At 39.4% G+C, this 72,089-nt stretch overlaps 3 protein-coding genes across 3 annotated transcripts; 1 reads left to right on the top strand and 2 right to left on the bottom strand.

Annotated features, from left to right (window-relative positions):
- Positions 1 to 5,127: 5,127 nt before the first annotated feature.
- On the bottom strand, positions 5,128 to 5,740 carry LOC143566140 (root allergen protein-like). The gene is made up of 2 exons (XM_077052913.1): positions 5,560 to 5,740; positions 5,128 to 5,451 (listed from the first exon to the last, which is right to left on the bottom strand). The coding sequence occupies exons 1-2, from the start codon at positions 5,738 to 5,740 to the stop codon at positions 5,165 to 5,167; spliced, it is 468 nt and encodes a 155-aa protein (XP_076909028.1). The 3' UTR covers positions 5,128 to 5,164.
- Positions 5,741 to 30,680: 24,940 nt separating this feature from the next.
- LOC143566144 (uncharacterized) lies at positions 30,681 to 47,169 on the top strand. The gene is made up of 2 exons (XM_077052916.1): positions 30,681 to 31,476; positions 46,334 to 47,169. The coding sequence occupies exons 1-2, from the start codon at positions 30,681 to 30,683 to the stop codon at positions 47,167 to 47,169; spliced, it is 1,632 nt and encodes a 543-aa protein (XP_076909031.1).
- Positions 47,170 to 65,403: 18,234 nt separating this feature from the next.
- Positions 65,404 to 65,955, bottom strand: LOC143566145 (uncharacterized). Its single transcript, XM_077052917.1, has one exon. It carries the CDS (start codon positions 65,953 to 65,955, stop codon positions 65,404 to 65,406), a length of 552 nt encoding a protein of 183 aa, XP_076909032.1.
- Between the last annotated feature and the right edge of the window lie 6,134 nt (positions 65,956 to 72,089).

Consider the following 72,089-nt stretch of genomic DNA (forward strand, 5'->3'; position numbering starts at 1 on the left):
CAGTATTGTCAGAGATCTTCGTTTTTCTGGTTAACAGGGCTGTTCGGGGCTGTTTTTCAGGGCTGTTTGGGACGGTTTTCCGGGTGATTTTGCAATTAGGATTCCTGTTTTGGACTTCTTGGAGTTGCAGGTTTCACTCGGGCGTTGCAGGTGAAGCACCGGGTCGGGTGTTTCGGGTTTTAGGGTTTTTCTTTGGAGGTTGCTCGGCTTCAGGGAACCGGGTTTTGTGAAGACCATTTAGGTTCGGGTTCAGATTTGTTTGCAAGAGATTAGTCTGAGGTAACTTTATATAGTTTATTTACAGTTAGTTGATTTATCGGTTATTGCAAGAGCAAATCGGTTTATTTGGCAGTGTTCTGTTGAACAATCGTCAAGTTTAGGCCCGTGCCCTTGTTGTGTCTGTTCACTGTTTTCGATTTGTTCTCGTTTGTTATTGTTATAACTGAAGACGAGGTGGTTATGATCGGAATGTTTGACGGTTTGGATTTTGGTTGATTGGTTTGTCATGTGAACTTGGATATAGTACTGGTGATGGATAAACTTGGAGAAAATGGAACCAGCGGGTGTGCTGGTGACGGCATAAGTGAAAAAAAAAAAAATGAGGTTAGTGGCAAGTCATGTTAACTATTGCTCGTTTGGATGATCTTTCGGTTAGGGTTTGAGTTAACTGATCGTGTGTACGGTCATAGAACCCTTGGTACCGCTTGATTTCATGAAAGTTCTACTGTTGTTATAGCTGTTTGCCTGTTAGCTGGTTCGAAACTGTGATTATTACTTCTTGTTCGTTTGGAATTGTGAAGTTATATCTTGTTTGGTGGTGATCAGTGGTACACCATTTGAGAGGTTCATAATCTCGTGTTGGGTAAAGTTATTTGCCGGGATAGTACGAGTGGGATTCATCTCATGGAGTGTTGGTGTGGCATGGGTTGGGATAACAGGAACAGTGGGAGCTGGGCATAGTCGACTTGGTAGGTTGCGTAGAGGTGAGACATTTTAAGAGTCGATGTCGAAAGGTTTGGAATTCTGCTTTTGAGAATGTATCTGGGGTTGATGCATTGAGACTCAGTGAAGGCGGTGAAGACTCTTGGGTTCAAGATTCTAGTTTGCTTTATTTCTTGTTACTCACTTCAATGAAGCATTTGTTGAATCTTTTAGTTAAAGACTTTTGGAAGATACGGTCTCTGTATCGTCGGAAGAAGTGAACCAACTTCCGAGTTATAAGGTCTTGGCTCGCTGAATCGGGTAGAGCTAAGGGGTTTCAGTTTGCAGACATGAAGCCTGGAGCCACAGTGATGTTAGCTTGAGCATATTCGGAGGTCTGAACATGTTCGGGGTTTTGGTAACAGTGGGAGCACGCGGTGTGTTCTAGGTTTGTTTCCAAAGGGACGTTGAGTTCGGAAGACTGGGAAATCCGAATGTGAAAATCTCTCCTGGTATAGTCTGCTGATTTTTGGAGAGTGATTATCCTCTGGAAGTCTTTGGAGCCGGTAGTGTGAGTAAGTGAGGGCCGGTTAAGATTGAGGATGAGCCATTGGCGGGTTTTGTCATGGCTGGGTCTGTGATGACCGGATTGGAGCTCTCGGGAGCTTCAATGGGCCTTTCAGGTAACTGATGGGAAGGGGCGCTGCAACTGGTGTGGATTGGTAGAAATCTTAGTTTGTTCCTAGAGAACTGGAGGCTTGGAGAACTTCTTTTGTTGAAGTTTTAGCTTGTTCTTGGAACTGGAGGCTTGGTTGATTTCTATTACTGAAGATTACTAGAGTTACTGGATGAATGAGATTGTTATATTTACTTGGATGGCAGGCTGGAATTTATCGCAAGGCCTTCAAGTGGGAGATTGTTGGGTTATGAAGGCCTTTGGGCCGGTTTTATTAGGAGGCCCAGTTTTGGTTCCTAATTATGTTTAACCCTAATCTTGTTTATTATATATATCCCATCATGTAATTGTAATCTTGGTTCTGAGCTAATAAGAAAACCTAGTTGCAGCCCGTGGACGTAGGTCCCCTCGCGGGGACCGAACCACGTTAAATTCTTGTGTCGTTTATATTTTCGTTTATGTGTGTTTATCGTTGTGCATGTGTGTGCTGTTTCGCTTCCGCGCGCCGCTTTGTTCCTAACATTAACAGTTTTGGTCAGCGTTGACTAAAAACTCAGAACTGGTTCGAGTTGGATGCTGGCTCAGTGCTGGTCCGAGTCGAGTCAAAATGAGTTCTAACCGAAATGATTTTGGGTCAAAACGTGCCAAATTAAAAAAAGCATTAATGTGCTTTGTTTTATAATGGGTTATGGCCAAAATGTGTTCACCTCAACACAGATTTTTGTAACAAGGAAAAAAGTTACAAAATGTTCATCAAATGAACCCATTTTTTTACGGTTGCATATTTTGAGAGACCCAAATAGCCTCTCGTATCATTTCGGCTGACTAAATGAACCCATTATATTGAATGGGTTGTATTGCGGGGTGCAGGCTAAACTAATGGGCCTAACCGGCTAACCCTAATAATATTCTATTACAAAGAGCCAAGAATCATAACTCTGATTAGCTGTACTAATGGTCTTACTACTAACATATCCTAAGACACAGAGCCATAAACTCTTAACTTAATGGCTTAAGTAATGCCCGACTCTAATATATTCTAGACAGTATTTAATATATCTTTATTTATATTTTGATTGTAAAGAAATGAAGGCATTTAGGCAATCAATGATGCTGCTTCATATGTCTCCCTGCCCCGTCAAAAGAACAAATAAAGTAAGTCACCAAAATGTAAGTCTTTTTTCTATGTTGCAAACATGTTTAAAATTGATTTGATATCTTTTAAATTGTTATACCGAGCTTCTATAGACGACTAAAAAAGGTTGCAGAACAAGAAGGTGCTTTCTCATAAGAACAAGAAATATGTTTGTTAATCAGGTCAACATGAATGGGAAAGATACTGAACCTTTGTACAAATTCTTAAAATCAAGCAAAGGGGGTTTCTTGGGAACAATATTAAATGGACATTCACATTGTTTTTCGTCAAGTGCGTCGGGGAGGTCGTTGGCCGATGGTTACCCGTTATTAGGCACTTGAATATGCTTTTCCAGCTTGCGATTGTTGTGTATGGGTTCGTATGTATGGATTCAAGATTTAATATCAATTTTCAAAAGTTTAATTTGTGAATGGATGCTTTACTTCACAAAATGTAGTATTTAACTTTGTTGGATGTTTTATCGTAATTCAACCTTCAAGGCTTACTTTTGGAATTTGACAATTGTGATGCAAAGTTTTTAGGACATGGGAAGTTAGTGTGATTATGAGATCAATGAACATTTTTAGATTTCTTCTCATGTTTGAATCAAAAAGATTAAATTACTATAATGTTTATAATTGACATTTTCTTATTAATGTGTTAAGTTTTATATTTTTAAATATTAGGTTTAAAAAATAATATTCTTTTGTTCGTGTGTTCGTTATTATTTAATTGATATGTATGGTTCATGACATGGACACGCCACACCGATGTTACGAATAAGAAAACAAGTACGATACAATATATAACAAGAGTATTGATACGGTAACAGAATGCAAGTATCGCGTCGAAAATTGCTTTTGCCGCCGCATCGCGCGGGCACCTACTAGTATATATATATATATATATAAAATAAATAAGCTATATTGGGTACATCGGGTATATAATCGGGTAAATGGGTCTATTTTATCGGGTAATTTGGTCGGGTAATCGGGCATATTAGAAATCCTAAACCTGCGAAATATTTCAAAACTAATCCTAAACCATAATGGGTCAGTATTATAGGCTCCATTTATATCAGATTTTGGGTTTTCTCATCAGATTCAGATTTTATTATCATTTCTATACAAGTTGTCTAAATTTATCATGAATGCTCCACTGAGATATAATTTTCTAATGAACATTCTATTTGAAATAATAGCCACATTTTAACCACATAAGGTGATTGAAAAAACTATTGGTGTTTAAATTTCAGTTAATGCGGGATTGTTGGAGAAACATAATGAAAGTGCTTGGGAGCAAGTTTGAATCTTACTAATAAGGTTTTAAATCCAACCCTTAAGTTTTAGTAATGACACTTTCTATACTTTTTATATGGCATACATTTATAAGGTAATTAATTCTGTTTTTTTTAGAATGGGTAACTAACGTAACTCACACATCCATTAATTATATGATAATATTTTGTTTACCCTTTTTATTCAATAGATTGATTGATACTGCTATGGTAGAAGACTGTTGATAGTAATTTAACTCAAGAGATATATTCTGTCAAATAATTCTTCAACACAAATATCACAAACACAATTTGGCGCAACCGTAATGGATTACAAGAGAATTACGAAATTAAACATGCTTAAATATAAGTTTTTAGGTTGGCGTATCATTTCAGAGGCCAAAACAACTAACAAAAGTAAGCATTAGGTGCTTTTTCATTAAAATATTTCAATTTAGACATAATAAGCTATGAGACATAAACCGTATAAGCAAAATTTTCAATACTAAGTTTCTTTTATTATCAAAAGAATGTATTAAATTTTTGGTTTGACTTTAGAAAAACTGAACTAAAAAATCCAAATGGACTAGAAATACATTCAAACAAGTAACTTGCCCAGCTCCTTGAAATTGTCATTGTTAATAAAGAATAGCAAAAGTTACTTTCGTAAGAAAACGACTTTATAGAATATAAATGATATTCAGAGTATGTTAGGGATTGAGTTTGAAAACTGCTTATTAACTTATTAGCTTTTTTAAAAAGCTATTTTAAAAAGCCAGAATTTGAGTCTTTTAAAAACTGCTTTTTAACCCTTTCAAAAAACTAAAATAAAAAGGATTTTAGTGATTACGAAACACATTTTAACTTATTGGATTTTTGAAAACACTAATAATCCAAGAAGGTGATTTCAAACTCCATCCCAAACATGCTCTCTATCACATTGGACACATCTACCAACAATAAGTAAAAACAAATAAAAACATATGTTAAGCAGGAAAATAACAAAAACTCAGTAGAATCACTCAAATCATCATTTATTATCACATAAAACTGAAACATGATACAGCTATTATTCAACTTAAACCTTGTATGCATTATTTCAACTCATATGAAAAAACTGAAAAGAAAACTACGCATTTTGAGATCTTAAATAAGTTTATGCATGAGCAGCGGCATAAGCCTCGATCGCCTTGTAGGTCTCCTCATGTGTTTCTTTCTCTTTCTTAAGAATCTCCTCGGATAGTTTCTCGTCACCTTTGTAATTATAAGTAACAGTTTGTTGAAACACACTTCCTCCGTGTGAAGAAGGCACAACCTTAACAGTATAGCTAATTGAGTTTAATATGCCCATCAAGATGTCACCTTCAAGGAATGAATAGCCAAAGCTATGATTGCTTGGATCAAATGAATCAACCTTATATTTTCCGGTTGTGAACGGTACAACTATAGTGGATAAAAAGTAGAAAAACTATTAGCTTCTAAATATATTAACTTTCAAGTATTACTAATGAGAAAAATAATTATTGACTTTGTAAGAGTGTGATTTCTTACCATCACCAAATGTGAAGATTTTTATTGTTCCGACGCCTCCATTTCCTTCTACCGTCTCAATGGATTTGAAAACTTCAGGCTTAACCTTAGGTGCGATGTTATCAAAATCACGGAATGTCTTAAAAACTCTGTCAGCGGGGTATTTGGAAGGGATCTCAACCTGGAGAGTAGCGGACGACATGATTGATAATTAATTTCAAATAATATTTGTGAGGGGAAAGGATATGATTGTTGCAATGAAATGAGCATAAATTTTGTGGTATTTATAGACTGATACCATGGGAACCAAGCCCATCAGTTTTGACCTAATTACCATCCTATCCGAAACAAATAAAAGGGATATTGACATTCCTCTTTGTTTCTATTGCGTAAAATGTGCTCAAATTGGCGACATTTAACAATTACTTTTCGGTATATGATATAAGTCTATATTATAGGTAAAACAATTGTTTCTCGTACTATTAAATTCTTTTTTTTTTTTTGAAGTATTCGTTGTTAAAGCCATCAACTTTGACCAAATACCTTTTTTCTCGAACTGTTGACCAAATACTAGATTGAAATATATTTCTTACACATATAAAATACAAATTACCATCATCTCATGTTTAAACAGTGATCTTAAAATAGAATTAGACAGGTAAGACTGAACTTGTTAAAATTAAGAATGTGATGATTGATGAATGAAAACTAATATGTTAAAATGAAGTGAGACTTGATTGGCTTTTGTTAAAGTATTATGTCTTTAATTTAATAAAGCGAGACTCAAATAGAGTTTTAATTTTTTTTATTTTTATTTTTTTATTTTTTTATTGACACATGATTAGTTTTATTAAGTTTAAGAGGTAATGTTGTAAGTTTTATTAAGTTTAAGAGGTAATTTTGTAGAATAGTAACTAAGTTTTAAAACTATTGTAATTAGATCACTCAAGTTTAAGAAATGTTCTGATTAGTTTTATTAAGTTTAAGAGGTAACTTTGTAGACCAGTAACCAGATTTCAAACCATTCTAATTAGGTCACTTAAGTTTAAAAAATATATTAATTAAGTCGCTCCACCTTAAATTATAGGTTTTAACATGTTTTTTTTTATCATGCTTTGTTTTTTGTTTTAATGAGGAAATCATTTTATCTATTTTTTTGTTGTTGATATGGAGTGGTAATGTGGATTTTTTTTTATTTTCAATGTAATTAAAGTTTTAGATTTTTTTTTTAAATATAACTACATATATATTACAAATCCTGACCCCTGCATATTTTCATTCATTTCTTTCTAGACACATAAAAACTCCGATGGCTCAATTTAAAGATTTAGTAACCTGATTTAGAGAAAAATTACATGAATGACCTAATTGGATCATTTTTGAAAGTTGGTTACTATTCTGTAACATATTCTCTTTTAATTAAAGTACTACGTCTCTAATTATGTGAGACTCTCCATTCACCTTCAACTCTTGTATACACAGTAGGCCATGTGTCTCATTCGTAAAAATACTAGAAGAACTAAGTTTCATTAGTAAAAGATTTTTTGAGACACAAGGACACCATAAAAGAATCTAGAGAAGAGTTTTCTCTGCTCATTTTCCATCAGCATCTTCTTCTTCTTCTTTTATATTCCTTTCCATCAACATCTTCTTCTTCTTATTTTATATTCCTTTCAAAAACACAGATATACCCGGTGTAGTCTCGAGTGCGAGTTGTCATCTCTGACAGTATACATGCTGATTCGATTGTTGTGCCCTGGGAGACAGACATATTCATCTGACAAGAGTCGTTAAATCTGTTTTAAGGTTAGCGTATTGAATATGTCCCTCAACCGATGCTTAAGTTTTAGTTCATCCATTGTTCCAGTTAACGAAGTTGTGTTCAAGAACACGAACCTTTAGTCTCCACAAGGAAAGCTAAGAGGAAAGTGAAGATACTCAATACGTGGATCACTCGAGGCAATGTCCACTTTTTGATTAAAACAGTAATAAAGATACTCTCTTTATTCATATGGGAAAATATATAGTACTATACCATGTATATAAACGAATAAATATACGAAATATAAGTTAATTGAACGTAAGATGATTCAACCTATTGTCTTCTCCGAACGAAATCTTCTGGTTTATTCTTGACTGCAACACTTGAATAAACTAAATCCATTGGCATTGGCTGATGATTTGTGTTCAACATGGGTCATTAAAAACAAATTCCACGCCTCTTCTTAGGCGAATTCGTCTATCTCTCAGGGTACAACAACCGAAATAATAAGTGTACTGCCGAAGATACCTCTTACACCCGAGTGTTAGTGAATTTTGCGTTTTGGCATTCACTGTAATATAGGTCTACATGTTAATTTGCTTAATTTTGTAATTGTGTATGTAATAGTTTAAACTTGATAGAGCTCAAACGTATGAGCTGCCATACATATCAAGTGTGATACGTATGAGCTATGGTAGTATATAAAGTGAGCTCATAACTTTGACTTTTTGGTATTGCTTGTTTTGGGTAAAAATAGCTAGTGTAATTTGGTAACCAAATTAGTGAGTGAGGTGTGGTGCTTGAATGAAAATGAACATAAAAATGAAATAACACAATGATTTGTTGTGAGGAAAAAACCCGTTATCCTGAGGATAACAAGAAAAAAACCCCGAGCGGTGGAAACTATCACCACCAGTTTATTAATAATCGAAAAAAGGTTACAAGTGTTGGAGCTTTTCTCTTTGGACCGTGTTACAGAAGATTGCTATTGCTAGTGTGTAAGTTGTGTGTTTTGATCCAAAGATAGCTGCTCAATTTATACAAAAATAAACTAACTAACATGTCTAAAAATCAGGAAATGAAAGACTAAATCAAAAAATAACCGTTGTCTTCCATTTAGCACGTTGTTGAAGTAGTTGCTGAGTGGCCCAAGTCTTCAGGAGATCATGCGGATGTTACAAGACTTGGTAAACATTAAAGAAAGATGATTGAACCGTTACTCAAACAACATATTAAGGATACCTGTTACTTGGGAGGATACTGTATACTGAAGTTATCCCGAATACATCGCCTGTTTAGGATACCGAAAATCTGATGTCTAAAAATTGTCCCCAAAATTGACGGCTGTAAAAGGTGGGTTACAGCTGTTAATTTTTTGAATTTTGAATCTTTGAAAATTGAGTGGATTAGCCGCACGTGTCACACATCCGTGAAACCTGTCAAACCCTTGGTTATCCTTATATTTACTCGGATAAATAACTCAATCCTTCATCCGATCATTATACAGGTAATCTACTTTCTCTCTTTGATCTTCTTCTTCAAACATGAATAAGAAGCTTAAGTTTTCCGGCAATGAGGAGTTCGTTCTACAAAAGCTCCTTAAAGATCCCGCTAGCGAGGGGTGTATCTTTAATGATACAGATATTGAAAATCTAAGGGCCAAAGGCTGTTTTCCACCAGGAACCGTCTTTAGGCCTTTTGATCATTTAATCAGATCCGATATGATCTCGAAATCCTAGATCTGCTTCCCTTTTTTGCTTTCTAAAATTGGTTTCACTTATCCCTTTCCAGCTTTCACCACTGACTTTTTTAGGAAAACCGGGCTTAGCTATATCCAAACAATGCCTATGGTTTGGAGAACCTTGTTCGTGCTTGAAAGGTTGATTACCGACCATGCTTTAGACTTTTCCCTTTCAGAGATGGCCTTTGTGTATGACCTTCGTAGCCATGGCTCTTCTCGATATCTTCTTAAGACCAAGTCAGACAGAACCCCTCTTGTTTTTGAGGAACACTCAAAACAATGACCAGTGGAAGAACCAGTTTTTCTTCATCAAAAGGGATTCCCTTTCAGATCCCGGAAGCCTTCCTTATTTTTGGGTTACAAAAAGTAGGATATGTTATCCTAAGACGGTATGCTGAATTGTTTTGTATTAATATGCTTCTTTTCTTGTCTTTTTTTGCAGCTCTGAAGTTTTTCGAGATCGCTCCCCGAAGCAGACAAACCAGGAGTAAGGTGAACTCTTTTTATCTCATAGACGAGGAAGAAAGGACCTTTCACTTTCAATCAAACTTTCAAGATCCATCCCGCTCGGAGGAGTCCGATATGTTTGGTAATAAACAACAATACGTTAGTTATAAGGGTTAAGAGTTTAGAGATACTGACCTCTAGTTCAACAGGTAAGTCTGCTGCCGCTTTTGGTCTTGAAGATATTGAGAATATGGTGTCAACCCGCAGCTCAGTCAGAAAGGAAGTCACCCCGAGTCCTCTGCCCAGGCCAGAAAGCAGCCGCGTTAAGGGTTCGAAGATGAGGAAAAACCAAGAGGCCTTCGATTCCACCCCTCTACACGATATTAAGTTCCACGAAGCCATGAACAAGACACAACAGGTACACTTCTCTCTTTAACGTATCCCTATATCCTAAGGATAACATATGCTGAGCATTTCTTATCTTGGCAGGGTCTTGATTTTCTCTCCTCCAGGTTTGCTACCATGAGCTTAGAACTCCATGAAGCCCATACTCGCATTGCTGAATTGATGAAGATCGGGACCTCTAAGACCAGCCTTCTTGAGAAGTAAACCAAAGAGCTCGAAGATATGAAACAGGAGCTCGCGCTAGCTAGAAAGGAACTGGTTCATCAGGAGGCGGATTTCTTAGTGAGGATCCAAGAGGTCACGGAGGGGGCTAAGAGGTCGGCGACTATCTCCATCTTCCAATCCCGGATCAGAATGGCTAACGAGGACAAGGATGCTGGTCTGGATATTCCTTTTTGGGATGTATCAGGTTGGGAGAAGATTATGGCGGAACTGAATGGAGAAAATGTGGAGGATCCGGGGCCGAGCTTGATGGACAAGGCAGCGGACGAGGCGGTGTCTAGCGAGGCGGCGAAGGTGGCGGGTGAAGGTGATCAGTTGGGCGATGATGGCGATAAAGACAAGGCCTGAGCCCGGTTTTTTATGAATGTTTGTTTGTGGTTTAATGATGGTTGTAGTATGTTGAACAATTTGAATTTCTGTTTTGAACAATTATGCTTAGGATAATAGGGAAACATGGGTGGAGGGATCTTGGTTTCAAGACGAAGCCCATGTTATCCTGAATTTTAGCAATTTGACGATGCCTTGGTGCAAGGGTCTTCCATCTGTTGAGAACGAAGCCTGTGTATTGTTTTTAATTTCCTGCACCTTCCGTTAGTAATGACATAATCTTTTGGCTTTACATTGTGTTTTATTTGTATGATATTTTAGATAAATCATCTTGATACGTTTTAATCATAACATGTCTGAGAAGTATTTTTAAGACTTAAGTTTTTGAAACAGAACATCTTAAGGATAATGTACCCAGAAAACATATATCTTAAACTTATCATATTTCAGAATAAAATATTTTAAGGATTATATCTCCAGAAAAAAATATATCTTTAAGACCTATTTTGTAATAAAATAAAATATCTTAAGGATAATATGTCCTTATAACTTATATAAATGTGAGTTGTCACAATTACGCCGAAAGATCATATCTTTAAAATAAAATATATAATAAGACTAAGTTTAAAGGAGTACCTTTGTAGTGAACACTTATAAACTTAACAAGCTTACATATGATGTCCCTGACTATTGAGTCTTTATGGATCATGCTTTTCTAATTTGCTAAGTTAAAATTAACTCAGTGACATCTTTATGCTTCGCGACTTGGCCAATCTCTGATCTATAAAAACCAAGTTAGAAAATTCTGATGATAAAGCTTTTACTTGCGATAAAGCCTTTATTGGGGTAAACCCGTTATGCTAGCGACAAGGCCTTTACTTGAGAGACATGAAAATGTCTAAGCCTTAGATAAAACTGGGGAAAATTCCAAACGTGAGCGACATGAAAATGCCGAAACCTTAGATAACATGAAAATGTTATAAACCTTAGTAACGTATGTGTGACACATCTTCCAATTATCGTAAGGATCCGATTTATAGCCAACACAACCAGATTATCAGCTGGTCTGGTCCGACGTCCTCGCACTATAGTCAAACATCGTGCGCTCCAGGCGGGGAGTTACCCAATTCGTTAGAAAGGTGAAGACCTTTAAACCTTAGAAGATATCAAGGATATCTTATTTGTGTGGGAGGTGATCAGTGATGTGTTGTAAAACACTCGTATTTTCCGCACCTTTTATCTACGTTTTTGTATTACATTTTATGTGTTTTAACTCGTTTTAGATAGCTTTTACATATTTTTATTTATCTTGTAGGCAAAAGGGTGGAAAGGAAGAAAACCAGACTTTTGGAGCAGTTTACGAGCCTTTTACGCATTTGTTTTCAAGTAAAACTCAAAGCCCGGCCCATCTACGATATGAAAAAGCCCAAGCCTCATATTATATCATAAAATAAAAAAGAAAAAAAACCCTAGAGTTGGGCAGCTTGGCCGATCGCAGAAGGAGAAGAAGGGAGGAAGGAAGAAAAAGTTTTTTTGGCTTAGGGTTTGATCGTGTGACGGCTAGGAAAGGAAGAAGACACAAGAACCAAGCCTCGGGGACGTTTCTCATCAGTTGTAGCAGCCAAGAACAACCCGGAATTCATCCATATCCTTTCTTTTCATAACATTGTTCATCATCTTTTTATACTTGTTCAATTGATTACTAGTTTTGCGATTGATTGAAAGATTGAAGTGTTTATGAGTAGAATTGATTGTTGAATGATTTTTGAGATGATTGGTATGAGTTTTATGGTGTTTTTATTGAGTATATGCTGCTGTCCAAATAATATGTTAGGCTAATCTTGTTAGTTCTACCTAGGGATGATGATTATTGTTAGTGTTTGATAGGTTTTATGGATTGTTTGATTAATAGACCTTAATTGTTATTGTAAAGTTTGATTTAGACATGAAATAGGTTGTGTTTAGTGGCTAGAAATTTTGGTGATTCATTGCATAAACCCCGTGTGTCAGTTGATTAGTTTTGTATTGATTGATCGATGCATTGTTTGATTCTATACTTTGTGTTTAGGGTTTGTTTGCGGTAGGTACCACCGTAGGGTTTTGTTACGTGATTATTTGGATTAAGTACAGCGGTTAAACACCTTCTTTGAGACCGAGAGGTGATAGGAAGTTAGGGTTGTCTCATTGCCTTTGCATGCTAGAATAAGGATTGCGCGAGAGCGAGTTCGTTTCTTGTCAGGTTTAGGTGTTTTGAGCGACTAGTTGATCTATTTTGGTTTAAGTTAAATTGTTCCTCTATCCTTGGTTGTGTAGTATTCATTGCCATTAGGGTCGAGTGTTGGTGAGACCGAGAGGTGATCCTTCATTAGAACACGTTAGCAATTGTTTCCCGGTTTGGTCGTTTTAGCCGATTTTGAGTAGTTTAGGCTTGTTGTGTGAGACCGAGAGGTAATCTAGTGAGCCCGAGCGATCCTTAGTCGTGTCATCTTTAGGGACTGGTGTCTTGATATCATTCAATCCTTTAGCTTGTTAGGCCTACAATTTGATTCAGACCTAGGTAGACGTTTTTCTCCATCCTAAGTTAACACAGTTAGTTTTCCGTTAAGTTTTTTATTTTTGGTAAGTTTTGTCAGTCAGTCTAGTTAGTTCAGTTAAGTAATTAAAAATCAAAAATCAATTAAATATTATTCTAAGGTAGGTCTTGTCTAGGGTTAGTAATCGTTAGCGTCTTATGTGTCCACGTGTTCAATACTCGGACTTCCTAGGTCTATACTACTTGCGATCGGTACACTTGCCGGTTGTGTGTGGTTTTAGGATTTTCGTTTTAGTATTAAAGCTTAGTTGTGAGGGTCATTTTTATAGGGTTATTAGACACACATCAATCAGCCTCTAACTGTTGTCAAGATAACGTATCCTTAGGATACCTGCAAAACACTGAACTCTTGATGAGGGGTGGGTGTTAGCTTGGCTAACACCCCTCCGATGCTTAAGTCAGCAAACTTGATAAAGAGATAATAAAGTTTAAATATATAAGAATTTAAAGATAGGTTAGGGAACATACCTTTATCCTAAAATGTTGAGGATACGAGCATACCGATTGAGGATACTAGCAAAAATATGCTTTAAGATGGATAGCATTCCAAGCTCTCGGTAAAGGAACACCTTCCATAGTGATCAATCTGCAGGCCCCTTTGCCTGCTTCTGAATCAATCAAATAAGGGCCCTCCCACTTTGGAGCTAGCTTCCCATCTGCTGGACGAGTGGTATTCTGAAATGCCTTTCTCAAAACCATATCTCCTATTTGAAATCTTCAAATTCTGGTGTTCTTGTTGTAGGACTTGGCTATTCTTTGCTGGTATGCTGCCATCCTGATTTTGGCAAGATTTCTAAGTTCGTCAATAGTGTCTAGATCTTCAGTAAGGCTTTGGTTGTTGAATTCGGTATCTTGGATGCTGGTTCTCGCTATGGGGATCACCATCTCTGTAGTGATAACAGCTTCGTCTCCAAACACCAAAGAGAAAGGTGTTTGACCCGTTGCATTTTTTGAAGTGGTCCTATCAGCCCAAAGAACGAATGGCAACTATTCAGCCCATTTTCCTTTCTTGGACCCCAATTTTTTCTTCAAATTGTTGATGATGATCTTATTGCTTGATTATGCTTGACCATTGGCTTGAGGATGTACTGGAGTTGAAGTTATCATCTTGATTCCCCAACTTTCACAAAAGTTAGTTGTCCTGCTACCAATGAACTGTGAACCATTATTACAAATGATTTCTGCTGAGATACCGAATCTTGTCAGGATATTGCGCTTGATAAAGGAGATCACTTCTTTCTCCCTAACTTGGATAAATGCTTTGGCTTCGATCCACTTGGAGAAATAATCCATCATGGCTAGCATAAAGACTCTTCCACCAGAAGCCTTGGGCAGCTTTCCCACAATATCCATTCCCCATTTCATAAATGGCCACGGGGATATGACAGGATGTAGTGGTTCTGCTGGTTGATGTAGGATGTTGCAGTGTCTTTGACAAGCATCACATTTCCTGGAGAAATTCATTGCATCTATCTTCATTGTTGGCTAGAAATAACCCGTTCTTAGTATCTTAGATACTAAGGCTCTGCCCCCAATGTGTCTTCCGCAATCACCTTCGTGTATTTCATATCCTTTAGGACTTCTTGAATTTCATGATGTTCCAAGCACCTCAAGTATGGACCTGCAAGTGATTTTCTGTACAAAATATCATTTAGGATAATATACCGAGTTACCTTCATTCGAAAAGCCCTGGGATTTTCTCCTTCTGGGATCTTGTTATCCTGGAGATACCGTATTATGGGACGGGTCCAAGATACTGGACTATCTTCAAAGTTTAAAGTCTCCATAACTTCATGGTTCTCCTTTGTCGCTGGTGTCAAGATATGAATGATGGGTATCTTGATGTCACCTGGTATCTTGAGAGCTGATGCCAAGTTTGCTAAAGTATCTACTTCAGCGTTCTCTTCTCTAGGTACCTGTACTATATCAAACGTCTCGAAACAGGGAATGGTTACCTAATAATAAGGAATCAACATAAACTTGAAGATACCTGACCTTCATATCTTTAGCTAATTGTAATCTAGCTATTAAGACTTCATATTTAGCCTCATTATTAGTAGCCTGAAATTCACAAGATATAGATAGAGGCACAATGTCCCCCTGTGGCGATTTTAGCAGGATACCTAGACCTGTTCCTCTTATGTTTGAGGTTCCATCTGTAGGCAAAGTCCAACTCTCCTTGACGTCCAATTGTTGAACTTCTTCAAGGATATCCTGGCTAAAATCAGTCACAAAGTCGGCAAGTTCCTGAGATTTGATGGCTGCCTTGGTTCATACAAAATATATGCACTAAGTTTCATATCCCACTTTGCCATCCTACCTGACATTTTTGGTTTTCTCAATACAGCCTTAATAGGATAGTTAGTTTTTACATGAATGACGTGAGTTTCAAAGTAATGTCTTAATTTAGTAGAGACCATTATAAGTGCCAAAATTAATTTTTCAAGATAATAATACCTAGATTCAGCATCTAGTAGGCTTTTACTTACATAATATATTGGATATTGTTGACCTTCGTGATCTTTGACTAGGACAGCACTTATTGCACTTCCCGAAACGGCTAAGTATGAAGATAGTGGTTCACCATCAACTAGCTTCATCAGTAGTGGTGCTGAGGATAAGTATTCCTTCAAGGATACCAACACCCTTTCTTGCTTATCTCCCCATTCGAACTTCTGATTCTTCCTCAGGATATTGTAGAAGTCTTTACACTTCTATGAAGATCTTGAGATAAACCTGTTGAGAACTGCTATTCTTCCAGTTAGTCTTTGGACGTCTTTGACGCTTCTTGGTGATTTGATATCCAGGATAGCTTTGATCTGCTCGGGGCTTGCTTCTATTCCCCTTTTGGTGACCATGTATCCTAGGAATTTTCCTGCTTTTACTCCAAAGTGGCACTTGGCAGGATTTAACTTCATGTTATACTTATCCAGGATATCAAATGCTGTTGCCAAGTCTTTGAGATGATCCTCAGCTCTTCTTGATTTCACCACCATGTCGTCTATGTAGACTTCCATCGTGTCCCCATTTCGTCTTTGAACATCATGTTGACTAGCCTTTGGTATGTTGCACCTGCATTTTTTAGTCCAAAAGGCATTGCAATATAACAATATATACCTGTGGGAGTTATGAAAGCTGTATCTTCTTGATCTGAAGGCTCCATTTGGATTTGTTGGAATCCCGAGGATGCATCCATGAAGGTAAGTATCTCGTGACTAGCAATCGCATCTACCATAGAATCAATGTGTGGGAGTGGAAAGGGGTCTTTTGGACAGGCCTTATTCAGGTCTGTGAAGTCCATACACACTCTCCATTTTCCATTCTTCTTCTGAACCACAACTAGGTTGGCTAACCATCTAGGATAATGGACCTCTCTTATCATCTTGATTTTGAGTAGCTTCTCCACTTCTTCTTGTATGATGATGTTTCTTTCAGGAGCAAACTTTCTTCGCTTTTGATGCACCGGCCTGAAAGAGTTATCTATACCAAGTTTATGAGTAATAATAGATTTAAAGATACCTGTCATATCCTCATGTTTCTAGGCGAAGGTGGAAGCTCTTTTCTTTAAGAAGGATATCAATCCTTACTCGATATCCTTAGGCATACCTGATCTTAACAAAACTTTGATCTCGGTATCCTGAGGATCCAAGGATACTTCCTTCACATCTTGATCCTTAGCTTGCAGGACCTCCCCTGGTTGTTTCTGTAATTGCTAGAATGAGTAGGCTTCGCAGCCGACTTCATTGATGATGCATAACAATCTTTGGCGTCCTCTTTGTTTTGATCAAAAATCGATCTAATGATCAAGTAACTAAATTCGTATGTGAGGATTGGTGTTTGTATGAACAAATACAATTAAAGTAAATATTATGAAAAATGAACACCAAGATTTATACGAGGAAAAGCCATTGATAACTAGTATCCCGACGGCATAAAAACCTCGGGTAGTGAAAACTATCACTACCGATTATATTGAACTCGAAAAGATTAAAAAAGGTGAGACTAAAGCTGATCGTGAGTACAAAGTGTTTGCTAGTCAGATTCTCAGTATGCTATGTGTTGTGTGTTGTGATCAGCTATAACTCAGTATAAATAAATAAGATTACAACGGCTATTAACTAATTTAGCTACAATCTCGTCCACGTTTTGTTTACTACTTCTCCATGACCGTTCGAGAGCGTGGACGAGCGGGGAAAACCTGGTAAAATATCCCATCCGTAAAAATAGGCCTTCTGGTAAACACGTCATAATACCTGCAAAAATAGATCGTAACATATATGAATTCAACTGTTGAGGATCCTTAAACCATTGAGGATCCTTAGTCCTGGAAACAGCTACCATAGATAACTGATTTACAAGGATCAAGAATCCTGGTCCCAACAATTGCCCCCAAACATGATAGGTGTGAATGGATAACAGCTGTCATGTTATCCCGAGAAAATGCATCACAACCGTCGGTTAGGATTAGAAGTGACCATCGCCTGCCATCATATAATTACGCCTACTTAATAGAGTCAAAACCCTTATATCTCACTCCTTCATCAGATTATAAGTTTTATTCTGGCGCCATAATCAGGCATCCTTCTCTTTCTTTTTCCCTATTATTTCCTTTTCTTCTTTCTTCTGTCGCAATGCCTAAGAGAAACCAAAACGCCCCCTTTAGCTCAAGCCCTAGGGAAATTATCCCTGAACCTCAGATCCAAAACCTTCTGAAAGATCCTGCTTCTGAGATTTGCGAGCTTACTGACGAAGAAATCCGCAACATCTCCGATTGCTTTCTTGAGGGTACTGTGTTTAGACCCTATGACCCCCAAGTAAAAAGTGACTACATATCAAGCGAGTGGGTCTGTTTTCCGGCACTCCCGTTTCTTCTTGGCTTTTCATACCCTTTTCCTGACCTTACCGAAACATTCTTCTCGTTCATTGGCATTAGCTATATTCAAGCTATGCCTATGATGTGGAGGACTCTTCATACTATTGAAAGGTTAATTGTAGAACAAAATCTTAACTTTACCCTTCCAGCCCTCTCTTAGCTGTACAGCCTTGTAACCCATGGCTTTAGCAGATTTGTCTTCAAGAGCAAGCCCTTTCAGCCCCTTCCAATCAACAAAACTAACCACAACGATCAAAGTTGGAAGAACCAATTCTTCTTCGTGTTAAGAGACAGTATCCCAAATGGGAATTCATTACCAACTCTCTGGATCCTGAAGGGTAGGATAGCAGATCCAGAGGACAGATGATCCTTATTTTATTGATTGACTGACTACAAATTTGTTGTTCTTTATACAGTGTCCAACTTCTCGGATCTTGCTGCTGACTCGGACGGTATCAAGAAGGCGAAAATGTTTCTGTCTCTGGATCCTTTTGATCAGACTTTTAGTGTTGTTGGTAAAAAATCGATTGAATCAGACTAGTAGACTGCAAGTTCTTCAGAAACCATGTCCAGTAAGTTAGAGTTTGTTCTTTAATCATAAATTTAGTAAAAATAAAGAAAAGCAATAGATTATAAGGAACTTATCTTTTTTTGGGCAGGTGCTTAGAAATCATCATCCAAGCCGTCCAAGAATCTGCTGGGTCAATTCTAGCTAGAGGATGTTGACAGCCTCATTTCCTCTCGCTCCTCTGAGAAGAAGCCCATGAAGAGTTCCAGCCTCGCACCACCGAAGACCATGATGACGCGCTTTAAAGCCAGTGTGAAGAGGAAAAGGGATCCTGATCTGGAAGTCCATAGTGCCCAGCATGTGTTTGATCAGCTTTTCGAGGTAAGGATCCATTATCCTTAAGTACAAAGGGTTTGACCACTCTATTAATTTATTCCCTTTTTGTATGCTGTAGCCAGCTTCAAAGCCTTGTACGATGAGAACGTGGCCAATACGGAGAAGGAACTTGCTAAGTACCGTGCTGGAATATCTTTGAAGGATAAGCTGAATGCTGCACTTCAGGCAAAGAAGGAGGCTTTGGAGGACAAGCTGGCCCTTGCGAATATCCAGGCTCATGAGTTGGTGGTGGAGGTTACAGATCAGGCCAAGGTGTGGGCTAGCAAGGCGGTACTCACAGCCAGGATCAAGATGGCTGCAGAAGCTGAGGATCCCAGCTTTGATAGGTTCGCTTGTAAGGTGGCTATGTGGGAGAAAGCACTGGCTGGCTTTGGTGAGGAGAGCGAGGATGCTGGAGGCGATAAGGGATGCTGGGACGAGTGGGACTAAGGAGGATGCTCTGGAGGTCATGGGCACTGGTGATGGTGATGGGGGTGAAGCAAAGGAGTAGGTGATGACAATGGGCGATGAAGGATATTATAGACAAGGCCGGAGCCCATTTTTATGACGTTTTAACGGTTTTTGTTGGTGGTTTATGTAAACAATAGTAGTTGTAACCCTCAGGATCGGTGATCCTTAAGACAATTACGAAAGGTGGTTAGGTTGGAGGGATCCTCTGTTTTGGGTATGAAGCCTTAACCGCCTTTCTTTTCTTTAGTTTTTGCATGAACATGTGATAACTTTGACGTAGCTTGATTCGGGTGGATGGTCCACGTTTTGCTGGTGAAGCCCGGATCACCTTTTTATTTTGCTTATATTAATATAACTCTTTTGGCTTTTTCTTTATCATCTGTGTCACTAGGATAGGGGATCCTTTACCCTTGGAATTTTCTTCCTGAATTATTTACCTGTTAGAACAAATAACCAAAAGAAAACGTAATAGTTAGAAAAGTTGGATTCAAATCCAACTACCTTGGGGACCAGCCCAACCATGGGGAGAGGCCCAATAAAACGTAGGGACAAGGCCAATAAAACGTGGGCATAAGCCCAATAAATACGTGGGGACAAGCCCAATAAAGCGTGGGGACAAGCCCAATAAAACGTCGAGACAATCCCAATAAATACGGGAGACGAGCCGATCCTTGGCGTTGGCCCAAGTTAACGCGGTGTCGAGCCTAACCCGGCGTTGACCTTAACTTGTGTATATGGTACGTCTACCATTTAATTCATAGGGTCCAAGATATGATTTTTAGCCATGAAATTGTCAGCCACGTATAGTGTACTGGTCCTACAGCCTCCAATCATACCCGGATAATCGTGCGCTCCAGGTGAGGGTGTCAAAACCCTAATTCGTGAGATAAGGTGAAAACCTTATAAACCTGGCAACAAAGCCGATTAAACTTAGGAGAGAGTTGGCCAACCCGTTTTTTCCACTTGAGGGCCATATTGCTCGGCATTTCTGCAACTTGAAATACTTGACAAAACAAAAATCTAACATAATGCATATAAATATAGACATAAAGTAAAATTTTACCAAGTAATGGACTGAAGAAGTTTATTAGGATCCAAGATCTTGATCAACAGAAATATTTTTTTTAGATAAATTGCATTCCAAGCTCTTAGGAGCAAGTCACCTTCCATATTCATCAAACGATATGCCCCCTTTCCAGCATCTGATTCAATCAAGTAAAATCTTCCCATTTGGGTGCTAACTTTCCATCAGCATGATTAGTTGTATTTTGAAAAGCCTTTCGAAGAACTAAATCCCAAACTTGAAATCTTTCGATTCTGATATTTTTCTTATATGCACCGGCTATTTTCTGTTGGTAGGCGGTCATCCTAAATCTTACTTGATCTCTAAGTTCTTCCACAGTATCTAGGTCTTGGAAAAGATTCTCGTTGTTTGTCTGAGGATCACGGATGCTTGTTCTGGCTGTTGGATACACCATTTCCGTAGGGATCATTGCTTCAGCTCCAAAGACTAATGAGAACGGTGTTTGTCTTGTGGCTTTCTTTGGAGTTGTCCTATCTGCCCAAAGCACGTAGGGTAGTTCCTCAGCCCATTTGCCTTTCTTCATTCCAAGCTTCTTTTCAAGTCGTTGATGATGATTTTTTTGCTTGATTCTTCTTGGCCATTTACTTGTGGATGGACTGGTGTTGAAGTGATCATCTTAATTCCCCATTTGTCACAAAAGTTAGTGGTTCTTTTCCCAATAAATTGGGAACCATTATCGCATATAATTTCAGAAGGGATACCAAGTCTAGTAATAATGTTACGTTTAATAAAGGATATAACTTCCTTCTCCCTGATTTAAGGAAATGCCTCAGCTTCGATCCATTTAGAGAAATAGTCTGTCATTGCCAACATGAAGACTTTTCCCCCTGGAGCTGCAGGAAACTTTCCCACTATGTCCAGTACCCATTTCATGAGCGGCCATGAGGAGACGATGGGATATAAGAGTTCTACCGGTTGATGTAGAATGTTGCCATGCCTCTGACAAGCATCGCACTTCCTGGAGTATTCCATAGCATCCTTCTTCATAGTAGGCTAGAAGTATCCAGTTCCTAGGATTTTGGAGAATAATGCTCTGCCCCATGTATGGTTGCCACAATCTCCTTCATGGAAATCCTTTAACACTTCTTGGATCTCGGATTCCACGATGCATCTTAAGTATGGGTCTGCAAGGGATTTCTTATGTAGAATATTATGTACAAAAGTATATTGAGATACACTGGCTTTAAAAGCTTTGGGGTTCTCTTCTTTCGGGATCTCTCCATTTTGGATATACTTCATTATCGGAAGGATCCAGGTTGAATGATCAAGAGGATGATCCTCAGGATCTATGTATAGATTCTCATCTACTTCCATTGATTGGCATTCCTCAATTGCAGGGGATAAAACGTGGATGATAGGAATTCTTATGTTCTCTGGGAGCTTCAAGACTGAAGCTTAGTTTGCTAAGGCATCGGCCTCAACATTTTCTTTTCTTGTTACCTACGTAATATTAAAATAATTAAAGGATCCTGCAAGATCCTTTACTATATCTAAATATTTAATTAACTTTTCACCTTTAACTGTAATGAGTGCCTCATATTTTGCCTCATTGTTAGTGGCCTGGAATTCACAAGCTATCGAATAGGGTAGTATGTCCCCCTATGGCGATTTTAGTAGTATTCCCAATCCTGTTCCTTTAATGTTTGATGCTCTATCAGTGAAGAGTGTCCAAGGATCCTCGGTCTCTTCAAGTTGTTGAACTTCAAGATTGGCTTGTTCTTCTATGTCACTGCTGAAATCAACCACAAAGTCTGCTAGTGCCCGTGACTTGATCTCATTCCTAGGCTCATATTGAATATCATAAGCACTCAGTGTCACAGCCCACTTAGCCATTCTACCCGACATTTCCAGTTTTCTAAGGACATTCTTTATGGGATAATAAGTTTTTACAATAATAGTAGGAGTTTCAAAATAATGTCTTAAGTTAGTTGAAGCCATAATCAGAGCAAGAATAAGTTTTTCTAGGTGAGAGTACATGGACTCGGCATCAAGGAGACTTTTACGTACATAGTAAATAGGATGTTGGTTACCTTCGTGATCCTTTACCAGGACTGCACTTAAAGTAGTGAGGGAAATGGCTAGATAAAGAATCAACGGTTCTCCATCCACAGGCTTCATCAGAGCGGGGGTTGAGGATAAGTAGTCATTAGAGCGGTGAGGGCATCCTCGTGTTTCGCCGTCCACTCGAATTTCTTTTTTTTACTCAGGATGTCATAGAAATCTTTACATTTCTCTGAGGACTTTGATATGAACCTGTTTAGTGCTGCCACCCTTCCTGTTAATCTTTGCACCTCTTTGATGTTCGTTGGGGACTTGAGACTCAAGATAGCCTAAGTCTGCTCCGGACTTGCTTCTATCCCTCTTTTGGTTACTAGATACCCATGGAATTTTCCGGCTTTGACACCAAATACACACTGTTTTGGTTAAAAATCGAGCTAAGGATCAATGAACCAAATTCGTATGTGAGGATTGGTGGTAGTATGAATTAATTTAATCAAAGTAGCAATTATAGACAATGAACACGAAGATTTATACGAGGAAAAGCCCTTGGTAACTAGTATCCCGCCGACATAAAAAACTCAGGTAGTGAAAACTATCACTACCAATTATATTAAACTCGAAAAGATTACAAATGGTGGAACAACAGCTGATCGTGAATACAAGTGTTTGTGCTAAGAGTTCTAAGTGCTTGAGAGTTGTGTAACAAGTGTCATGATCAGCTATAGCTTGATGCATATATATACAAGTAAAAAATAACAGCTAGTAACTAACTAAGCTACAAACTCGGCCACGTTTGTTTTACTTCTTCAACTTGACCGTTTTGGAGCGTGGACGAAAAGGAAAGACCAGGTAAATTATCTCGTCCGCAAGAATAGGGATTCCAGTTAGCACGCGTTATACCTGTAAAAAATAGATTAAAATACAGCCGAAATCGGCTATTGAGGATCCTTAACCCATTAAGGATCCTTAGTCCTGGAAACAGCTGCCAATAATAATTGATCTTCAAGGATCAAAGATCTTGGTCCCAACAATTGCCCCTAAACATGATAGGTGTGAATGGGGAACAACTGTCATGTTTATCCTGAGAAAAATGCACCGTAACCGTCGATTAAAAGCAGATGTGACCGTTGCCTGCCACCATATAATTGCGCCTACTTATTAGACTCAAACCCTTATATCTTCCTTCTTAATCGGATTATAAGTGTATTTCCGGCATAACCATCAGGTATCCTTCTCTCTTTTTCTATTATTTCCTTTACCTTTCTCATCCTTCCATCACAATGCCTAGAAGAAACCAGAAAGCTTCCTTTAGTTCTAACCCTAAGGACATTGTTCCTGAACTTCAAAGCCAACATCTTCTTAAAGATCCAGTTTCCGAAATTTGCAAATTCACCAATGAAGAAATCCAAAGCATCTCCAACTGTTTCCCCGAAGGAACAGTGTTTAGAGCATATGACACCCGATTAAAGAGCGATTGCATTTCTTCCAATTGGGTTTGTTTTCCGGCACTCCCTTTCCTTCTTGGCTTTTCGTATTCGTTTCCCGACCTTACAACCATTTTCTTCTCCTTCACCGGTATCAGCTATATCCAAGCCATGCCGATGATGTGGAGGACTTTGCATACCTTTGAGAGACTGATTGCAGAGCAAGATCTTGATTTCAATCTTCCAGCCCTTTCTTACATGTATAGCCTCGTAACCCATGGCTCTAGTAGATATCTCTTCAAAAGTAAACCCTTTCAGCCTCTAGCGATCAACAAGACTACTCACAACGACCAAAGTTAGAAGAACCAGTTCTTTTTCGTTTTAAGAGACAGTATCCCAAATGGGAATTTATTACCATCTCGCTAGATCCTGAAGGGTAGGGTAGTGGATCCAGTGGATAGGTGATCCTTGTCTTATTGATTATTGACTATACATTTGTTGCTCCTTATGTAGTGTCTAACTTCTCCGATCTTGCTTTTGACTCTGAAGGTGTCGAGAAGGCGAAAGTGTTCTTGTCCCTGGATCCTTTCGATCAGACCTTCAAGATTGTTGGTGAAGAATTATCGAGTGACTCAAGCGAGCATACAACAAGTTCTTCAGAAACAATGTAAAGTAAGTCAAAACTAAATTTAAGAATCCAATAAGAATGATAAAAGGTTAAATTCAGGAAAACTTATCTTTTTTATGATACTCTTTATGCAGGTACTCAAAAGTCAGCATCCAAGTCTTCCAAGAATCTGCTGGGTCCGTTCCAGCTAGAGGATGTCGACAGTCTCATCTCCTCCCGTTCCACGGAGAAGAAACCCATGAAAAGCTCTAGCCTCGTACTGCCAAAGACCATGACTACCCGTTCCAAGGCCAGCATGAAAAGAAAAAGAGATCCTGACATGGAGATCCACAGTGCCCAGCATGTCTTTGATCCGCTCTAAGAGGTAAGTATCCTTTATCCTTAGTCATAAACTTTTTGGTCGTATCTTTAACTTGTAAATTTCTTGTAGGCTGTAGCTAGTTTCAAGGCTCTGTACGACGAAAACATGGCCAATACAGAAAAGGAGCTCGCCAAGTATCGCGCCGAGATATCCTTAAAGGACAAGCTGATTATGGATCTTCAGATTAAAAAGAGGACCTTGGAGGATAAGCTAGCTCTTGCTGACATCTGAGCTCAGGAGCAAGTGGTCGAGGTCACCAAAGAGGCCAAGGTGTGGGCTAGCAAAGCGGTGTTAATGGCCAGGATCAAAATCGCTGAAGAGGCCGAGGACACTGATTTTGACAGGTCCAACTAGAATGTAGCTTTGTGGAAGAAGACACTGGCCGGGTTTGGTGAGGAAGGCGAGAATGATGGAGGCGATAAGGGAAATGAGGATGCTGGGACGAGTGGGACAAAAGAGGATGCTCTGGAGGTCAAGGGTGCTGGTGATGGCGACGGAGGTGAAGCGAAGGAGTAGGTGATGACAATGGGCGATGAAGGATATGAAGACAAGGCCGGAGCCCATTTTTTATGAAGTTTTTAGGGTTTTTGTTGACGTTTTTATGTGAACAATAGTAGTTGTAATCCTCAGGATCGATGATCCTTAAGACAATTATGAAAGGTGGTTAGGGTGGAGGAATCCTTTGTTTTGGGGATGAAACCTTAATCGCCTTTCTCTTTTAAATTTCTGCATGAACTTTGATGTAGCTTGATCCGGGTGGATGGTCCACGTTTTGCTGGTGAAGCCCGGATCACCTTTTTATCTTTCTTATAATAATATAACTTCTTTTGGGTTCTGCCTTATAATTTGTGTTACTAGGATAGAGGATTCTCAATCCTTAGAACTTTTCCATTCAAGACACATACCTGTTTAAAATAAATCATCAAAAGAAAATATAATAATTAGAGAAGTTGGATTTAAATCCAACTATCTTGGGGACAAGCCCAATAATACGTGGGGACAAGCCCAATAAAACATCGGGACAGGCCCAATGGAACGTGGGGACAAGCCTAATAAATATGAGCGACGAGCCAATCCTTAGCGTAGACCCAAATATACACGGTAACGAGCCTAACCCGGCGTTGACCTTAACTTGTGTATATGGTACGCCTACTGATGGTTGGGTAAAAGTTAGTAGTTTTATATATTAATTAGTTAATTTTAGTTTAATAAATGAATGAACATTGGTACTTCAAGCGTTGTTTACGTGTTTTCAGGACGTTGGAAGTTATGGAGCTTAACGAGGATATTTACGGGCTTGGATCCAAGATCGAGAAGTGAGAGATTGGACGTGCACGCATCACGAGGCATTCAAGAAAAGAGAAAATGAAAATATGAAGTTTTACATCTTCGCGATAAGCAAAGATGTAAAAGAGGGCAGCTTCGCGATACGCGAAGTTGCAGAATCTGAAACCGACTATTTTTTCCTTCGCGATACGCGAAGAAGCATGCCAGGACACCTTCGCGATACGCGAAGATGCTTAAGTCGGCCAAAAATTTTGGTTTTGCCTTATATAAACTCTTAACCTCCCCATTCGGTTAGCGACGACTTCAAGAGGCAAAAGAGGCTGCTTAAGACGAATTCCTACCATTCCAAGGGTTCCGGGTCATCTCGGGTTTGTATGTCATCAAAGATAAGTCGTTTAATTGATATGTCGATGCTCGGCTAAAGCCGTTGTTCATTATAGGCTAGGGTTTTGTGTATTTTGACTTATGACCAGATTCAATATGCTTAATCGGTTAAGAGTTTGATTGAGTTTATGATTTGATCTTGCTTGTTTATTGCTTTGATTTTTTAAACAATTTATGATATTGATTATTACTTGTTGCATCACTTGTTTGGTTGTGTTCATCAACACCTAGGGTTAGGCTCTTGTGTCATTGAACTAGTAATCATCGGTCATTGCAATTTAATTAGTTTTCATAACATAAATTGGTAATTGGGTAGGCTAAGTTTAATTATGTCAACAATTCGGTTAGGGTATCGTTTGTCATCACAATCCAACTATTAGGTCTAGCAATTACTGCGCAATCAAGTCAGTTAAATCTGTGATTAAGTTGAGTAGCACATTACCTGAACCTAGAATGAATGCTTTTTAATTAATATTGTTTACAAATCTTTTTAACTAATAATTAGCTTTAATTAAATCTTTTTTTAAAAACGCTTGACATCATATGTCCGCGTAGATTAAATAATTAGTTGTAAATTAAATAAACTTGCACTTTCCTTGAGTCCCTGAGAAGACGACCTTACTTACTAGTACTAGTTATAGGTATTTAAGTCTTAATTAATTGTTTTTTAGTAGACCACGACAACCTACGTCAAAATGGCGTCATTGCCGGGGACTCAACGCGCTTAGTGCTAGTTTAGTCTAGTGTAGTTTAGTTTAAATTAGCATAATTTAGAATAATTTAGTTTAATTTTAGTATTATTTTCTTTTCTTCATTGATTTTACGCGGGGTGTGCTTTTTTTGGTGTGTGCAGTTGATATTTTAGGTTGATGCATACGAGATTTGCCCGAGACAAGGAGGTGTTGCAGTTTCATCCTGAGATTGAGAAAGTCGAGAGAAGAAACCGAGCAAAACATAGATAAGGCAAAACCTCGAGGCCGAAAGAAGAAGTCATGAATCATCAGGAACACAACCCGTATCCGATACCACCGGTGTTTCAACCCGAGAACATTAATCCACCACCGCACAATCAAGAACAACCCATTCCACACAACATTCCACAAAACCCACCAATCAATGACTTACCATCACTTCACCAACACATTCACCAAAACCAAAACCGCAGAGCCTAGAGACAGTACAACATGAGAGATGATCGTTCTATATGGTCTGAACCACCAAACAATCTAGTCGATTTTGAATTTGAAAGGGTAGCGAATCAGGGGAGATTTGACGAGTTTGACGAGTTTGAGGATGAGGAAGAGATGGAGGATGCTCAAGGGGGTCGGTACTATAGAAGACAACATCAGCGACCCCCTTGAAACCGAACCCCCGAACCTGTTCAACAGCTGAGAAACCGTCGAGCCCAAAGAAGACGAGATTCTCGAGCCACCGTTTCCCGAGTATGAATTTGACGATGGAGTTCCGAGGGCGTTTGTTCCACTGCCCGTTCGGGGGGTTCAAAACCACTTCATTTCACAAGTGGCCACGAACCCGCTTCCCATTGTGATCCCGGTTAGAGAAGGAAGAACATTTTCAGTAAGACAAAGCAACTTGACCGGGATGCCTACTTTTCACAGGAAAGCATCTGAAGAGCCGTACTTGCACTTGAGCGAGTTTAATGCGATTTGTGCCACCGTCTTGAGTCAAGGGTTCACTGCTGATGAAGTCAAGCTAGTCGTGTTTCAGTTTAGTCTTAAAGATCTAGCGAAGCAGTGGTTTTTATCGTTACCGTCAGCAAGTATTTACATGTGGCAAGATCTGGCTCAGCAATTCTTGGACGAGTATTATACACCGCAAAGAACATCCGAGGCCTGAACCTCCATCATAAATTTTCAGCAAGGATCTGGTGAGAATTTTCATGAATCATTTACGAGGTTCAAGATGTTGTTGAGGACGTGTCCACATCATGGGATCGCGTTGTGGGAATTGATCAAAGCGTTTCATGACGGGTTGACGAATGACGATTTGCGTGATCTTCAGTCAACCACAAATGGGTCGTTTTTGACTAATGATGAGAATGAAGATTGGCAACATTTGGAAACACATGCAATGAACTCGAAAAGACAAGCTCAGTCGAATCGCATGGTAAAAAGGGCGATTGTGAAAGCTGTGGATAGTATTGAGTCGGATGATCGTATGGCTAGGTTGGAGAGAAAGTTGGATCAGTTGATGGGTGTGGGAGTGAAAGAGAAAGGCAAGTCAGGAAAGGCGTATCCAGTTTGTGAGGGCTGTGGTGGAGTAGGCCATGTAGTGGCGATATGTGGAGTTGTGATGGAAGACGAAGAAGAGGAAGAAGAGGAGGTGAACTTTTTACAGGGTGAGAAGAGGTACAACAACAATAATAATATGAATTCAAACACCTATCACCCGGGCCTCCGAACCACCTCAGCTATGGAAACCCGAACACGCAGCAAAACCCGAACTTTCAAGGAATTTCCCAAAAAGCAAATTATCAGTCAAATCAGCGTCAATATGGGAACGAGAGAGGTAGCGGTCAAAGCGGGTATAATCAAAGAGAATTGGGGGGGTTATAATAAAGTCTATCAGAAGAGTTATCAACGAGGTCAGCAAGGTTAAGGGGCATCACAAGGTCAAGGAAGTTCTTTGGGTAACAAGGAGGGGTCGATTAAGGATGTGATGAAGTTTCTAAAGCAGATGAAGAAGGACCAAGAGGCTCAGAATAAAAGCGTGAATCAGAGATTAGAGCTCCAAGAGAAAGACAATGCTGCAAGGGATAAACAAGTGAGCCAGCTTGCTGAGGAAGTGGCAAGTTTGAAGAGAAATCCGTCCAAGTTGCCGAGTGATACCTTGAAAAACCTGAGCTATCAGAGTGGTAGCTCTTCGAGTGGTAGAATGCCCATGTCAGCCAAGTAAGTACCCTTAGAAGTGGTAAGATATATAATAATGGGGTGACTCCACCACCCTTTGTTGAAGGTGTGGTGGAGGACTTGGGGGAAGATGGGAAGAGTGATGATGAGGTTGAAATTGAACCAGAAACTAAATCAAATCAAATAAATAAAAATAAAATTGAAACTAAAACTAAGACGGGAACACCAACCGCCAAGGAGACGGGTTCAACGAGTAAAACTGTTCCGTTTCCTCGGGCATGGTGAATCCCGAGACCTCATCGACACTTAGAAAGAGGGGCTCACAGCAGGAGGAAATGTGGGAAACATTTAAACAAGTAAAAATTAATTTACACCTCATAGATGCAATTAAACAAGTCCCTGCATATGCTAAATACTTAAAGGAATTGTGCACTCAAAAACGAACTCACAAGTTGCATAAACAAGTTGACTTAACTGCAAATGTGAGTTCAGTTTTGACGGGTATCCTCCCACCCAAGCTACAAGATCCGGGAATGCCGATTATACCCATTCAAGTGGGCGATTTTAAAATGACCAGGGTGTTGTTAGATCTTGGGGCTGGGGTGAGTATTTTCTCGGGAAGCTTGTATGACCAGTACGACTTTGGTCCACTTAGAAAAGCTGACACCACCGTGGTGTTGGCCGATTTGACACTCAAGCTTCCTAGGGGAATCGTGACCAATGTGATTGTGATGATAGAATATTTTTATTACCCGGTTGACTTCCTGGTTCTATACTACGTGATAGTTGACCCGAAACGGCAGCCGAATGTGATTCTCGGTCGACCCTTTTTGGCCACCGAGAATGCCTTGATTAATTATAGAACCGGGGTAGTGGACATGGCTTTTGGTAATAAGAATCTTCGACTTAATGTGTTTTCAAACGTGTCTAACCCTCTGGTGAGTGACGAATGCTTCGTGGCCGAAGTCATTGACGGGTTGAACCCTCACGAAAGTGGGGATGAGGCCACAGAGGAGTGTGCTATTTGTTGCAGGAAAATAGTTGAGCATGTCTTACAATTACCAGAAGAAGAGAAGGCAGTGGAAGTATATGCTGCGAGTATTGGAAAACCGCCATGGTCTCAACAAGTGGAGCGGTTACCCGATACCATTGATTCAAAGTTGAGACCATCATTGGAGAGTCCGCTGGCGGTTGAATTGAAGGAGCTCCTAAAACACCTAAAATAAGTGTTTCTGGGGGAAGGAGAGACTTTACCGGCCATCATCGCGGTAAATTTGGAATACGAGCAAGAGAAGGCATTGGTGGAAGTCTTGAGAGAGCATAAGGCGGCGATTGGTTGGACGATAGCAGATTTGAGAGGGATCAGCCCATCCATTGTCATGCTCAAAATCATCACCAATCCCAAGGCAAAACCCGCTCATGATGCACAAAGAAGTTTGAATCCAAATATGTGGGAGGTAGTGAAGAAGGATGGAGAATTACCAGACGTGATTACTGGTATGTTTCCTATTAATAATGTTTATGCTAGGGTTGTATTTGACTCAGGAGCCAATCAAAGTTTCATAGATTATAAGTTTTGTAGTCTATTGAAAGAACCTCTAGCTAAACTAAATAATCAATATGAAGTAGAAACGGCTAATGGGTCATTAATCAAAATATCCGAGGTATTAAATAGTTATATTACCTTAGCCGGATATGAAATGCCAGTGCAATTGTTACCTATGGAGTTAGCTGGATTTGATGTTATTTTAGGGATGGATTGGTTAGCCGCCAACCAAGCCCGAATAATATGTAACGAAAAGGCTATTGAAATTCTAACTCCAAATAAGAAAATGATTTGTATAGCTGGTGATAAAGAATCTGGTAAGATAGGAATCATTTCAAAAATAAAAGCTAATCATTGTTTGGGAAAAGGTTGTTTAGCATTCATGGCTTATGTAACCAAGGAGCCCGAGCCTAAGAAAATAGAAGAGGTTCCAATTGTTTCTGAATTCAAGGATGTATTTCCTGATGAATTGCCTGGAATTCCAACCGATCGAGAAGTTGAGTTTAGAATTGATTTAGTTCCTGGAACAACTCCAATTGCTAAATCTCCTTATAGATTAGCACCAACTGAGATAAAGGAACTGAAAAAGCAGTTGGATGAGTTATTGAAGAAAGGATTCATACGACCAAGTTCTTCACCTTGGGGAGCTCCAATATTGTTTGTTAAGAAGAAAGGCGGATCAATGAGGATGTGTATTGATTACCGAAAGTTGAATAAAGTCACGATCAAGAATCGATATCCGTTGCCAAGGATTGATGATCTTTTCGATCAATTACAAGGTGCAAGTTGTTTTTCCAAGATTGATCTTAGATTCGGGTATCATCAACTGAAGGTTCAGGAAGAAGATATATCCAAGACTGCATTCAGAACCCGATACGGACATTATGAGTTCACTGTTATGCCTTTTGGACTCACTAATGCTCCGGCAGCTTTTATGGATATGATGAACCGAATCTGCAAACCTTACTTGGATAAGTTTGTTATTGTCTTTATTGATGACATTCTTATCTATTCCAAAACAAAAGAAGAACACCAAGCTCATTTGAAAACCGTACTCGAAACATTAAGGAAAGAAAAGCTTTATGCCAAATTCTCGAAATGCGAATTCTGGTTATCCGAAGTACAATTTCTTGGGCATATTGTTAATGAGAAAGGTATTCAAGTAGATTCGGCAAAGATTGAAGCTATTACCAAATGGGAGAAACCCAAGACTCCGACTCAAGCAAGAATTTTTCTGGGGTTAGCAGGTTATTATAGAAGGTTTATCCAGAATTTTTCAAGGATAGCGGTTCCATTGACATCATTAACCCGCAAATCTGTTAAATTTGAATGGGGACCGAAGCAAGAAGAGGCATTTGAAACTCTTAAACAGAAACTGACAAACGCACCTGTCTTAACCTTGCCTGAAGGACAAGATAATTTCATTGTATATTGTGATGCTTCACATACAGGAATGGGATGTGTTTTGATGCAAGGGAAGAGGGTAATTGCTTATGCTTCACGACAATTAAAGGTTCACGAGAAAAATTACACCACTCATGATCTGGAGTTGGGAGCTATAATTTTTGCATTAAGGTTATGGCGACACTATTTATATGGTGTGAAGTTTACAATTTATACTGATCATAAAAGTCTGAAGCACATATTTGATCAGAAAGAATTGAACATGAGACAGAGGCGATGGATGGAAACGTTGAACGATTATGATTGTGAGATAGTTTACCATGAAGGTAAAGCTAATGTGGTAGCTGATGCTTTAAGTAGAAAAGAGCACGAAAAGCCAAAAAGAGTATGAGCCTTCAGGTTAGAACTCAAAATTGATTTATTAACTGAAATCAAGGAAGCTCAGAAGTTGGCATTAGAAGAAAATAACATAAAGGCTGAAAAAGAAAATGGAACAATAGTGTTGGTGCATAATGTCATTAGTTCATAGTCTAGTGTCTGTAATCGAGTCTGTAATGTTAATTATGTTTCATATGTCTTAAGCGAAGTTGTTAACAAGTTCGCCTAGGCGAACTTGTTAGTCAAGCGAAGTTATGGACAACTTCGACTGAACATGCCAGACGAAGTGTCGTGTATAAATAGTCCTAGGTTACGGCTGTTTGTGGTTAATTTTTTAGGAATCGGTAGTTCGTGTTAGTTTGTTCGAGTTGTTACGAGAGCTGTAACGTGTGTCTGTAATAGTGATATCGTATCACGTGTTTGAGTTATTATATAACGTGTGTTCGTTTCGTGTGTTTGTGTGATTCGTGTTCTATACTCGTAACGATCTACGCAGGGATTCCGCACCTGAGTAGATCGAGATATCTCGTGCGATCCATCTAGGGAGCCTACAATTGGTATCAGAGCTTTTGCTCGATTGTGTGGTTCGGGATATTCACGCGGGTGTAGAAATCGTCCCGTTTCGACTATTCGCGGGACGTGTTTTCTGTGTTTTTGAGTCAATCTTACCTCCTACCATCGTATTCAAGCCTTTGCACCGTCAAAAACCACGTAAAATCCAAATTCAGATCTGCAAAAACGTCCGTGTTCATCAGGCGAAGTTGCCGTCAGGATACGTAGGGTTTCGGCGAAGATATAAGGTTAAGCGAAGTTATCCACAACTTCGCCTACCTTCTCAAGTTCGCCTAACTCAGCGAAGTTCTCTACAACTCCGCCTACCTCCTAAGTTCGCTTACCTTAAGCGAAGTTAATCATCTGCGAAGTTCTTCAGCGAAGTTAATCAGCGGCGAAGTTAAGGCTTAAGCGAAGTTATCCGTAACTTCGCCTACAGTACTTTTCAGAAAATTTTTTGATTTTTTGATTTTTTTCGGGTTTCTTTGTTTTCGAGAAAGATGTCGTCAATTAACATCTCTGAGTTAGTAAAGATGGAAGTAGAAGCAGGGTCAGCTACTAAGGCCCCAAGGTTGCTGAAGGGAACCGATTTCGTTGCATGGAAGGATCGGTTCATACAATATGTCAAATACCAGGATGCGAAGATGTGGGTATGCATCCAGGATGGTTATATTCCACCAGTTATGGAGTATGAAGGTCGTGATCAAATCAAAAAGTATAGCAAAATGGAAGAAGAAGAGAAAAAGATGTATGAGGCCGAGAGCAAGGCTCATGCTGCTATTACTATGGCTCTTCCACAAGAGATCCTTCATACGTTTAGAAAGTATACGTCAGCAAGAGAGCTTTGGGAAGCTCTTGAGAACAGATTTGAAGGGAATGTAGGAATCCGTGCTTCAAAGATAAAATTGCTCAAAACCCAGTTCTCAGTCTTCAAGTATTTGAAGAATGAATCTTTAGATGATATTATCACTCGATATTACCATCTGATGACTGAATTGAGCAACTATTCAATTTCCTACCGAGAAGAAGAAATAGTTGAGAAGCTTCTAGATGCTCTCCCACCAAAATGGGAGATGTACACTGTGCTGATGAGGGAAGACAAAGACTTTCCCACATATGATCTAGAAACGGCAGTCAACAAGCTCAGAACCTTTGAGCTTAACATGGTCAGAAAAGAGACACCTATGGATCAGGTTCAAGATCCAGGTATGTATGGAGCTAAAGTCAACACTAGCTCAGGATCGAAGACTGAATCTGCTGCCTACTACTCGAAGGGAGAGTCGGGCGCAAATTCATCACATGAGGGGCATGTGTCAGTCAACACAAATGGTGATGTTTGCTATGTAGCAAGTGGATCGAGTGGTTCTCAACCCCAGGTAAGCAAGAGTAGTTGCTCTCCAAGTATTCCCAGCAACAACTACTCCAAGATGCCTATGAGTGTCAAGTCTGCTGAAGAGCAGTTTGGTCTCTATGCTTCTTTTATTGCTTCCTATGAGAACTACATTCAGGGGAAGATTGTTGATCCAGCTATGTTGGATGAAGATTATGACCAGATTGATGCTGATGATCTGGAAGAAATGGATCTACAATGGCAGATGGCCATGATCGTGAGAAGAGTGAAGCGGTTTATGAGAAAGACCGGAAGGAAGTTTGTCGGTGGAAGGCCAGGGTTTGACAAGACGAAGGTAAGATGCTACAATTGTCAGCAAAACGGTCACTTTGCAAAGGAATGCAGGAATGAGCGTGTGGAACGAAGTCAGGGCAGGTCTACACAGCAAAGCGGGGGTTCTAAAGATTATAGTGCAATGATTTCCAGAGGAGATGATGAATACAACTGGAACTTGCATTCTGAAGAAACTTTCGAACAGGCCAATTTGGCGAAGGTTGAAACTGAAGGAAATGAGAAGGTTACCGGAGAAGAAAAAGCTTTTATGGCAGATGTTAAAGACCAGCTCTCCGAGGTATGTTCTAAACCTACTTGTTCTAAATGCGAAAACTTGTCTGAGCAATTAGCTACTATAACTGATCAGTATGTTAGTTTGGATGCTGAGTTTAAAACTTTAAAAGAAGATCATCATTATACTAAAACAAGAGAAAATAGTTATAAAGTAAAGATAAAAGCTTGTGAAAAAGATATTAAAAGTCTAAAAGCAAAACTTGCTGAAAAAATTGAAGTGATTGATCTAAGCTATGAAGTTTTGGAAGAAAAAACCAAACTAATCGCTGATAGAGAAAAACAGATTGCTGATCACCAGGTGAAAGTGGCGGAATTGAATAGAAAACTTGAGCAGTTCAGAAATTCCTCTGCTATTCTTGATCACCTTGTTAGTGATCAAGGTTCCTCTGCTAAGAGAGGAGGAATCGGTTATCATGAGGTTCCACCACCTTATAATCACAATTACACTTTTAACCCTAGTGTTCAGAAATCTGTTGACTTTGAGGTTGCTCAGACAGTACCAGTTAAAGTAACTTGTAAAGAACCAAATGTTAGTGGAGGCGAAACAAGTTCGCCTGTTTCAAGTGTTCAAATTTCTGATCCAAGTCCAGTCTCATCGGATTCGGATAAGTCATCCGAGTCTGGTAAGGCAAAAGAGGAGGTGGTATTACCCAATGGTGGAGAGAAAGATAAGACGAATAAAAAGAGTACTCCACTAAACCCGTACGTCCCACCATATGTGAGACGAACGGGCGGTAATAAAGCCTCGACATCTAAAACACCGGTTGATAAAAAAGTTGAGCATAGGTGTTGTTTTAGGTGTAATCAATTAGGACATCTTGTTGCAGATTGCCCTCTGAAGCAGCGATTCAGAGGTGTGAGGCCTAATAAAACTGAGAATAAGCCTAATAGTAATTATCATACTGCTAAAAATGAAAACCATTCAAAATTCAAAAATGTGACTAATTCAGGTTTTCATAGAAACAAATCTCAGTTTTACACTGCTAATAACCAAACCACAAGCTATAATTCTTTCAATTCACAAAGGTTTGGAAGGCCTCACAATCAATCTACAAGGAGGTATCCTAATAGGACTTATAGGAATTATCCAGATACTAACTTTGGAAAGCCAAAGTTTGGGATGTATAGATCCAAGACCAATTGGTCTTGGGTCCCTAGATTCTAATCTTTTGCTTTATCGTGCAGGAACAGTTGAACAGGGCTGCCAATAATCTTTGGGTTGTGGATAGCGGCTGTTCCCGGCACATGACGGGTAACAAAAACTTGTTACACGATTTGAAACCTGTTCAAGGAGGGGGAGTGAGCTTTGCAGGTGAAAGTGGAGGAAAGATTACAGGAATGGGAACGGTGTTTAACGGGAAGATGACATTAGAAAAAGTAAACTTTGTCGAAGAATTGAAGCACAATCTGCTGAGTGTGTCGCAGATTTGTGATAAGGAGTACACCGTACACTTCACAAAGAATGAAGCAATTGTGTTACATCCTGGTTTTCAGATTCCAGAGGAGTGGATTGTGATGAAGGCTCTACGTGAGAGGAATACGTACATTATGGATATGAGGTCGACTGAAATGGCCACGGAAGATTCATGCCTTATGACAAAAGCGAGCGAATCGGAGTCCGAATTGTGGCATAGGAGAATGGGGCACACTCATCTTCGGAAGATGAACCACATTGTCAAGAATGGACTTGTGCTGGGCGTTCCATTGAAAAGTTTCAATTTTGAAGACAAATGTCTACCGTGCAAGAAGGGAAGGCAGTACAAGAAATCCCATCTCACCAAGAAAGTCAATTCAATTGCCAGTACCCTAGAATTACACAGATTCTGATTATGGAGGGTGCAATCAGAGTCGGAAGTCAACAACTGGTGGATGTCAGTTTCTTGGTGGCAGATTGGTGTCGTGGCAATGCAAGAAGCAGACTTCAGTCGCAATTTCAACCTGTGAAGCAGAATACATGGCAGCATCCAACTGCTGCTCCCAGGTTCTTTGGATTCAACAACAGTTGCGCGACTATGGTCTGAATTTCTTACTTACTCCTATTTGCATTGACAACACAGCTGCTATCTCAGTAACTAACAATCCCGTGAAGCACAGTAAAACTAAACATATTGACATACGTCATCATTTTATACGGGATTGTGCTGAGAAGAAACTGATTGTGCTTGAAAAGGTGGATACGCTTGATAATTTCGCTGATTTATATACTAAAGCGTTTGACAAAACAAGATTTCAAAACCTTATTGAGCTGAATGGGATGATCAATCCCGAGTAACCATGCTTTTTATGTTCGTTTAAAAAAAAAAAAAACGTCACTATCGCTTAGAATTATGTCGGTTGCCTCAGTTTGAAGGACATGTCTTAGGATATGTTTGGTCCTCATTTCTACTTGTAGAATATGCGGATAGCCATTAACCAGATGACTGAAAGTGACCGGGGCGGTTTATGATGTGTTTTCATTCTTTCACTTAAAATTAGTCGATCATACTTAGTTAGAAGGACACATACTAGTATGTGGTCGGTCCAGCTGATCCATTGGACCTTCGGGATAGCCGTTTACCTGAAGACTTTGTTTTGGTTGGGGCGATTGATGTTAAAATTTTTTCTTTTTGGGAAATGAAATTATTTTTCAAGTCTACTACTTCGTAAGAAGTTACTTTACTATGTTTAACAGAAAATTGATCCAACCTTGGAAAATGATAGATATACTGCTTTTGTGTGCTTAACTAGTGAAGTTATTAGGCTTAAAAGGCTTTAGAACAGTCATTGTATGTCATGGTAGCTTTTTATGGTGCGTAAAAGTAGATGTGATACAAACTAAATCTACTCGATTTTACGTTTAAACTCCTTAAGAGTTTTGCTTGTCTTCATATATATCTTTCCGAATGATAGGCAGAAAAGCGATTACCCAGTCATACACGAGCCCGTGAGTGTTCTGATTCCCGTGAAGATAGCGTTTCAAGAAACTGCAGTGATCCAGATTCGGGACTTGCAGTTGTTTACTACTCTGAAGTCTATGTAAATGTTTATCGTTAAAAAAAAAATAAAAAAAATAAAAAATAAAAAAAAATACCTTATGAGTTATTGAAACATTTTAGAGCTAACAATGTCAAGACTTCTCAATCATGAAGTACGAAAGAGAGCGGGAAGCAGATGAAGAGTACTTACAAACTTAATCAGACACTATGGGTCGAGGTCAATTCGGGGTGACTTGGGGAAAGCCAAATACGCTTTGAGAATAGATAGGAGGCATCATAATCTCTGAGTTGTTGCCCACTTAAATTTTGAGGCATAATTGAACCTAACTCGTATCACAGAAATGATGAAAACCATTTTAAGTTATTTACCTGCCTACAACCTGTTTCTTTATGTCATAATACAGCTAAACACGAATCTATGTGACAGTCACGTAATTAGTATGATTCCTGTTCGGATCTTTTCTAAAACGTAGTAGTCCCTTGTAAAGACTGAAATTTGATCCCTTAAACTTTAGTTGTTAAAAGTTTTCTTTTTATGTAGTTGTATTCTTTTCTATCTGGTTACTTGGACTTGATCGTGTCATTTAATTCTCAAAGGGAAGTTTTAAAAGTTAATTGAAAAATGTTCAAATTATAAGGTTTGATTTTGTAAATATAGGCGAAGTTGTTAAACAGCGAACTTGTGAATAACTTCGCCTAGGCGAAGTTAACCGTAACTTCGCCTGTATAACATCGTCCCTATATAAGGATTTTCAAAGGTCAAACTGTTCATATTTTTCAAAATCAGCGAACTTGTCTCCTAAAACCCTAAGCGAACTTCTCGATAACTTTCGCGAAGTTATCTGTCGATTCATCTTTGTTATCTTTCTTCGATTTCAATCAGTATTCAAGGTGTGTTTGGGTTCTTATATCTGATAATCGATGTTCATGTTGTTAATCCTAGGTTGTTTCGACAACCGGTTAATAACCTCGGACGATCGATCCTTAAACCCGATTTCAAAACTTGTCTTCACGTGGTCATGTACAACCTGGTCATCTAGTTATCCTTAAAATCTTGTGTTTAAGAGTCCTAAATCTTCACATTAACCAGAAACATCAAGTTTTCGAAAGTTTGAAACGACCTTACTGTCGTCGATTCAGATTCAGGCGAACTTAGGGTTTGGGCGAAGTTATCCGTAACTTCGCCTGAGGCTTAACTTCGCCTGAGGCGATGTTGTGGTGAGGCGAAGTTATCATTAACTTCGCCTGGACCTTTTTACTTATTAGTTATTAGACGAACTTAAAGATGAAGCGAAGTTGTTCCCAACTTCGCCTATACAGATTTTATCACAACTTCGCTCATGGTAACAAGCGAACTTGTGTTATGCCTTAACGTTTATCTAACTTGGTTCGTTTGTTGCAGATATGGCTGCTGTTGCTGGTGCTGGAGGTGCTGGTGGCGATGACGGGGGAGATAACCAGAGACAATTCTTCCCTGGGCACAACATGTACATTACCTTAGACCCAGATGCGAGTGGTGTGGAGGATTACATCGAGATTATTACATTCCTCCTTCGCTCGCGGATATTCCACGCGATCACAACTACTCTGCCGATATCCTTACCCAATATTGAGGATTTTTGGCAGACGGTGGAATACGATTACCGCGTTGAGCCCCCGGTTATGCGAGCAACCGTCAACAATCAAGAAGTTCAGTTCTCGTCTGAACAAATTCGGGTGGCTTTATGTTTTGGAGAGGAGACTAGGGATGACCCTACAGAGTTCGTTGCTCCGTTCCGCGATGGAGCATTTCTACGAATGGGCTATTCTGGTCCATTGGGCGATACACAACGGAGGAAGGGTTTCCTACTTGATCAGTGGCGCTTCCTCATGCACGTAATGATTGTCTGCATATCTGGGAGGAAGGCGGGTACTGATGGTATGGGTGCGACCATGCAGTCAGCAATGACTGCTCTGACTTATAACAAACGTTATAGCTTTAGTCAGATGGTCTTTTATGAGATCGATAGACAGAGGAGAGCGATGGCTCGTGAAAGGTTCATCATGTATCCAAGATTCATTAAGATGATCTTGAATCATGTTGCTCCCACGTTGCCTCAACGACGTCCAATAAGATACGTGGAGAGTGTGAGCAAACGTATCTTCGCTCAATGCCGAACATCCAGCGCGAGGAGCAAGCCTGAACTGCGTCCAAGGCATACTCCACTCTTTGGGTACTTAATAAACCCGGGGTATGTGCCAGCTCGTGGGGATGAGTTTAGAGACCCGGCACCACAACAGGCAGGAGCATCTCAAGCTATACGTGCTGCTCCTGTTGTGTCACCGGAGGAGGAAGTGGACCTTGATGCAGAATTCGGAGGTCAAGGATTCTTCAATATGGACCGAGTTGATCCTCAAGAAGATGTACAGGTCTCGGTAGCACAAGTTTCGAGGATGGATGTTACTAGAGCAGCTACGACGGTGGCTGACTCAGATCTTGATGATGTTATGGATGAGGCGAGAAGGATGTTGGTGACTCAAGAGAGGACGTTTGGGAAGAGAAAGAGGACAGATGATGATAGTGAGTCAGAAGAAGAAGAGGATATTCACAAGTTGATTAGACGTTCAAGACGGGAAAGGACAGGTGCAGGTATGGGAGCTGGAGAGACTTCAAGAGTTGTACGTTTCGCTCCGCCCGCACTGTCAGGTATGTCGATTGTTCCTACATCACTACAGGTCACAAGTTTAAGCGCCACCGATGTACCCGTGGTGGCTACAACATCATCTGTTGGCCTCCCGTCTATCACACTCCAGCTGACGACTCCAGATATCGTATCGTTGCCGCCTCCAACGCTTACTCCGTCGGAGGTAGTTGCACAATTTGTTGAGTCGACAGTCGTTGCAACTGCAGGGTTGTCGGTCACGATACCACCTGCGGTTACGTCCACAGCTACTTCTGATGTCCCGGTTTCATCGGAAATCCCTCCTCAGTACACTCACGATTTATCGCATATGAGGTTCGATTTCGATGCAACCCTATCAGACTCGGAAAGAATAGCCGCACTGGAACGGGTCGTGGCAGAGTAGTCAAGGGTGAATCTTATCCAGACCCAGGCTATTCAGCGCCTAGTAGCAGAAAATCAACTACAGTCGTCCCTCCTGGTTGAACATGGGAAAATTATAGATGCTATGAAGGAGTTCTTGGCATCTCAGGGGGAGATGAGCTGTAAAGGCGACGAGCTCAGGACAAAGAAGAGGAATGACAGAGACGATGATCCCAATGCATCGAAAGGTGCAGGTGGTGAGTTGCCAAGAACTACTCAAGCTCTTGGGACTTCCACAGCTCAGGGGGAGTCTGCAAGCGCAGCTGGCGGTTCTGGTGGTGATGAGGTGGTGATGGTTGATGACGAGGAGATGGGAGATGATGTGATCGATGCCTTGAAGGAATTAGATGATGATATGTTGGATGATGAGTTTATGTGTGAAGATGATGTTCTACCAATTTAGGAGATTGAAAAGATTGGTGCTGAAATAGTGATTGAAGATGATGTTGAAGAGGGTGAAATAGTTGAGGAGAATGTTGAACACGAGATCCCTGAAGTTGAAAAGTCAGATGTATGTCAAGACACAGCAGGTGATGATACAGAATGGGAGGAGCAGCCTAGATGGAAGGAAGGCTATGCTCATTGGTTTATCAAAACTAAGAAGCCTGCTGTTCCAACCATGTTCAAGAAAAGTTATAATATCAAAGGCTATGCTGAATCAAAGAAAGAAATTATCTGTTGGCAATATGATGAACAGTTAAAAGTGTTAGTGGTGAAAAGATATGATGGGATCCAATACTTTAAGAGGACGTTGAGATCTCTCAATACATTGCCTGAATGTGAGGTGAAGGATTTGGCTAGATTGGGGTTGATTAATAGAAGTGACGACAACATGGCCAGAGTTATTGGGAAGATCATGTGGAAAGAAAGTATTAAAGAAAAGAAGTTTTAGTTATTAAAGCCACAGAAGGGAAAGCTAGTGGAAGATAAAGAAAGAGGAATGAGAGCAGATGGCAAGCCTTGGATGGTAATGAAGTACAAACCGATTCGGTGTCTTAAAGATGTGCCGATGAAGACAATGCCCAAGGATGTGTTGAAGAACCTTAAATGGTGGTATGTTGATTGCCAGACTGCTGAAGCCGTGATGGAAGACGAAGACGAACAAGAAGTGGTAAGAGTGTATGATCCGATGCATCTTGTTAATTTATCGAAAGCTGATCTGCAGGTGTTAAATGAAAAGAAGATATTTTATATTCCTGCTTGGAAAGACGAAGCGAGTAGTCACGGTATGTGTGAGAGAAGGAGTACATGCATGAAGACAAAGAGATTGAAGGTTACAAGACACGTGCTTGAAGATCATGACATGAAGCTACTGCCAAGGGGGAGTCTGTTGGTGCATAATGTCAGTAGTTCATAGTCTAGTGTCTGTAATCGAGTCTGTAATGTTAATTATGTTTTATATATGTCTTAAGCGAAGTTGTTAACAAGTTCGCCCAGGCGAACTTGTTAGTCAAGCGAAGTTATGGACAACTTCGCCTGAACATGCCAGGCGAAGTTGTCGTGTATAAATAGTCCTAGGTTACGGCTGTTTGTAATTAATTGTTGAGGAATCGGTAGTTCGTGTTAGTTTGTTCGAGTTGTTACGAGAGCTGTAACGTGTGTCTGTAATAGTGATATCGTATCACGTGTTTGAGTTATTATATAATGTGTGTTCGTTTCGTGTGTTCGTGTGATTCGTGTTCTATACTCGTAACGATCTACGCAGGGATTCCGCACCTGAGTAGATCGAGATATCTCGTGCGATCCATCCAGGGAGCCTACAAATAGATCAATTAGTCAAGGGTGACGACGATATACTCAGATTAGGGAAAAGAATCTGGATACCAATGATAGGGAGCTTGCGAGAGAAAATATTAGAAGAAGCTCACAAATCCAGGTATATGATGCATCCAGGTAGTGATAAGATGTATCATAATCTCAAGGATGATTACTGGTGGATTGGAATGAAGAAAGAAATTGCTCTGTATGTGGCAAAATGTTTGACATGTTCAAAGGTTAAAGCCGAGCATCAAAGCCATTAGGTTTGTTAACACAACCCGAGATCCCGATTTGGAAATGGGATATGATAACCATGGACTTTATTATGAAGTTACCAAAAACCAATCGCCAAAATGATGCAATTTGGGTTATTGTTGACCGATTGACAAAGTCGGCTCATTTCATTCCAATGCAAGAATCTTATAGCATGGATAAATTGGCACGATTATACGTTGAGAATATTGTATCTTTACATGGTGTGCCATTGTCTATCATTTCAGATAGAGATAGTAGATTCACTTCAAAATATTGGGCAAGTTTTCAGAGAGCTATGGGGACGCAATTAAATTTAAGTACTGCTTATCATCCGCAAACAGATGGTCAAAGTGAACGTACTATCCAAACCTTAGAAGATATGCTTCGCGCTTGTGTTATAGATCTAGGTGGAAGTTGGGATACTCACCGAGCGTTGATGGAATTTTCGTATAATAATAGCTATCACACAAGTATACAAATGGCTCCATACGAAGCACTATACGGACGAAAATGTAGAACACCTGTATGGTGGTCTGGATTGGTGATAATCAGTTATCAGGTCCCGAGATTGTTCAAAGAACAACTGACCAAGTAATACAAATCCGAGAAAGGTTGAAAGCAGCACGTGATAGACAGAAGAGTTATGCTGATGTAAGACGAAAACCGTTAGAATTTAAAGAAAAAGACAAAGTGTTGCTCAAAGTATCACCTCGGAAAGGTGTGGTTCGTTTTGGAAAGAAAGGGAAGTTAAGTTTTCGTTTTGTTGGACCATTTAAAATTATTGAAAGAATAGGTCCTGTAGCTTACTGACTTGAGTTACCCGAAGAAATGCAAGGAATCCATGATGTGTTTCATGTATCAAATCTACGAAAATGTTTAGCTGATGAGACACTTGCTATGCCTCTAAGGGATGTACAAGTGAATGAGAAACTCAAGTTTGTAGAGAAGCCGATACAGATTGAAGATAGTCAAATTAAGTTTTTAAAACGCAAAAGGTTGAAATTGGTCAAAGTAAGATGGAATTCCCAACGTGGTCCAAAATTCACTTGGGAACTTGAGTCCGAGATGAAACGAAAATATCCACATCTCTTTGCATAAATCTCGAGGACGAGATTTTCCTAAAGGTGGGGAGGATGTAACACCGTGAAAATACCCCATCTAGTTTTGGGCCAAAAATGTCAAGATTAGAAGTTAAAGGGCTAAAAATGTCAAATCCAGAATTTAGAAGGACTGAAAATGAAATTCTGCACCTTCGTGTATCGCGAAAATACAAAGAAGGAACATCTTCGCGTATCGTGAAGATGCTGGCACACATTTCAACGTTATCCAGTGACGTGGTGACACGTGGCAGCCTGGGGTTGACATGCAGAATTGCGGCGCCGACTTAAGCAACTTCGCGTATCGCGAAGATGCTCAGGCAAACATCTTCGCGTATCACAAAGATGCACAAAAACGGGTATAAATAGGGCAGCCACGAGCTCAGTCGTTTTCATCCCATTTTCACACTTTTCTCACACACATAACCTAGGGAGTCATGCCAAGAGAGTTCTGGTGGTTACGTGGCTGTTCTAGCAAAGAATCGGGTGTTGTTACGCTGCCGAACGAGCTGTTAATCTTGAAAACAAAGTGCAAGTCGAAGTGCTGCTGATTTCTTAAGTTCTTAAAGTCTCGTCAAGCCAATTAAGGTAGGATTAAGATTAAGTTACTTTATTAGTTACTTTAAATACATAAGATATAGCTTGGTTGAGGGTATAGTCGTTAAACTGTAATTATTTTCCAAGTAATGTTTTATAAAGCAAAGACGTTGCTTCCACGTGAAGTAATGTTATCAAAACTATTATTTTGACGGGCATGTAGTAACTGGAAGGGGGTATCATTAGTAGACTCTTCTTGCCTAAGGAAAGCAATTCGTACAAATCCCAATCAACCGCGGGACCCTCCGTTTGCTTACCTGGAGAAGTTTGCCAACGTGATATCCTTTATTAGGCCAAAGCGTGCTATTCCGAACGTCATAAGTAAATTCAAAGTATTTTCATAAAACGACTATAACTATACTAAGGTTAGGTCAGACTTAAGAGTCTGCTGATCAGACCTCGAGTCTGCTGAACTGAATCAGACTTCAAGTCTGCAGATCTGACCTCGAGTCTGCTGAAACTGTAACAGACTTAAAGTCTGCTGAATAATACCAAATAGGTACTTATGCATACCTATTATGAATATAGGTTAATAGCATACTGAAGCCAAGGAGGTTGATATTTCCTACTGATAATATAAGGTGAACACGTTAACCTTTTTACTGTCCGAACTGATTTTACTCTTGTAATAGACTGGTTGTTTATTACAAAGAGTCTGATAAATGATTGCATGAGATATAATCTCAAAAATCGTTATAATACAAAATAGATAATAAAAAGCAACTCAGACCGAATACACATGTGTCTGGATCCAAACATAACTGATAATTGGCATACAAAACCAAGTCAGTCATAACCGGTACTCCAACAGGGTTATATAGCCTAGGGGAAAGTTGTCTCCGAACAGGGGCTATATACTCGGGGAACCTTTAAATTGTGTGTGTAGGGCAGTGGTACAAATCCCGGGAATGGACAGGCATTCCTGCTGAGTTTGTGAAACAGAAAACTATGTTTGTATTTAACGACTGTTATAAATGTTTTATCGAGTCAACGTTTCACCAGCATATAGCTGATGTGTTTTTTTTCACCCTTGCAGGTAACTAGGTGATAATAGATGATATACAAGGATTGGAGTCATAGAAGATCGCTCGAGATGGCTCATTTTTTGAATATTACAAATCCTTGTGTTATTAATATCACTATTTTGTAAAACTGAAACTCGGGTGTTTAATTCCCGAGTAATTTTCATGTAAATTAATATTTTAATATTTAAAGACTTTCGCTAAAATAAACCCGCTACTCTGATATATTTACAAAACAGGTACCAACTGATGGTCACACTTCTAGGCCCTGAATTGGGGTGTGACATTTACCACCGCCTACTAATATAAAAGGGATAAGGGCATTTTTGGGTCATGTTGGTTTTTACCGACGGTTCATTAAAAATTTTAGTATCATTTCTAAACCGTTATGTAACTTGTTATTAAAAGATGTGCCATTTGTTTTTACTGAGGAGTGTCTTAATGCATTTAATGTACTAAAAAACAAATTGGTTGAAGCCCCGGTCTTGTTGTCACCTGATTGGTCACTTCCATTTGAAATCATGCGTGACGCAAGTGACTACGCTGTCGGGGCTGTGTTGGGTCAACGGGTGGATAAGAAGCCCGTTGCCATATACTATGCAAGCAAAACCCATTCTGATGCTCAAAGTAATTATACCACTACGGAAAAGGAGTTGCTCGCGGTAGTGTATGCACTTGATAAGTTTCGATCTTACATTTGGGGGAGCAAAGTAATTGTTTTTTCAGATCACAGCGCGGTCAAGTATTTGATGGAGAAGAAGGACGCGAAGCTACGCTTGATCAGGTGGATTTTATTGCTCCAAGAGTTTGATGTGGAGATCCGCAACAAGAAAGGAAGCGAAAATGTGGTAGCGGAACATTTGTCGAGACTCGTGGGACAAGAAAAAGAGGAGAAAGACGAGAGGGCTATCAATGAGTCTTTCCCGGATGAGCAATTGTTCTCTTTTTCAACCTTGCCATGGTATGCTGTCATTATTAATTTTCTTGTTGCATATACAATTCCGGAGTTTTGGCTAAAGAAGAAGAAGCAACACTTTCTCTCACAGGCGAAGCACTATGCATGGGAAGATCCGGATTTGTACAAAGTTGGAGCGGATCAAGTAATGAGGAGATGCGGAGCGTTTTGTATCATGCCCACTCTTCACCTTGTGGAGGCCATTTTAGCGGCTAGAAGACGGGGCATCGAGTGCTTGCATGCGGATTCTATTGGCCGACCATATTCAAGGATGCAGCGGCTTTCGTGAAGAATTGTGTTAGATGCCAACGGATGGGGGGTATTTCAAAGAGGGACGAGATGCCCATGCAACCAATCCTCGTTGTCGACATTTTTGATGTTTGGGGATTGATTTCATGGGCCCGTTTCCTAATTCATTTGGTAATCTATATATCTTGGTGGCGGTCGATTACGTGTCCAAGTGGGTAGAAGCAATCGCCACCAAGACGAATGACCATACCATTGTTTGTAAGTTTGTCCAGTCTAATAATTTCTCACATTTTGGTGTTCCCCGCGTCATCATTAGCGATGGGGTTTCACGTTTCAAAAACTTCAATTTTGGCAAACTACTTAAACGTTATGGCGTAAAACACCGCATTGCCACTCCATACCACCCTCAAACGAGTGGGCAAGTGAGGTTTCCAATAGGTAAATTAAAGAAATTTTACAAATGACGGTAAGGCCCGATCGGAAGGATTGATCAAATAAACTAAATGATGCTTTATGGGCTTACCGTACCGCTTATAAAACACCTATTGGAACCACTCCATATCGGTTAGTTTACGGGAAGGGTTGTCATTTACCTGTCGAGCTAGCCCATCGTGCGCTATAGGTGGTTAAGAATGTTAACCTAGACTATGAGTGTGCAGGTAAACAAAGAAAGTTGAATAAATGAATGAACATTGGTACTTCAAGCGTTGTTTACGTGTTTTCAGGACATTGGAAGTTATGGAGCTTAACGAGGATATTTACGGGCTTGGAACGAAGATCGAGAAGTGAGAGATTGGACGTGCACGCATCACGAGGCATTCAAGAAAAGAGAAAATGAAAATCTAAAGTTTTACATCTTCGCGATAAGCGAAGATGCAAAGAAGGGCAGCTTCGTGATACGCGAAGTTGCAGAATCTGAAACCGACTATTTTGTCCTTCGCGATACGTGAAGAAGCATGCCAGGACACCTTCGCAATACGCGAAGATGCTTACGTCAGCCAAAAAATTAGGTTTTGCCTTATATAAACCCTTTAATCTCCCCATTCTGTTAGAGACGACTTCCAGAGGCAAAAGAGGCTGCTTAAGACGAATTCCTACCATTCCAAGGGTTCCGGGTCATCTCGGGTTTGTATGTCATCAAAGATAAGTCGTTTAATTGATATGTCGATGCTCGGCTAAAGCCGTTGTTCATTCTAGGCAAGGGTTTTGTGTATTTTGACTTATGACCAGATTCAATATGCTTAATCGGTTAAGAGTTTGATTGAGTTTATGATTTGATCTTGCTTGTTTATTGCTTTGATTGTTTAAACAATTTATGATATTGATTATTACTTGTTGCATCACTTGTTTGGTTGTGTTCATCAACACCTAGGGTTAGGCTCTTGTGTCATTGAACTAGTAATCATCGGTCATTGCAATTTAATTGGTTTTCATAACATAAATTGGTAATTGGGTAGGCTAAGTTTAATTATGTCAACAATTCGGTTAGGGTATCGTTTGTTGTCAGAATCCAACTATTAGGTCTAGCAATTACTACGCAATCAAGTCAGTTGAATCTGTGATAAAGTTGAGTAGCACACTACCTGAACCTAGAATGAATGCTTTTTAATTAATATTGTTTACAAATCTTTTTAACTAATAATTAGCTTTAATTAAATCTTTTTCTTAAAACCGCTTGACATCGTCTGTCCGCTTAGATTAAATAATTAGTTATAAATTAAATAAACTTGCACTTTCCTTGAGTCCCTGAGGAGACGACCTTACTTACTAGTACTAGTTATAGGTATTTAAGTCTTAATTAATTGTTTTTTAGTAGGCCACGACAACCTACGTCATCTATCATTTAATTCATAGTATCCAAGATATGATTTTTAGCCATGAAATTGTCAGCCACGTATAGTGCACTGGTCCCACAGCCTCCAATCATACCCGGATAAGCGTGCGCTCCAGGCGAGGGTGTGGAAACCCTAATTCGGGAGATAAGGTGAAAACCTTATAAACTTGGCGACAAGGTCGATTAAACTTAGGAGAGAGTTGGCCAACCCGTTTTTTCGACTTGAGGGCCCTATTTCTTGGCATTTCTGCAACTTTATACACTTGACAAAACAAAAATTCAACACAATGGATACAAGTATGAATATAAAGTAAGATTTTACCAGATTCAGGATTGAAGTAACTGACTAGGATCCAGGATCCTGATTAACAAAAATATTTTTTCAAATTAATTGCATTCCAAGCCCTTGGGAGTAAGTCACCTTCCATATTCATCAGATGATATGCCCTCTTTCCTGCTTCAGCTTCAATTAAATAAGGACCTTCCCATTTGGGTGCTAACTTCCCGTCAGCAGGATTAGTTGTATTTTGGAACGCCTTTCGAAGAACTAGATCTCCCACTTAAAATCTTCTAATTCTTATATTCTTGTTATACGCACCAGCCACCTTTTGTTGATAGACGGCCATTCTGAATCTTGCTTGATCACTAAGTTCTTCAACAGTACCCAGGGCTTGGATAAGATTCTCATCATTCGTATAAGGATCACGGATGCTTGTCCTGGCTGTTGGATACACCATTTCGATAGGGATCACTGCTTCAGCTCCAAAGACTAATGAGAAAGGTGTTTGTCCTGTGGCATTCTTTGAAGTCGTCCTATCTGCCCAAAGCACATAGGGTAGTTCTTGAGCCCATTTTCCTTTCTTTGTTCCAAGCTTTTTCTTCAAATTGTTGATGATTATCTTGTTGCTTGATTCTGCTTGGCCATTTGCTTGTGGATGGACTGGTGTTGAAGTGATAATCTTGATTTCCCAGCTGTCACAAAAGTTATTAGTTCTTTTCCCAATAAATTGGGAACCATTATCACAAATAATTTCAGAAGGAATACCAAATCTAGTAATAATATTACACTTAATAAAGGATACAACTTCCTTCTCCCTGACTTGAGGAAAAGCCTCAGCTTCGATCCATTTAGAGAAATAGTCTATCATTGCTAACATAAAGACCTTTTCTCCTAGAGCTGTAGGAAGTTTGCCTACTATGTCCATTCCCCATTTCATGAATGGCCATGAAGAGATGATGGGATATAAGGGTTCTGTCGGTTGATGTAGAATGTTGCCATGTCTCTAACAAGCATCACACTTCCTGGAGTATTCCATAGCATCATTCTTCATAGTAGGCCAGAAATATCCGGTTCTTAAAATCCTGGAGAATAATGCTCTGCCCCATGTATGGTTGCCACAATCTCCTTCGTGAAAATCCTTCATCACTTCTTGGATCTCGGATTCTTCGATGCACCTTAAATATGGCCTTACAAGAAATTTATTATATAGCATATCATGTGTGATAGTATATTGGGATACCTTAGCTTTAAAAGCTTTGGGGTTCTCTTCTTTTGGGATTTCTCCATCTTAGATATACTTCATCATCGGAAGGATCTAGGAAGAATGATCAAGAGGATGATCCTCAAGATCCATGTGTAGATTTCCGTCTATTTCCATTGCTTGGCATTCCTCAATTGCAGGGGATAGAACATGGATGATAGGAATTTTTATGTTCTCTAGAAGCTTTAAGGCTGAAGCTAAGTTTACTAAGGCATCGTCCTCAACATTTTCTTCTCTTGGTACCTACGTAATTGTAAAATAATCGAAGGATCCTACAAGATCCCTTACTATATCTAAATATTTAACTAATTTCTCACCTTTGACTGCGTATGAGCCACTAAAGTGATTAGCAATTAATAATGAGTCTACAAAAATTTGAAGACACTTGATTCTCATACCTTTGGCTAGTTGTATACCTGCAATGAGTGCTTCATATCCTGCCTCGTTGTTAGTGGCTTGGAATTCACAAGCTATCGAATAGGGTAGTATGTCCCCCTGTGGTGATTTCAGTAGTATTCCCAATCCTGTTCCTTTGACATTTGAGGCTCCATCAGTGAAGAGTGTCCTTCAAGATTGGCTTGTTCTTCTAAATCGCTACTGAAATCAGCCACAAAGTCCGCTAGTGCCTGTGACTTAATTGCATTTCTAGGCTCATATTGAATATCATTTGCACTTAGTTTTACAGCCCATTTGGCCATTCTACCCAACATTTCCGGTTTTCTAAGGACATTTTTTATGGGATAATTCGTTTTTACAACAATAGTATGAGTTTCAAAATAATGTCTTAACTTAGTTGAAGCCATGATTAGAGCAAGAATAAGTTTTTCCAAATGAGGATGTTGGTTACCTTCGTGATCCTTTACCAAGACTGCACTTAAGGCGGTTAGGGAAACAGCTAGATAAAGGATCAATGGTTCTCCATTCACAGGCTTCATCAAAGCGGGGGCTGAGGATAAGTAGTCCTTCAGAGCGGTGAGAGCAGCCTCATGTTTCTTCGTCAACTCGAATTTCTTGTTTTTCCTCAGGATGTCATAGGAATCTTTACATTTTTCTGAGGATTTCGAAATGAACTGGTTAAGAGCTGCCACCCTTCCCGTTAATCTTTGTACTTCTTTGACGTTTTTTGGGGACTTGAGATTCAAGATAGCCTGAATCTATTCTGGACTTGCGTCTATCCCTCTTTTGGTTACCAGATACCCGAGGATTTTTCTGGCTTTGACACCAAATACACATTTAGGAGGATTTAGCTTCATGTTGTATTTGTCAAGGATGTCAAATGCTACTTCCAATTCCTTAAGGTGATCCTTCGCCTTCTTTGACTTTACCACCATGTCATCGATGTATACTTCCATGGTGTCTCCCAACTGTTGCTTGAACAACATATTAACTAGTCTTTGATACATAGAACCTGCATTTCTAAGACCAAATGGCATAGAAATATAACAATATATGCCCGTAGGGGTTATAAATGCCGTATCCTCTTGATCAGATGGTTCCATATGGATTTCTTGAAATCCTGATGAAGCATCCACAAAGGTCAACATTTCATGCCCTGCGGTAGCATCCACCATGGAGTTAATGTGGGAAAGTGGGAAAGGATCCTTGGGACATGCCTTATTTAAATCAGTAAAATCAACACATACCCTCCACTTTCCATTTTTCTTTTGAACTGCAACCACATTGGCTAACTATTTTGGATATTTTACTTCCCTAATCATACCTGCTTTTAGTAGTTTCTATACCTCTTCTTGGATGATCGCGTTTCTTTCCGGAGTGAATTTTCTTCTTTTTTATGAATAGGCCTGAAAGAAGGATCAATTCCAAGTTTATGGGTTGTAACGTCTTAAGAAATACCTGTCATATCTTCATGCTTCCACGCAAAGGTTGACTTTCTTTGTTGTAAAAAGGATATTAAATCCTTCTCAATGGATTCTTGTATTTCAACACTTATTAGGACTTTGCCGTCAGGATCCTCTGGGTGCAAGATTACTTCCTTAGAGTCTTGTTCCCTAGTCTTCATAACATTTCTTCTCGCTTTCTGTAATTGCTACGCTTCCCTCAATTTCTTTGTAGGCTTCATTGAAGAAGTATAGCAGTCCTTAACGTCTTGCTGGTCACTTTCAATCTTTGCTATTCCCCAAGGGGTAGGTAGCTTTAAACACTGATGGTAAGTAGAGGGAACTGCCTTCATTTCGTGTATCCAAGGCCTGCCAAGAAAAACATTGCAATAAGACAAGGAATCGATAACACAAAATTTTTGAATAGAATTTACTCCCTCTATATATATGGGAAGTTTGATGTCCCCAACTGTATTCTTCGTTTCTCCACTGAATCACACAAGAACCAAGGATCTAGGAACAATCTTCAATTCAGGAATATTCATCTTTTTGAGTACTTCTTATTGGATAATGTTGACCGATCTTCCACCATCAATGAGGATCCTGCGAACATAATGGTTAGAAATAAATAAAGTAATGACTAAACCGTCATAATGAGGATCCTGAACATTGACTCAATAATCCTCATCGAAGGAGATAACTCATTGTTCGATTGTTGTTGAAGTCCTGATCGGCCTTTCACCGTTCTCTAATTTGCATTCTTTGGCGTACTTCTTTGCAGCTAAATAAGAGGTTCTGCATATATCAGATCCTCCAAAGATCAGGTTGATAACTTGAGCATCTGGGGAGGTGGAGCAGCCTTTTCTGGGATCGGTTCATGATCCTGGGTCCTGGACTTTTTTCTTCCGAACAGCTCCTTAAGGTAACCCTTGCTGATGAGGTAGCTTATTTCCTTTCTCAAGGCTATGCAATCCTCTGTCATATGGAAGAAGTCTTCGTGAAAGGCACACCATTTTGATTTATCTTTGGGGGGCGGTGCCTTCTCATTTTTCCTTAGCCATCTTGCTTTGTCACCCAAGTTCCTAACAGCAAGCATCACTCCTCCCATGTCTACGGAGAAGCAGTAATTGGATATTCTTGGACAATCTTCATCGTCATCCTCCTCTTCTACAACATTGATTTTCTGGCCATTTGGTCTGCTGTATGGTTTGGAGTTGTTGTTTCTGAAGTAGGATCCCTGCTTCTTGTGTTGAGATTCATTTTTCACCGGAGTGCTTAGTTGATCCTGTATTCTTTGATCTTCCTCCAACCTGATGAATCTTAAAGCTTTGTTTCGGACTTCATCTAAGTTCCTTCAAGGGGTCATCACAAGATCTTGATAAAATGGAGAGTCCTTTTGTAATCCCATCTTGAATGCCTCAACAGCTGTCGGGACATCCAAATTTGGAATTTCCAAGGCCTTTCTTCCAAACCTTGTAAGAAACTGCCTAAGGGGTTCCCCACGAGGTTGGACAACTCTATATAAATCACTAGTTAATTTTTCAAAGGGTCTACTGCATGAAAATTGATTATTAAATAGATTTATCAAATGAGAAAAGGAAGTAATAGAATAAGGTGGAAGACTTAGCAGCCGTTTGAGGGCAGATCCGGTGAGGGTTGAGCCAAAGCCTTTACATAAGCAAGCCTCTTTCAACCTTTCTAGGATCGTGTTGATTTCCATTCTTTCACGGTATAAGGCTACATGTTCCTCAGGATCCGTGGATCCATCATATAGTTTCATACTAGAGGCAGTGAAGCGCTTTGGTATCTCAGCATCACAAATCGGTGGAGCAACCTGGATATGTTATGGCTTCCTGCTAGTAAATCAGGAATAGGTTTGATGACTCCTTGCACACTTGATATCATATCCTTGAGCTTTTGTAGCTCACGGGCTATGGTTTGGTTGATCCCAGTGAATACTAGCATGATTGGTGCCAAAAGATAGATTATCATAAATGTTACCTCTTGTGTGATCAAAAGATCTCGCTCCATAGCTGTGTCCGGGGTACACTGTTTCGGCATCAACAGTTGGCCCAGCAGGAGCAGTGGTTTGCATGGGTATGAAGTCGCCTTCATGGACCTCCAATGGTTTGGAACATGGTTCTTTTAAAGGATCCTTCCCATAAGGATAATAGGATTCTGGATGCTGATGGATGATGGATTCCATTTGGAAACCTAAGGATCCTGGCTGAAAGACCGAGAATCCTTGAGGTTGATGTGTGAAGGATCCTTGGCGTAATCCTAAGGGTCCAAATTGGAGGGCCGAGGATCCTTGCGAATGGTAGCCGGAGGATCCTAAGGGTTGACCTGATGATCCTTGTTGAAGGATAGATGATCCTTGCGTGCGCTGGTCAAAGTATTTCTTCTGGAAGAGGTCAGAGGATCCTTGCTGAGGATAAGTGGATGCTGGGTATCTTTGACCTGGGAATTCTGGAGTGCTGAAGTCAAGCATCCTCGGCATAATGGGGCTTGTGCTTTCAGCGGCCTTCTTAGTTCTCTTGATATCCTCGATCTCGCTAAGGATCCTCTAATTGGTCTTATTCTGTTGCTCCATATAGTTCTTCATTTGTGAACACAAAACAGAAACATCATTGTTAGCCGTTACCGTTTGGGAGACAGTAGTGGATTTAGGTCCGGAGAAAACAACAGTCTCCTTCTTCTGAGCAACAGTTGTAGGCTTTTGTGGCTTCGTAGAACCAGGTGGCGGTGGCAAAGTCACTTGAGCCGGGACACTTGAAGCAGCGGTTGTGGGAACAGCTTTCCCTTGAGAGGCCATTTAGTGAATAATAGTAGGGTTTGAATAAAGGTAAGGATTTTTTGTGATTAAAGCACCGAAGGCCCCACGGTGGGCGCCAAATTGTTTTGGTTAAAAATCGGCCTAAAGGATCAATGAACCAAATTCGTATGTGACGATTGGTGCTAGTATGAATTAATTTAGTCAAAGTAGCAATTATAGACAATGAACATGAAGATTTATACGAGGAAAAGCCCTTGGTAACTAGTATCCCGCCGGTATAAAAAACTCAGGTAGTGAAAACTATCACTACCAATTATATTAAACTCGAAAAGATTACAAATGGTGGAACAACAGCTGATCGTGAATACAAGTGCTTATGCTAAGAGTTCTAAGTGCTTGAGAGTTGTGTAACAAGTGTCATGATCAGCTATAGCTTGATGCATATATATACAAGTAAAAAATAACAGCTAGTAACTAACTAAGCTACAAACTCGGCCACGTTTGTTTTACTTCTTCAACTTGACCGTTTTGGAGCGTGGACGAAAAGGAAAGACCAGGTAAATTATCTCGTCCGCAAGAATAGGGATTCCAGTTAGCACACGTTATACCTGTAAAAAATAGATTAAAATACAGCCGAAATCGGCTATTGAGGATCCTTAACCCATTAAGGATCCTTAGTCCTGGAAACAGCTGCCAATAATAATTGATCTTCAAGGATCAAAGATCTTGGTCCCAACACACACTTAGCAGGATTTAGCTTCATGTTGTATTTGTCAAGGATGTCAAATTCTACTTCCAAATCCTTGAGGTGATTTTCCGCCTTCTTTGATTTTACCACCATATCATCGATGTAGACTTCCATGGTGTCTCCTAGTTGATCCTTGAACATCATATTAACCAGTCTCTGATACGTAGCACCTGGATTTCTAAGACCAAACGGCATAGCAATATAACAATATATGCCCATAGGGGTTATAAATGATGTGTCCTCTTGATCAGATGGTTCCATCTGGATTTCTTGAAATCCTGATGAAGCATCCATAAAGGTCAACATTTCATGCTCTGCGGTAGCATCCACCATGGAGTCAATGTGGGGAAGAGGGAAGGGATCCTTGGGATGTGCCTTATTTAAATCAGTAAGATCGACACATACCCTCCACTTTCCGTTTTTCTTTTGAACTATAACCACACTGGCTAACCATTTTGGATATTTTACTTCCCTAATCATACCTGCCTTCAGTAGCTTCTGTACCTCTTCTTGGATGATCACATTTCTTTCCGGAGCAAATTTCCATCTTTTTTGATGAATAGGCCTGAAAGAAGGATCAATTCCAAGTTTATGGGTTATAACATCTTTAGAAATACATGTCATATCTTCGTGTTTCCACGCAAAGGTTGATTTTCTTCATTGTAAGAAGGATACTAGATCCTCCTCAATGGATTCTTGTTTTTCAACTCCTATTAGGACTTTATCGTTAGGATCCTCTGGGTACAAGACCACTTCATTAGAAACTTGTTCCCTAGTCTCCATGACATTTCTTCTTGCTTTCTGTAATTGCTATGCTTCCCTTAGCTTTTTTGTAGGCTTCATTGAATAAGTATAGCAATCCTTGGTGTCTTGCTGGTCGCTCTCGATCTCTGCTCCCCATGGGGTAGGCAGCTTTACACATTGGTGGTAAGTAGAGGGAAGTTCCTTCATTTCATGTATCCAAGGCCTGCAAGAATAACATTGCAACAAGACAAGGAATCGATAACACAAAATTTTTTAATAGAATTTACTCCCTCTATATATATGGGGAGTTTGATGTCCCTCAATGTATTCTTCGTTTCCCCACTGAATCTGACAAGAACAGAGGATCGTTTGACAATTTCCAACTCCGGGATATTCATCCTTCTGAGTACTTCTAATTGTATGATGTTAACTGAACTTCCTCCATCGATGAGTATCCAGCGAACATAATGGTAAGAAATAAATAAAGTAATGACTAAACCGTTATGGTGAGGATCCTGGACATTGACTCGATCATCCTCATCAAAGGAGATAACTCTTTGCTCAGCTATTGTAGAAGTCCTGATCGGCCTTTCACCATTCTCTAGTTTGCACTCTTTGGCGTACTACTTTGTAGCTGAATAAAAAGTTCCGCATATATCAAAGCCTCCAAAGATCATGTGGATAACTTGAGCGTCTGGGGGAGGTGGAGCAGCCTTTTCCGAGACTGGTTCAGGATCTTGGCTCTTAGACTTTTTTCTTTCAAACAGCTCCTTGAGGTAGCCTTTGCTAAGGAGGTAGCTTATCTCCTTTCTCAAAGCTATGCAGTCTTCTGTCATGTGGCCAAATTCTTCGTGAAAGGCACACCATTTTTTATTAATCTTTAGGGGGAGGTGCCTTCTCATTTTTCCTTGGCCATCTCGCTATGTCAACCAAGTTCCTGATGGCAAGCATCACTCCTCCCATATCTACAGAAAAGCAGTAGTCATATATTCTTGGGCAATCTTCATCGTCTTCTTCTTCCTCCACAGCATCGATCTTTTGGCCATTCGGTTTAGTGAATGGTTTGGAGTTGTTGTTTCTGAAGTAGGATCCTTGTTTCTTGTCTTGAGATTCATTTTTTGTTGGAGTATTCAGTTGATCGTGTATTCTTTGATCCTCCTCCAACCAGATAAATCTTAAAGCTCTGTTTTGGACTTCGTCTAAATTCCTGCGAGGAGTCACCACAAGATCTTGATAAAATGAAGAGTCCTTTGTAATCCCATTTTGAATGCTTCAACAGCTGTCGGGACATCCAGATTTGGAATTTCCAAGGCCTCCCTTTCAAACCTAGTAAGGAACTGCCTAAGAGGTTCCCCACGAGGTTGGACAACTCTATATAGATCACTAGTTAATTTTTCAAAGGATCTACTGCATGAAAACTGGCTATTAAACAGATTGATCAAATGAGAAAAAGAAATAATAGAATAAGGAGGAAGACTTAGCAGCCATTTGAGGGCGGATCCGGTGAGGGTTATGCCAAAGCCTTTACATAAGCAAGCTTCTATCAACCTTTCTGGGATTGGTTTGATTTCTATTCTCTCACGGTATAAGGCTACATGTTCCTCAGGATCCGTGGATCCATCATATAATTTCATGCTAGGGGCAGTGAAGCGCTTTGGTATCTCAGCATCACAAATTGGTGGAGCAAATCTGGATATGTTATGGCTTCCTGCTAGTAATTCGGGAATAGGTTTGATGACCCCTGGTACACTTGATATCATATCCTATACCTTTTGTAGATCACGGGCTATGGTTTGGTTGATCCCGGTATCCTTCACACCACCATGATTAGTGCCAAAAGATAAATTACCGTAAGTGTTACCTCTTGCAGGATCAAAAAATCTCGCTCCATAGCTGCGTCCGTGGTACACTGATTCGGCATCAAGAGTTGGTCCAGCAGGAGCAGTGGTTTCCTTGGGTATGAAGTCACCTTTATGGACTTCAAAAGGCCTTAACTGTGGTTCCTTCAAAGGTTCCTTCCCATAAGGATAATAAGATTGTGGGTGTTGATGGACGATGGATTCTGTTTGGAAACCCAAGGATCCTGGTTGAAAGATGGAGGATCCTTGAAGTTGATGGGTGGAGGATCCTTGATGGAAACCTGAGGGTCCAGATTGGAAGGCCAAGGATCCTTGCGAATGATGATCGGAGGATCTTAAGTGTTGTCCTAATGATCCTTGTTGAAGGATAGATGATCCTTACGACTGGTCAAAGTTTCCTTTCTGGGAAAGGTTTGAGGATCCTTGCCAAGGATAAGAGGATGTTGGACACCTTTGACTCGGGAAATCTGGAGTGCCGAAGTCAAGCATTTTCGGCATTATGGGACATGTGTCTTTAGTAGTGTTCTTAGTTTTCTTGATCTCCTCGATCTCATGGAGGATCCTCTGGTTGGTCTTGTTCTGCTGCTCCATGTAGTTCTTCATCTGTGAACATAAAACAGAAAGATCATTGTTAGCAGTTACCGTTTAGGAGACAATAGTGGATTTTGGTCCGGAGAAAATAGCAATCTCCTTCTTCTGAGCAACAGTTATGGGCTTTTGTGGCTTTGTAGAGGTAGGTAGTGGTGGCAAAGCTACTTGAGCTGAGATACTTGAAGCAGCGGTTGTAGAAACGGTTTTTCATGGAGAGGCCATTGAGTGGTAACTTTGAATGTAGGAATTGAATAAAGTTAAGAATTTTTTGGGATTAAAGCACCAATTCCCCACGGTGGGCGCCAGATTGTTTTGGTCAAAAATCGATCTAAGGATCAAGTAACCAAATTCGTATGTGAGGATTGGTGCTTGTATGAACAAATATGATCAAAGTAACTATTATGAAAAATGAACACCAAGATTTATACGAGAAAAAACCCTTGGTAACTAGTATCCCTCCGGCATAAAAACCTCAGGTAGTGAAAACTATCAATACCGATTATATTGAACTCGAAAAGATTACAAAAGGTGAGACTATAGCTGATCGTGAGTACAAAGTGTTTGCAAGTAGGATTCTCAGTATGCTATGTGTTGTGTGTTATGATAAGCTATAACTCAGTATAAATAAATAAGGTTACAACGGCTATTGATATAAGGCTAAATATATATAAATCCCTTGTATATTTAATATAATATTTTATTAGTTTTCGTTTGGTTTTTATTAGAATTTGTATATTACTAATTTATTTGAATATTTTAGGTTCCGGGTTTCAATCATGAAAAGAGGGCGAAAAACAAGCGAAAACAAGCAAAATGGGAGAAGGCCCGTCACGTGGTACTTTGGGCTCAGTTTCTAGAATCTTCTAGAAAATATTAAGTCTGTGGGCTCAAATTTCCAGAATATTCTACAAATATTAAGTTTATGGGCTCAGATTTCCAGAATCTTCTACTAATTTTAAGTTTATGAGCCTTGAAAGTCTATATAAATACCCATAAACTTAACCCTAATAATAACCTGAAGAGCCATACAATTTTGAGAGCTCAAGAGGAGATCTTTTGGAGGTTTTGGAGGCTTGGAATCATACGGTGGAGAGCATATTGATCAAGAACGAAGACCACGGGTTTTATCGCCCTTAATCCTTCGTTTCTTTTATTTTTTACCATGAATTCCTTTATTATTGTTTTGTTTTATTTTATGATGCTAGGCTAAACATTATAGACTGCCTACGCTTATGATGAACCTACTTTAACGTTGTGTTTTGATTTGGGATTTATTTATCATTATGGTTTTATGATTTAGTAAAAGGTTTAATTATATTAAATTGATGCATATGGATATTTAGGATTGTTTGATTAATTGTTATTATTCCATAGTTGTCTTGATTATTGTTTGTCATTATGATAGGTTGCTATTAGGTCATCTACTTTGTGTTTTTGACTATTTTATGATTGATATGCATTAAGATCAAATAATAATTATAAATTAAATAAACCTAAGTGTACTGCTAACCTAAATAGCTGTAAGGTGCTAGGTTATTGATAGATCTTTATTATTTGATCTTGCTAGATTTAGTTCTTCGTAAGGAGTCCGTCTAGGTTTGATTATTTAATTATTATCTATTGAGTCAATTAAATATATTAAACTACCTTTGATTTCCGCGCTGTAAGGTAGGATTTCATATAAAGGAACTAAGTCATAAATAATTAGGTGACCGTAAGTGAACTTGATTTTTAATACTGGTGTGCATTAAAACTTGTTAGAAATCCATAGGTGTCTCTTAAGAAGGGTCAAGGGTCATGTTCTGGTTTTCTTTTAAGTGTCTATTTTACGATCCCTGTCCATAACTAAATATTTTCCCGAGTCAATTCATTACTGAAATTTAGGGGAGTCTAGCCTAGGTAGTTTTCTCATCATCATCTTATTTTAAATAACAAACTTTGCTTTCGTTTAAATTACTTGTTTTCTTAATTAGTTTTTAATTATAGTATTAAATTAGTATTTTAAATAAAAATCCCCCAAACAAATATAGTTAATAAGTCGTGTTTTGTAGTCGAGTCTAATTAGCTAATAAACGTAATTTAAAGAGTCTCGTGGGTTCGATATCCGGACTTACTTAGCTTTACTAGATTCGATCGGTTCACTTGCCGATTAGTAGTTTAGTCGAGTTTTAGAGAGTCTAGAATTTATTACTTATTGTCTAGATTAGCATAATTTTAGTTAATAATTATTAAGACTACTTTTAGCACATCAGCTATTAACTAATTTAGCTATAATATTGACCACGTTTTGTTTACTACTTCTCCATGACCGTTCGAGAGCGTGGAGGAGCGGGGAAGACTGGTAAAATATCCCATCCGTAAAAATAGGCCTTCTGGTAAACACGTGATAATACCTGCAAAAATAGATCGTAACATATTTGAAATCAACTGTTGAGGATCCTTAAACCATTGAGGATCCTTAGTCCTGGAAACAGCTACCATAGATAACCGATTTACAAGAATCAAGAATCCTGGCCCCAACACTATTGATCACTTTCAATCTTGATAACACCCCAAGGACTTGGAAGTTTTACACACTTATGGTAAGTTGAGGGTACTGCCTTCATGTCATGGATCCAAGGCCTGCCTAAGATCACATTACAACAAGATAATGAGTCAATAACAAAATATTTTTGTAGAGAGTTTACTCCCTCTATGTATAATAGCAGTTTGATATCTCCAAATGTATTCTTGGTTTCCCCACTGAACCCCACGAGGACTGAGGATCTCGGGATAATCTCAGTTTCAGGGATATCCATTTTCTTCAAGGCATCCATTTGGATGATGTTCAAGGAGCTCTCGCCATCTATAAGTATCCTGCGCACAAAACAGTTAGCTATACGTAAAGTAATTACCAAACCGTCATGGTGGGGTCCTGAAGATCACATCGATCCTCCTCTTCGAAGGATATAATCTTTTGGGTGGTCAACGTGGAGGTACGAAGAGGTCTTTCTCCGTTATCCATCTTTGCAACGCTTCTTGGCTGCTGAGTATAAGGTTCCACAAATGTCTGAGCCTCCTGAGATAAAGGCAACGACCTTTGCTCCAGGTGATGGAGAGGGTGCCCTTTCAGGTATCTTGGCAGGATCCTGACTCTTGTCTTGTTTCTTCCAAAACAGTTCCTTTAGGTACCTTTTGCTGAGAATGTATCCTATTTCTTTCCAAAGTATTATACAATCGTCCATGCGCTGACCAAAGTATTCATGGAATGCACACCATTTGGACTTGTCTTTGCTAGATCCGGATTTTACATTTTTCTTGGGCCATCTAGCCTTGTCACCTAAATCCTACATGGCACTTATCACACCACCAATATCAATGTTAAAACAATATTCGGAGATTTTAGGATACTCCTCATCATCTTCGTCTTCTTCCACGGCATTTATCCTAGGACTATCTTGTTTGGAATAAGGCTTAGGCCTGGAGAACTTTTGTGGAGAATCTGACTTTCTGTTGGTAGACTTGTATTTCGGGATGATTAGATTTCCATGAGACTTCTTGTCATCCTCTAGCCGAATATATCTCAATACACTGTTTCTGACTTCGTCAAGATTCCTACATGGTGTCATGACAAGATCGTCATAGAAAGGAGAATCTTTCTTCAATCCCATCTTGAGAGCTTCAACAGTAGCCGCCAAGTCAAGGTTGGGGATATAAGCTTCCCTGCTAAATCTAGTTATGTAGTCCCTTAAGGATTCAATACTATGTTGAACTATTCTATATAAATCACCTGTCATTTTCTCAAAAGATCTACTGCAAGAAAATTAATTATTGAACAAGTTAATCAAATGAGCAAATGAAGTAATAGTATTGGAAGGAATACTCATTAACCATTTCAGAGCCGGTCACGTTAGTGTTGAACCGAATCCCTTACATAGTCAAGCTTCTTTGATGTCAATGGGGACGGGGTTGATCTCCACCCTTTCTGTATACTGGGCTACATGTTCCTCGGGATCCATAGTGCCATCGTACAGCTTCATGCTGGGAGTTTGGAACTTCTTGGGGATCTCCACATCACATATAGGCCAGGTGAATCAGGATAACCTGTGGCTGCCTGCGGGAACATCAGCTATGGGACGTATTATCCCAGGAAATTAGAAATCATATCCTTCATTTTCTGCAATTCTCTGGCTATCTCAAAAGATATCCCTTTATCCTGCACAGATCCACGGTTAGTGTATAAATTTGCATTAAGTAAATTGTTACCGAGATTGTGGCTAGGTATCTGGTATCTTGAGCCTTGACGACTAGCATCTCCAGTGAAAGTAGCTTCAGGATAAGGTAATGTCTGCATAGGGATGTCATCCCCAACATGCACTTCAGAGGACACTATGGGAGATCCTGACGAGAATAAGCTGGCTGGCATGGTTGAACGAGGTTGCATGTTGATGGAGTCTAGCCTCGTAGGTCTGGGTAACTCCGAGGATACCAGAGGGTAAATTCCCCAGTATCCTGACTGCTGCTAAGACGGAGTCCTTGTTGGCTGTGGCCCCAAGGATCCATGATTCTGGAGGATAGATGATCCTGGAGAATCAAAATCAATGATCCTGGCATGATTGGAGTAGCCTCCTGCCCCAGCTTCTTTTTGATCCCTTCAATCTCTTTGAACAACTTCGAGTTGGTTTTTTCTTGATGTTCCATGAGAGTTTTAACCTGTTTCAAGTAAAAATGTCATTGTTAGAAATAACTGGATCTACCCGTGTAGAGATTCCCGAGTATGGTGGAAGTTCTCCTCTGGGCTGAGTATTTTTCTTTAGAACTAGTGGAGGACAAGGGTTGACACTTGAAGAAGTGGTGACCACTGGAGCAAAGATGGAACTGGTTTTTGGTTGTGAGGCCATGATGAAGGGATGAAAGTAATTGAGGACGAAGTAAATGGTTTTGAAGGGTTGAAGCACCGATTGCCCCATGGTGGGCGCCAAATTGTTTTGGGTAAAAATTAACAAGTGTAATTTCGTAACCAAATTAGTGAGTGAGGTGTGGTGCTTAAATGAAAATGAACGTAAAAATGAAATAACACAATGATTTGTTGCGAGGAAAAAACCCGTTATCGTGAGGATAACAAGAAAAAAGCCCCGGGCGGTGAAAAATATCACCACCAGTTTATTAATAATCGAAAAAAGGTTACAAGTGTTGGAGCTTTTCTCTTTGAATTGTGTTACAGAAGATTGCTATTGCTACTGTGTAAGTTGTGTGTTTTGATCCAGAGATAGTTGCTCTATTTATACAAAAATAAACTAACTAACATGCCTAAAAATCAGGAAATGAAAGTATAAATCAACAAATATCCGTTGTCTTCCATTTAGCACGTTTTTGAAGTAGTTGCTGAGTGGTCCGAGTCTTCAGGAGATCATGCGGACGTTACAAGACCTGGTAAACATTCAAGAAAGACGATTGAACTGTTAGTCAAACAACATATTAAGGATACCTGTTACTTGGGAGGATATTGTATCCTGAGGTTATCCCGAATACATCGCCTGTTTATGATATCAAAAATCTAATGTCTAACATTGCTCAATGTTAGTCTGCTCACTGGAATTATGGTACTAAAAGAATGTTTGATTTCGAGTTTAAACACAACTCTATTTATCAATCAATCAATTAATCATACCCGGTGGAAAATCCCACCAATAGCAAAGCTATAAGTAGGGTCTGGGGAGGGTGGGATGTAGGCACACCGTACCTCTATCCAATAGAATAGAGAGGTGGCTTCGAGAGAGACCCTCGGCTCTAAAAATCATATGTATGGGAGAATATAAAAGGCAATCAAAGTTCAACAGTAATATAATTAATAATAACACTTAGTAATAATAATGATAATAATATATAGATATATTGAAATAATAAGAATAAAATACAAAAAAGAAACTACATAATATATAAAAAGAAAATAACATAATGGCGTGTGATCCAAAAAAAGGTAAAGAGAAGCCCCTAAGGTATTACTTTCTCCCTAAAAATCATTAACTTTAATTATACGTCTACAAGAATTCCTATCCTCAACCATGTCCTCAGAGAGGTTTAAGTCTAGCAAGTCATGCCTAATCCTCTCATCCCAAGTCAATTTAGGTCGGCCACTACCCCTCATCCCCTCTATAGTAATGTTTTCTATGGATCTAACATGATTCCTTGTCTATCTTCTCTTCACATGTTTAAACCATCTCAATCTCCACTCTCTCATTTTGTCTTATATGTTAGCTACCCCTAATCCCTCCCGAAACACACTGTTTCTTATTTGGTATACCCTTGTGTGCCCACACATCCAGCGTAGCATTCTCATCTCTGCTACCTCCATCTTCTGCTCTTATGCCTTCTTGATTTCCCAACAATTTGTTCCATATAACATTGTAGGTCTAACTGCGACCTTGTAAAACTGTTCCTTTAGTTTAGTTGGGAATCTCCTGTCGCACAATACACCTGTGGCTGCTCTCCATCTATACCATCCAACCTGAACTCTATGGGCCACATCACTATCTAAATCCCCATCGCTCTGGACAAATGATCCTAGATACTTGAACTTCGTTACTTGCGGAACCACTTGTCCTTCAATGGTGATCTGGATGTCCTCATTGTCATTTACTCCACCAAAATCATAGTTGAGGTACTCCGTTTTAGAGCGACTAATCTTTAAATCTTTTTTCTCTAAGGTTGTTCGCCACTCCTCTAGTCTCACGTTAAGATCTTGTATTCTCTCAGCAACTAACACAATATCGTCTGCAAACATCATGCACCACGGGAGTGTCTCCTGAATCGGGCTCAACGCTGACCCCTGGTGAAGGCCTACCTCCATGGGGAAGAGGTTAGTATCCCCCACGAGCGCACGGACACTTGTAGCACTCCTAGCATACATATCCATAATTATCTCCCTATATTTTCTCAGGACCCCTCTACCTCTAGGCAGTCCCAAAGCAGTTGGCGTGGCACACTATCGTACGCCTTTTCTAGGTCAATAAACACCATATGAAGGTCGCTCTTCTTCTCCCTATACTTTTTCATCAATCTTCTTATGATGTGTATTGCCTCTATGGTGGACGCCCCGGCATGAAGTCAAATTGGTTCACCGTAACCTGATTTACCCGTCTAAAAGCATGTTTGGAATTGAGTTTGAAAAATGCTTATTGGCTTATTGGTGTTTTAAAAAAAGCCAATAAGTTAAAATGTATTTGGCAATCACTAAAATCTTTTTTATTTTAACTTTTTGAAAGGGTTAAAAACCAGTTTTTTAAAAGCCCCAAATCCTGATTTTTCAAAATGAATTTTTGGAAAAGCCAATAAGCATTTCTCAAACTCAATCCCAAACATGCTCTAAGTCTAACCTCAATCACCCTTTCCTATAGCTTCATAGTATGGCTTAGTAGCTTAATTTCTTTGTAGTTACCACAACATTGGGCGTCACATTTGGTCTTATAGATAGGGACTACGACGTTGCTCCTCCATTGGTCTGTCATCTTACTAGATTTGAGGATAATATTGAACAAAGTAGTTAACCAAATGGCTCCTTCTTCTCCCAAACAGTTCCACATCTCGATGGGTATGTTGTCTAGGCCGACCGCCTTAGCCCTTCCCATCCTCCTGAGTGCAGTCTGCACCTCTTCCCATGTGATCCGTTGGCAGTAGCAATTATTCGGGTGTTGTCGTTGAAAGGTTATGTAGTCATATTCTTTTTAGTAGCTCTCACATTGTTAAAAAGGTTTTGGAAGTAGGTTTGTCATCTTAGCTTGATGTCCTGATCCTTAACCAGTACATGCCTATCTGTATCCTTTATAAACTTCACAGGCCCTAGATCTTGCCTTCTACACTCCCTGGCTTTGACAATCTTAAACATAACATGCTCCCCATCTTTTGTTTCTAAGCGTTCATACATCCGTTTATATTCTGTGTTCTTTACTTCTGGCACTGCCTTCTTCGCCTATCTCTTGGTCGTTTTATAAGTCTCCCTCAATCCTACTCGCTCCTCATCATTCGTGCACTTCATAAGCTCCCTAAAACTTCCTTGTTTGTCACTTATCTTGTATTGTACAGCCTCATTCCACCACCAATACTCCTTATGCCCACCTGCCTTTCCTGTTGTGACCTCGAGAGTCTCCTTTGCTACTTGAATGATCTTTGTCTCCATAGCTTCCCATATCTGAGTTGAGCTTCCATCTAGTCGAATCAATGTCTGCAACATGAGTTTGTCCTTAAACAGTCAAAGATTGTCGTCCTTCAAAATTCCCCATTTAATTCTAGTTGTACATTTCCTCTCTTGCTTAGTCAGCTTATGTCTAAAGCCTATATCTACCACCAGCAGTCGATGTTGAGCCACAACTGTCTCCCCACGCATGAATTTGTAGTCCTTCCACCAACATTGGTTTCCTTGCCTCATCAAAAGGTAGTGAATTTTTGTGTTGTGTCCCCCACTGCTAAAAGTGATCAAATGAGATTCTCTTTTCTTAAAGTAAGAGTTTATAATACCTAAGTCGTGGACCACCGCAAACTCTAGAAGATCTGTGTCGGTCTCATTCTTGTCACCAAAACCGAAACCCCCATGTACGGCTTGAAAACCGTCATTAACCTTACCAATGTGTCCGTTACAATCACCTCCTATACAAATCCTATCATCTCTAGGTATGCCCCCTACCACTACGCCTAGGCAATCCCAAAATTCTCTCTTTTCCTGATCCCCTAAGCCTACATGAGGCGCGTAGGTGCAAACTACTGCTATTACTTCCCCCCCAGTACTAATCTTAACACCATAATCCATTATGTACGCCTTATCACCTCCACCACACTAGTGTGTAGTTCCTTATGTGACATTTGAGCCAAAACAAGGTACACCCCAGTACGTATTTACCGATTAAGCAAATAAACGCCTGTTGCGTAACAAACGAACGATTAACTGAACGGGTCGGGTTATGACCCAGATATCTCGGGGGGGCATCTATAAGTGATATACGATCTATACAAGCTAAAACATTAGAAATATGGTCTTAGTTTGATAGCAAACAAGTTAAACGAAAACATGCTCGTTTAACTACCCGCTATAGATTTAAACGCAAAAGATAGTTACAAACCAAGCATTGTATCATCCGTTAAGCCGAAAAAGACTTACCAAACACTTATTTGAAATGTTTTAAGCGATCCGTGAAAATATTTTTGATTTTTACAAATATATAGTATGTTTTTATAATTTTACACAAAACTAGCCGAAAAACACTCGTTTTCGCGCTGTTTAACGCACCCGATAAGTTTTTCGCGCCAAAGACCGAACCCGAACTAAATTTGGACCGGGCTTTTCGTGTTTGGGCTTGAGAAATCAGAAACTTGGGCCAAAATGGGCCCAAGGTGGGCCCATATAAATCCCGATCGCAACAGCAAACCCCCCCCCCCCCCCCCCCTTTTAGTTCTTTCATATTTAAACTAGATCCAAGATATTTTAACATCATTTCCTTGAAAATTCTGGACACAACTTCTTCTCCAGCCAAAAACAGCAAGAAAACCTAAGGTAAGGAGCTTAAATAAGTAGCTTTTTACTTGTTTAAACTTGTTTAATACCATAAAAACGTGTCTTGGTTACTAAAAATCATTCCTAACCGTGTAAAAATCCTAAAAATGGTCCATAAACATGTTTTGATCATACACATGGTAAGGAACCTGTTTTGATAGTTTTTTTGGCCATAAACACGGATTAAAGGATTGAAACGACGTTTTTACGGTTCAAAATTTCGTTTTTGTGCACTAGCCGAAACCCTAAGTTAAGGGCTGTTATGTTGATGAAATATTGCTTGATTTGTGATATAGGACTTATACCTAGCTTGCTTAGAAGCACAAGAACCTAAAAACTCGATTAAAAGGTCGGAAACGAGCCAAACCCGCTAAGGTAATGCCGAAACACTCGCTTACGGGCTATTTAGGTTAAGGTTGTGATGTGCATATTTTTAGGACTTGAAATTTTTCAGGGACATTTTGAACCATGTCAATGAGTCCCTGTTCAAATTTGGTAATTTTTCGACCACCCGAGAATATTTGGCGAATTTATTACCGAATTGGGACGTTTATTTGGGAAAAATAGCTAAAATACTTCAAAAATTATGAAATTTTTCTGGAAAATCAGATTTGATGTATTTTAATTAAATATGAATTTTGGGATCATTTGGAGAAATTTAAAGGTGTTTTGTTTATTTGCGTTCGTGTGAATTTTTACAGCCGAATTTGGGCCGAAAAGAATATTGCACAAGCTTTTTACATTCTGGAATTGATACAGGTTGTTTTGGGACATGATTTGAGTATTCATGAATTTTTGTGGAATTTTTGGAAATTTTTTGGGGTAAACGGACGATTTTCAGGCGAAATATAGCTGATAAAATGAATTTTTATAAGTTAATAAATCAGTAAATAAATTCCAGAAATATTTTTATTAAAATCTACATATTTTAATTGACAAGTGGTTAAATTTTCATAATTTAATGATTAACGGTTAATTAATTATGCTAATCCGAAATTAAACAAATTCAGTTTTTATAAAAACCGGCAAGTTCGCGACTAGTGAATCTGCGGGAATATCAAAACACCAAGAGTGATCAAAAATCATATTTTTGGGCTAATTAAGTAAAAATGAACTTTTCTATGAGAAACCTGGACAATCCGGGTGGATTATGCGCGTTTCTTCTCAAATCAAACTGTATAAACGGAAACGGGCCCCGTGGCTAATCCGGGACCCCAGTATGTGATCTTTCTTTATAACTTAATCATTTTATTAACCAATACATTTACCCAAGCTTATTTTCCCATAACTGTTTTCTGAACGCGTAAACGAACAACTTGGCCCAGCTGGGAAAACGGGAATCTGAGCCAAGTTCAGTTTTAAGTATTAGACATTGAACAACATCACAACCTAAGCCTATTGCCACTTTCTGGGCATTCCAACTATACCCAGATTAGTTATACAACCCAGTTTAGTATTGAGATTATAATAATATTAAAGTATTAATATTATTATAATATTGATTATAGGAACTACTGATAGCGGACCGAACAAACCACGAGCCGATACAATTCTGATTATCTACTAAACCGTGAGTTTCATGACCCCACTTTTAACTGTTTTGCGAACTTTTGGGGGTGAAAAGCATGTTTGATTACATATACTTATCTGTAACATGTAATGATGTGAATTATCTAAGTACTAACACACGAAAGTCCCCACGATCACAGTGATTACTTCGAGCCGGTGGCTTGTGAATAGTACTATTGGTTTGACAAACCCAGGCGGGGTCACCACGGTTGCTGAGACATTATCCCGTTTGTACATGTCCATATTTCATTTTTACGAACCAGCTATGTAGTGTTAGACATAGCTACCGGGGCATGTTGTGGGCGGAAAGGGGCCACAGTGGTTGATTGAGCGTAGGAAATGGAGGCACGCAGCACGAATAGTCCAGGCTTCACTGTAGCTTAGCATATTTACATCACATGCATCATTTACATACATACATACTTATTTCATGATTACAAGTGTTGACTTGTGAATACTCATTACTGTTTTCTTGAAACTCGTGAAACTCACCAACTCTAGTAGTTGACCCGTTTTAAACTGCTTTTCAGGTGTACCTAAATTGGAATGATTTGGTGATCTGTTACTTGCCTGAGGTGTGTGGTTGATGCTATGTGAATAGAAGCAAGGGCAATAGTAGTAAGAATGTATAGTTAACGAACTAGTTTTGTTTGTATTGCCTAGACTGTAAAACAATGATAGAACGAAGAAATGTAATATATTGTAAATTAATTTGTAATGTTTCTTTATAAACAATGTGTTGATATCAGAGGTGTCTGTTACATTCCCGTTTTACGCTTCCGCATTGTGCTAGTCGGGGTGTGACACCTTAGCCACTTGAAACCCCACTCCATTTCTAGCTCCATCATACCCCGAGTACCACAATTTATACCCATTGCACTTGACCCCTCTATGCCCTTTCCACTCAGTCTCTTGTAGGCATGCTATCTAAACTTTATGTATTTTAAGCACATCTACCAATTCTAGATACTTATTATTTAGTGTTCATACATTCCAAGAAGCCAAACGCAATATATGCTCCCTATCTTTACCCTTACCTACACCCCTTGTTTCAGGACATGGTCTCAAGTAATGATCATGTTTCCTACGGTCTATGATTGTATCTAATCACACAAACACAAACAATAGAACACTCAATCTATATATGTAAAACCACGCATTGCAAGTCAAAGAACACCCTGCCACACACAAAAAGCACCACAACTACTCACCCAAAAGTACTCAACAAAAGCTTAATATATGTTAATAAATTATTATTTAGGATTAATACTAAATTTTAGTATACAAGATAGTATTTTGAATACAACTCTATTTATAATAAAACTTATACTAGGGGTTTTGAGAAATAGATATTTATAACAAATGAACATTTTTGTTGAGTTAATGAACGTACACTACAAGAATATGAGCTTATCCCGACAACACCTATACCAACAACATGATGTCGTCCGGTATATCCAACCCTATTTGTCGAGATAGAAAATCCCAAATTTCTTGACTGGTCAATACACATGTCAATTGTTAATACGCGAGAGAGTGTTTGACTAAACCAAACCTTTGACTCGAAACCTTTTCCCGACGACTTTTTGTCGGAATAGATTTTTTATATTTTATTTTTCCTTTTCTTTAAAATCATCGTAAATTAGAAATAAAAAATAAAAAATTAACTACCCAATCCCAACGACTTGTTGTCGAGATAGAGTTTTTTTATTTTATTTTCCATTTTCTTTAAAATCATCTTAAATAAGAAATAAATAATAAAAAGTAACTAACCAATCCCCGACGACATGCCATCTGTATAGATTGTTTATATTTTATTTTTCCTTTCTTTAAAAGCATGTTGAATAAGAAATAAAGAATAAACAATTAACTACCAATCCCGACGGCATGTCGTCGGGATAGAGTGTTTTTATTTTCCTTCCTTTAAAATCATGTTA

This window comes from Bidens hawaiensis, unplaced genomic scaffold (genome assembly GCF_021521415.1).
Source record: "Bidens hawaiensis isolate Kalapana, Puna unplaced genomic scaffold, B.hawaiensis_p1.1 tig00022698_1, whole genome shotgun sequence".
Taxonomy (NCBI): Eukaryota; Viridiplantae; Streptophyta; class Magnoliopsida; order Asterales; family Asteraceae; genus Bidens; species Bidens hawaiensis.

Excerpts from the sequence above, each read along its gene's own strand:
- LOC143566140 (XM_077052913.1), bottom strand. The coding sequence starts at position 5,740 with ATGTCGTCCGCTACTCTCCAGGTTGAGATCCCTTCCAAATACCCCGCT. Across the intron at positions 5,452-5,559 it reads AATCTTCACATTTGGTGATG|TTGTACCGTTCACAACCGGA; the intron begins GTAAGAAATCAC and ends TATCCACTATAG.
- LOC143566144 (XM_077052916.1), top strand. The coding sequence starts at position 30,681 with ATGCTCAAAATCATCACCAATCCCAAGGCAAAACCCGCTCATGATGCA. Across the intron at positions 31,477-46,333 it reads GAAAGGATTCATACGACCAA|ATGTGCCATTTGTTTTTACT; the intron begins GTTCTTCACCTT and ends TGTTATTAAAAG.
- LOC143566145 (XM_077052917.1), bottom strand. The coding sequence starts at position 65,955 with ATGGATATGTATGCTAGGAGTGCTACAAGTGTCCGTGCGCTCGTGGGG.